The sequence below is a fragment of the Sarcophilus harrisii genome, chromosome 2 (assembly GCF_902635505.1).
Source record: "Sarcophilus harrisii chromosome 2, mSarHar1.11, whole genome shotgun sequence".
Taxonomy (NCBI): Eukaryota; Metazoa; Chordata; class Mammalia; order Dasyuromorphia; family Dasyuridae; genus Sarcophilus; species Sarcophilus harrisii.
Genome location: NC_045427.1, coordinates 493,254,549 through 493,323,658, shown reverse-complemented (window position 1 = coordinate 493,323,658; position 69,110 = coordinate 493,254,549). Strand labels below are relative to the sequence as shown.

Sequence of the window (69,110 nt, the reverse complement as noted above, 5' to 3'; positions counted from 1 at the left end):
TTCTATTCTTTTCTTTCATTTCCTTGGCCTCTCTGTCCTATTCTTCCTTTTATTCCTTGCCCCCATTACCATTTCCTCCTACTCTCTGTTTTTAACTTTCTCTTTCTTCATTTCTTTCCCTTCTTTCAAAACCACCACCTGGTTTTGAATTCCACCTAGAATTACTTTATTTTTTTTTGGGGGGGGGAGAGGGTGCCAGGGGATAAGATTTGTGATTTCTTTGTGATTGGGAGCTACCAGAGAGGAAATTTCCTCTACCAATTTAGATATGTTACCTGTGACGCAACCTGGAGTCTTCTAGAGTTACCTGGGAGCACTAAGTGGCCAAGTACTTTTATTCGGAATCCTTCAACCAATATGCCTCAGAACTGGATTTGAATCCAGGTCTTCACTCAAAGACCAGTTCCCTCTCTACTATACCTCTTATTTGCCTTTTAAATCTTCCATAATAACAGAAAGATCAAAGGACAATAGATTTAGAGCTGCAAAGAATTTTAGAAGGCATCAAGTCTAGTCCTCTCAAAATTTTGATTTCTGAAGAAACTGATTTCCATACAACATTTGCAGAGAGCTGAAATTTGAGCCTGGTCTTCTGACTTCAGCTTGTACATAAAAAAACCTGTTCTAGGCAATATCTCAGGATAAATCTGTTGCTTTTTTGCATCTCTGGGGGCAAAGGTTCTCTCAAAATCTTTGTCTTGACTTAGGATGGGTTACTTCTTTTCCTGGAAAAAGGAGCTTTCATTGGTTTGGGGCATCTTGTTCATACAGTTACTTACTTATTGTGCCAAGTGCCTGTCAGGACTCCTACAGTGCCACCAGCTTTCTATCAGAAGTTGACTTGGGCTGGTAGCGGTTCTCAGGAGTTCTGCCTTGTTATTCATCCTTGATACTGACAGAGGGAAAGGAAATGTCTTTGATCTTGGCCTTAAGTTTTGTTTTACTTTGTGAATAAATTTATATTGTATATATTCCTTTTGCCTCTTTGCTCCAATTGCCTTTTTTCTTCTTCTATGCTGCCTGCCTCTGATCTTCTCCTCCTCCTTCTCCTCTTCTTTTTTCTTTTCCTCCTCCTCCTTCTTCTCTTCTTTCTCTTCCTCCTCCTGTTTTTTCTCTCCCTTTCTTCCTTCTACTTCCTTTTCCTTCTTGTTCTTCTCCTCCTTCTCTTCTTCTTCCTATGTTTCCTCTTTTTTTCTCCTTTTCTGCCTCCTTTTTTTCTCTATCACCTCCTCCTCCTTTTTTTTTTTTTTTTTGTTCTTTTCTATCCAGTACTGTCTCAGCCTCACTTAACCCATGTTAACCTTTCTTTCCAGCTCAATTTCCATCATTGGATTGCTCTCTTCCCTAATTTCTTTTGCTTTTCTTCCCCGAGTCCTTCTTGGAACTGGATTTGGCTTATGATTCACTGAACTGATCTATTTTTTGCCTGGAGCAAAAAGTTTTCTGGTGCCTTGACACTTCAGGGAATTTATCTTTTTTTCTCAACTTTTCTCTTCTGTCAATTCACAGACAAAAGCATCAGGTATGACCAAGTGATCTAAAGTCCCCCATATCAGATGGTAGTATTAAGCAACAAAGTGACTCTATTCTGCAGTCATGAGACAATTTAAAAACCCATACTTATGCTGGTATTGAGTACGGTCTCTCTCTTATATCCAGCTTATCTAGCATGGATATGCCTTTGTAAATAGACCTTCTCCTGTACATTAGACTTATTTTTTTGTTTATTTTTTAATAGCCTTTTATTTACAGGTTATATGTATGGGTAACTTTACAGCATTGACAATTGCCAAACCTTTTGTTCCAATTTTTCTCCTCCTTCCCCCCACCCCCTCTCCCAGATGGCAGGATGACCAGTAGATGTTAAATATATTAAAATATAAATTAGATACACAATAAGTTGTATATAGACTTATAGGAAAGTTTTCTTTTCAGCCTAATAACATCTAGAAAACCTTTACTTGCTCAGAATCACCCAGCCAGTAAGTATCTGAGGCCAGATTTAAATTCTTCTTTCTGACTCCATATCTCTGTGCTACCTAGCTGGCCCCATATTACCCAGAAATAGTCTTTTGAAGTCCTTTCACCTCTTTTCATTTCAGCCCCATTAGTATTTTCTCTACTTTGCTAGGAGTAGAAGTTAGGATCTATTTTTTTTTTCTAAAGAAAAAATGAAATGGGCATGCTAGGTAGATAGATCCATAATCTCATTAGAGCGGGTACACTTTCTCTGGTGTAGAGCACAATCCTTTTATGCCTTTTAATTCTGTGTGATTTTTTCTGGTGTTTCAGTTAATCCTCTACCTAAAATGCTAGAGGCTTTCCTGTGAATATTTTAATATCTCAGAAATACAAATGTAACACTTGGACTGGATTCTTGAAGGCTATAGCAGTGGATGGGAACACTGGAAAATCTTACCAAATTGGAACGTTTGGTCCTGACATGGAGTTTTTTGGATAGCTAAGTTTTAAGGATAATTTAACTATCCTTAGTTAACTGAACTTTTTTGACCTGAGGTGACTCTTGAATCATAAGATAAACTTAAAAAAATCTTTAAAAATTATTTTACCTTATTTTTATTTATCTTTTGTTTTAATAGCATATTAATTTCCCAATATATTTCTTTCTTCTTCCTTATGCAAGAAGCCATTCCTTGAAGCAAAAATTATAAAAGAAAGAGGAAAAAAAGCAGCTCAGTAAAATTAACATATTGACCATGTCTGACAGTGTATGAAATATTACACACTCATGGTCCTGTGCAGTAAAAGTAGGGAAGTGAAATATTCTCAATTCTGTTTTAAGGCCAGATTTGGTAACATACTCACAAGTATTCAGTTTTTTCTTAAAAGCATTTGTTGATATTATTCTTCCTTAGTTTTTAAGTCTCTATTTTCCCTCTCTCCCATTTTCTCCCTTTAGAGGACTGAGTAAAAATCAATGATTCAAAAGTATTAAATTTGGAGCCAGGAATTTCACTTAAATTTTGATTCTATTATTGACCTTTATTTTTTCTTGGTAAGGACTATGACCTCTTTGGCTCTCAGTTTCTTACTGAAAAATGAGATACATAGCCCAAAAGAGAGGGGGGGGAAAGGATATGAAGCTAAATTATAATTGTAGTTATGTTCTGCCTCTAGGGGACACCATGCTTTCATTCTTTGCCCTGAAGAACTGGTGGGGTGGTAATGAACTAGAATTATAGCTTGTTAGATTTGGAGATTATCTAGTCCAATCACCCATTTGGCATATAAAGAAAATGAGGTCCAGAGAGTTTAAATGGCTTGTTCAAAGTCACATAGGTAGAAAGTGGCAGACCCAGGACTAAGCCTCAGGTCCTTGGATTCTATATTCTATTGAAGGATAAGAAATAGAAAGGACCTTAAAGGATATTGAGTGCATCTCTTCTATTTTTCAGCTGAGGAAATTAAAGTCCAGAGAGATTTAAACAGAAATAATGAATTCTTGACCTATGACTACTAGATTTTGTGGAGAAACTGAATTATATTTTGACTGTTGACAAAAGAGGAGAGGAGACATGTATACATGGATTGTGGACTAATAGTATTTATTGTCAGTACCATTAACATTGTTAAATATAGAATAAAGCTTTGAAATATGGAAGAATCTTCATTTCTATATAGATATGGGGTTAAAGTGAGAGTGTTTCTACATATTTCCTCTTATCATTAGTGACTCCATCTTTAAGCCCACCTCTGCTTCCATATCAATGATCAGGCAGGTCTTATTTCTTTGGTTTAGATTTTCTCATTTTGCCTTTCTTTTGCAATTTGGCTCACAGAGAAAGAACAGGCTCATTCTCTCCCAAGTCCCCAAGGCTAACATAGATGAGCAAGGACTTATTCTCCCTCCTTAAACACAACAAACTGCAGTTCCCAAGGCTAGTTCAAATAGTTTGTGATACAGACTAGTGCCTCTCATTTTTCATCAACACTCTATATATTCTGCTTAATCATAACTTGTGAGGAAAGATTGCTTGAAAGGCAGAGGAATACTGTCCTTTGTCCAACTTTTTCAAATCATATTTTATAATAAAAATAGAGCTTTCCCCCTGATATACCCAGATTTTGGGGTTTGGGTCTCTTTACAATGACACTGGTTTTTCTGGAAGCTGACCTTTGCCTAAGTTTGATTAGGAACATGTTGGGAGCACTTGCAAACAAGGGATCTAAAAGTAGAACATGCCAAAGTTAATTGCTAACACCTCAATGTTCTCTAGTCTAAGCTGACAGCCAACTGTGCATCATGAATGAATCACCTTTTCTATGATCTGATGTCAGAACTGACATGCTCCCTGACCTTCATCTATCACTTGCAGCCTCAGGCTAGAACAGGAACTGAGACCCAAATGAATTCTCATGGGGCTCTAGGAGCCCTAGATGTTCCAGGGCTGTAGTTGTTTACTCTTTTTCTCTCCACTGAAGCCCTTCCTAGCTACAGGAGGGGTGAGGATGCTCCCAGAATTCTATGCATCCTCTTTCCTCTTGACATCCAAGGTGACTTAGAAGCATGTCTATGAAGACCTAATAAAGAAGTGAGTCACGACTTCAGCAGAAAGTATTTTGTTGTTTCACCAACCTTCCCTCTTTAGGCATTTCATTTTAGGAGAGACATTGAAAAACTGAAGTGCAGCCAGAAGATGATGCATTCAGTGTATCCAGGTTAATTTGGCAAGGACACTTGAAACAGTTTCAGGCAAGGAAATAAAGGAATAGGGAATGGAGAAATGAAAACTTGAGTTGGGCATTGTAGTTGCCTGCAAATATTTTAAAAGTTGGCTTCTGGAAGGGGGAAATCAATCAATCAATAAACATTTATTAAGCATTTAATGTGTTGCAGGGATGATGCTAAGCATTATGGATGCTAAAAAAAAAGGCAAAAGACAGCCCCTGCCCTTAAAGAGCTTGAAGACAAGTGGGAGGGAAGAGGAAGGGCAGATTTGTCAACTAGCAGTTGGGTAGATAATGTCTGGTTGATTGCACTGGGTCCCTTCCTTAACTGGAGGGTCTGTGAGGAGTTTTGACATTTTTCCCCTTTACCAATCTCTCTCAAATCAGATTTTTAAAAAAAAATTCTAGATGGTAGATGATTGAATTTAGTTTCATGAAGACCTGAATTCTAATTTTATCACCAACACTACTAGCAGCATGGTCACAGGCAAGCCATTTAATGAGACTCAATGTCTTCATTTGTAAAATGGGGACAATAATAGATGTGGCAGCTATGTCTTAGCTTATAGTGTTGTTGTGAAGCTTAAATAAGAACACACACACACACATACATATATATTGCCTTGTAAATTTTATAGAGTTACATAAATAGCTATTTTATTATTTTTCTTATCTCTAGATAACAAAATTTCATAGAGGCTTAATGAAGGAACTTGCTAGATTCCAGAATAGGTTATTGACAGATATTATATGATTTCTTTTTGTTTGGAGGCCTTTAAGACAGGATAGGCTCTTATCTGTAGGAAGGTACATTATCTCAAATTGTAGACTGTGGACTTTTGGGAGTCCCTGAGACTTTCTATTTTCATAATTCAAAGACGTTATTTAGTTTTTAAAAACTCTTCTCTTTTCCCATTTACACAGTTATGGGCTCTGATTTTTACATATACTTCAATCAAAATAACATATAAGTGCTGACTGCAAAAGTATATATTAGAATCTAATTGTCTTCCATTAAGCACGACATTAAGGAGATTGCCAAAATATGCAAAATTGTGTCCACTCTTTTCACTAATTATTTTGAAAATAGGATTATTTTTGTAAATGTTATTTATGTTAACATACAATAGATACTTGTTATTGTTATTTTAAAATGGCATTAGTTTTAATTTCTAACATAGCAAAAATCAGTTGCTAATAACACATCTAAACAAAAATCTCTTTGGGGTCATAATTTTAAAGATTATAAAAGAATCCTGAGACCAAAATGCTTGAAAACTACTGCATTTGATTATAAGCTTCTTGAGCGCAAGGACCATGTGTTGCTTTTCTTTACATTTTTCAGTGCTTAGCACATAGTTGATATTTAATAAATAATAGCTGACTGGCTGGTTTTGGGATAAGGGATAACCTCCTCAATCTAGGGAGGGCCTTACTGAAATGAATAAGAATTTATAAGCCTATGATATGGGAGGGGGCTTTTCTCGGAAAAATCAAAGCCTGCTCTGATAGTTGAGATGAACCAAAGAGCAGTAAAATTAATTATTCAGTTTAGGACAGTTGTAGCCAGGCTCTATCATCATTTTAGGGAGGAAACTTATTCCAGTGGAAAGAAATCAAGGTTGAGACTTTTAATATCTGGATTTTCATATCCTTGCCTTACTGTGACTTCATGCAAGTTAAAGAGCCTTTCTTCATATCATCGTGTCCCTTTTCTCTCACCCCAACCAAATGAAAAGATGATATACTCTATCTAGCTATCTTCCTATAAACCCTGACTATCTCCTAGCACTATTGGGAAAAGTGTCCTTCTCTGTAAAGTGGGAATAACGACACTTACAGGGTCTGCCTCATGTGGTCTTTGTTAGGATTAAATGAAATAAGATGGGTAAAGTATTTATCAAAATTTGGATGCTATCTAAATGCTGGTTCTTGCTGCTCTTGCTGCTACTACAATAATTATGGATTCAATTATTTTTAATTATGTGTGATTTTTTTTATGAACCCATTTGGAATTTTCTGGGAACAGTTTGCCATTTCCTTCTCCAGCTCATTTTACAGATGAGGAACTGAGACAAACAGGGCTAAATAACTTGCCCAGGGTTAGTAAGTGTCTGAGGTTGGATTTGAACTTAGGAAGAGGAATCATCCTGATTGCAGGCCTGACATTCTCTCCATTGCACATCTAGCTGCCCACAACTAGGACAGATATAAATATATTTTAGAAGATGCAGATAAGGCAGAGCACTAGTTGGATAACTGAGTTGTTTGGGCCTGAATGATTTATATTAGAAATTTAGAGTTTAACTTTTCTTATACTAAGCACTCCTCTATCAATCTGATAAAGGCTACGGAGTCCTCAGAATAATGATTTTGATTTTAATACATAAAATAAAACAAAATACCTAGGATTACCTCCCCCCCCCAAAAAAAAGATTAGTGAAATAAGGTTTTTCCCTATTCACATTCTCAGACCTCCTAAAATTTATCCCTGATCCTTTTTGGGTTCTCAGTTAAGAACCACTGTTCTAGGCAGTTTTGAGTTCCCCTGATTAATTTGTTTTGGCTGTTTAGACCTGATCTGAAGTCTAGTGGCTCAGTGTGAAAATGACCTTATATGGCTACTTCTTACTGATAACCAGATAATTTTTCTTTCCCACTAGCCTTTACCATGACCCCCAATCTTTGAGGCTTTGATGTCAGAGTGGTTAAGCCCGGAAAGATCTGCAAACTTGCTGAGGCAGGGGAAACAGCTACTTGTGAGTCACATAGAGTGATCTTGCTATTGCTGCTACCAGAAGGAAACCTGGCAGCTGGGTCTCCGGAAGCTGTGGTGTGACCTTGGGCTACTCAGCCCTGATCCAGCCTGACTGGTGGTGAGCTGAAGCTTTGAGGTCCACCCAGTCCTTTGACTGTAAATGACCAGAGTTCCAGGAGGCAGGAAACACAAAACACCATTTAATATATGGCATGTCTTTGAGAAACGGCAGAAGGTGCATTGATACCTTAAGCAAAAGAATCAGGACCCATTTTCTCCCATATCATCTCTGTGCTTAGAGTCCTTGTTGGATGAGGATCTAGCCTGAGTAACTGTCATCCAAGCAGAAGTTGTCAAGGAGAATGTTGGTGAACTTGCTTCTAATGAGGGAAATTCAGGACCGAATGTCATGACCTTCATTTCTACTCTGAGTTAACTAACCTCTGGGAAGTAAGACACAGTCCTCTCTCCTTCATGCACCAGTCTCTCTTTGGAAACATTAAAATAAATGTCTGCCTAAGCTTTTTGTTGAATCTGTAATATGTTCAGAGGGTGGCAAGGAGGAGGCTTGATGTCATTTTGTCTGAGAAGAGCGAAGTAAATTGAAAGGTCTTAAGAAAGAAAGAAGAGTTTTGGTGGGTTGTAGGTTCAATATTATTCTCAACCAGAGTGACATGACACTCAAACTAGGTAACATCAATTTGGGCTGCACTAATGGACATAACAGTATTCAGAATGGGAGATTTCATTATATAATATGAAATTCTGTCCTTGAGGGATACAAACAAAGAGGAACATTCCCAGAAAGTGATCAGTAAAATGAGAATCAACAAGTCAAATCAAATTTATTAAATATCAAAAAATATTTATCTCAAGTACTATATTAAACTCAGAGAAAATAAGGAAAGCTGCAAAATACAAGTAGACTATAAAGTAGACCATACAAAAATTAGTTGAAGGAATTGAGGGTATTTATCATAGAGAAGAAGAAACTTGGAGGCAAGGGGAACTATAAGTATATTAAACTATTTGAAGGGCTGTTATATTGAAAAGAGATGAGATTAATTTTTTTCAGCCCCTTTAGAAAGAGCTGTGGGGGGCAGTGGGTGAAGGATTAAGTGAGGCAGATTTTAGTTTATTATAAACACTTCTTAATGATTAGGGATATACAAAAATTAAGTAATACTAGAAAAAAGGAAGGGCGCTTGGAGGTTACTGAGTACAACTCCATCATTTTACTGAAGAAACTTAAGACTAAATAAGTTAAATGTGACTTTTGCACAGGGTCACATAGCTAGTTAAGTATCTGAGTCAGAATTCCAATCCAGTTCTTCCTGTGCCTTAATACTCTGTTTCCCTTCCACTATTCCATGGTGCCTCCAATGAGCTACCTGGTGAAGTAATGAGCTCCTCATTGCTAGATGACTAGTAGAGGCTAAACAGTTATTTCTTAGGGATATTGAATCCATGCTGCAAGCAGATGTTGGTTGAAATGATCTCTGAGGTCTTTTCTAGTCCCAGGATTCTAGAAAAAAGAAGGTTTCTGACATTATCTCTTTTGTGGCTCCTACCATGAGCACAGAGAAGATAGACCATTAAGATGAATAAATGTGGGCTTTGGGACAAAACTGAGTCTTTTTTCTTCCCTTGGTTCAAGTTCTGGAGCTAGCAGAAATCAGAAGGGAGAGGAAATACTTTTTTCAGATGTTTAAGTCTGACAGTCAAAGTGATGAGACGATTTCATTTTCCTTTTCAAAGTTACAGAAACTGTACAAAGAACTGGAATGATCAGCCATCTCCTCCAGGGCTGTCTTTCCACCTGGCTTTGAAAAGAATTGGGTCTAATTTTTCCAAAGCAAAAGCAGTTAAGAAAAAAACCTTCTGGTCAAAATAGACACCCAGAAAGCCATTTACATCACAGCAAGAGGAAGCCAAGGGAAAACATCTCAGTGAGTCCTTGAGTTCTCTGATCACTTTGGGGTAGATGAGCCTGCAAGTAAAGGAGAATGGTGTGTCAATAAGTTGTTCTTTGGAAGTCCCTTAGTGTAGATGGAAAATTTTAAAATATTGGTTTAGCACAGCCTCCCAAGTCAGAAGTTTGGAGGGCCTGGGGATAGGACCTAGGAAGACAAGGGAGCAAGGAAGTAGAAGTTAAAGATGTATACTAGTCAATGGTCCACTGGTCCTAGCAAGTGTTACATGAAGTAAGCAATTCAACTAGCTGACTCTTATGTTGCTTCTTTCATGAGGGTCTCTCAATTTGGGTGGAAAGAGGGTAGTGAGTGTGGCTGAGTTTTCTTCTTACCTGACAGTAAAAAATACTTGATAGTCAAGAATAAATTGACAGCAATGCTCTTGGCGAGCAGCACACGGAGCCCCAGCAGGGTGATGGACAGCAAGTTCAATTTCTCAATTTGCACTATAAAGAGGAAAATTAAGGGAAGTAGCATCGGTGGTGATGAGATTCCAGCCTAGAGAAAGGCACTCCACAGTGACTTCGACTTTCCTCTGCCCTGAATCACTCTTTTGTTCCCTTCCTATAATCACACTTATTCTTGAAATCCAAGTCTCTGCTGTGGTAACCCCAATCAAGAGTTTCTCTAGAATTCACACAGATAGTCCAAGGAAGTCTGCAAAGGATGCCAGAGGCTGGAGATTCAGGAGGGACTTCATTTTTTTTAGTTCAATCCCCTAATTTTACAGATGAGGAAAACGAGGCACAGAAAGGTCAAGTAAGATGTTCACTCATAAGAAAACAACAGGATAAGACAGGATTTGAATCCAGGTTATCTGACCCTAAAATCAGCACTCTTTTCACTGTTGCCTCCTTTTTTTTTTAAACAAGTATTCATTTGACAAGCCTTTATTGAGTGCCTATTGTGTGCTGGGGATATAAAGAAAAAGAAACAGATCTTGCTTGCTAGGAGTTTATATTCTGTGTTGGAAAATTACACACACACAGAAAGTTAGGTTCTATCTGTCTGCCTATCTATCTATCTGTCTGTCTGTCTGTCTATCTTGAGGCAGATAGGGTAGTTAAAGTGTTGGACTTGGAATCAGGAAGACCTGCATTCAAATATGGTTTCAGATCCTTATTAAATGTATGACACTGGGTAAGTCACTTAACCTTTGTCTCAGTTTTCTCATCTGGAAAATGGGGCTGACAATAGCACCTACCTTCTACATCCTTGCTGTGAGGATCAAATGAGATGATATTTGTAAAGCTCCTTATAAATATTAGCAATAATAATTATATACAAACACATACACACCCAGAGTGATTTGGGGAAGTTATTACCAAGTGTGGGGGATTAGTTGCTATAGTCTCCCATATTTTTTTTAGGGAGACTGTAGCAATTAATCCCCCATATTTCTTAGGTAAAGTTTCTTTGTTGATTTCTAATTTTGGCTGTTTTTAATCATTCTCTCAGTCCTTATGGGGGCTGCAGATTTTGGTCTTAAATTTCTCTTGCCCCACTTTTTAATCTCTTTACTTAAACTTACCTGTGGGTTTGTGGCACTTTGGAGAAGATAATTCCTGGTCACTGTCTTTCTTTAGGTCTGGAAAGAATGAAATAAAAAAATTAGAGGCTCTATATTCTACTTCTAGCCAAGGAAATCATAGAATTTCAAAGCTCAAAGGCAACATCTAATCCAACCCCTTAATTTACAGATAAGGTAAACAAAGTCTAATGAGGCTGAGTGCCCTTGGAACATCCTATCTCCTTTGGGAGCTCGCTCTATTAATCATTACTCATCCATCTTCAGTTGCTCCTTCTCTGCTGGCCCTTTAATTACTTCCTATAAAAATTCTCAGCTCTGTCCTAACCCAAATCATTCTTTCCCTGACCATACTACCTTCCTATTTTCTCACCTGCATCCCTGAAGTTCTAGAAGAAGTAGTTTATATTATTGCCTTCACTTTCTCACTTTTCATTAATTAGTTGATAAGCATTTAATGCTAGATGGCAGAGAAAATGGATAGAGTACTGATCTTGGAGTCAGGAAGACCTGAATTCAAATCCAGCCTCAGCTACCACTAGCTATCTGATCTTAGGCCAGTCACTTAACTCTGTTTATCTCAGTTTCCTCATATGTAAAATGAGCTGGAGAAGGACATGACAAACAACTCTAGTATCTTTGCCAAGAAAACCCCAAATAAAATCAATTTGTCAGACCCCAAAGAGTCAGACATGACTGAAACAACTCAGCAACAAGGCTTTTATTAATTGCTTGACAACAGCATCATTAGCACAATCACCAACAGCTAGTGACATTTTATAGAGCACATTAAAGTTTGCAAAGAGTTTTACTTATGACATTTCATACTACGAGTCAGTCACTGTGCTAAACATTGAGGCTGGCAAGGAATGAAAAAAACCTAGCTTACAACGAGGTACAATACACATGGAACTAGCTACATATAAGACATGTAGAGAGTAGATAGAAGGTAATCTTGGAGGACCTTGCTAGGAGGAACAGAAAAGATCTCATATTGAAGATGGTGCTGTGTTGAGTCTTGAAGAAATCCAGGAATTCTGAGAAGAGGTAGCCTTGGAGGAAATGTATTCCATATAGGAGGATCAGTCAGTACATGAAGACAAGAAGAACCATATATAATGTGGTTTCCAAACTAACAGGAAGCTACTTTTTCAAAGTTCTTCACTGGCTTTTTAGTTGTGAAACACCAACATCCTTTTCCTCAGTTTTCATCATTCTACTGTAGCATTGACTACTATTGAATTCTTCTTCCTCCTGGAAATCCTACCCATTTTTGACTTCTGTTATACTTCTGTTTCTTTTACTTTTCTGACTGCTTTTTTCAGTCTCATTTGCTGTGTCATAATCTTACTAGACTTTAAGTCCACATCCCCTGCAAGGATCTGTCTTGTCTCTTTGGGATTTGTTCCATTCTCATGGCTTTACTTATTATTTTTATGCAGGTAAGTACCAGTGCCATTTTCACCAACTGCTTGATGGATAGGATGTTGTTATAAGCATTTTAAATTCAACAGATCCCAAACTGAATTTGTTCTCTTTCCTTCATAAATCTGCCCTTCCTCTCCATCTGTATCTTTCTCTATAGAGTACAATCATCTATTCAGAAATATAAGTTCAAAAACTTAACTTATTTATTCTTTGATTCTTCCCTTTTTTCCCCATCCACCAACTTAAATTAGGTGCCAGTACCACATAGTCCAGACATAGAGTAACTATGTTTACAATGTCTTTCATCTATCTATCTATCTCCCTTCTTCTTAACTCACTGCCACCATCTTGGATCAGGCTCATTTTACCTGATTCATTATAGCCCATGAACTCTTTACTCATGTCTCCCTCTCCTTCAATTTATCTTTCCCAAAATTTCCAGTATTATTTTCCTAATACAAAGGTCTGATTGAGTCATCATTGGCTCCCTATTACCAATAGGAAAAATATAAGTCCTACAGCTTGGCATTTCATGCTTTTTAGTTCCAACTTAGATATTCAAACTTATTTCATGTTGATACCATCCATGTACTCTACATTCCAGCCAAAATAGATTGTTAGTTGTTTTGTAGTATCATTCTGATATTTCCTTTTTCTTACATGTGTATGAAGGAATTTTGCTCTTCTGTAATACCTCTTTTTTTTCAAGGTATAATTCAGGTGTTATTTCCTGAAACTTTCAATATCTCTCCATCTTAAATTGATCTTATTCTCTTTTTTCTAAAAATATACTTCCATATTACTCATGTTGTGAAAGAAAAATCAGAACAAAAGGGAAAAAACATGAGAAAGAAAAAGCAAACAAAAAAGGTGAAAACTGTACGCTTCAATTTGCACTCAGTATCCATACTTCTATCTAAAGATATGGATGGCATTTCTCATCCCAAACCTATTGGAATTGTCTTGGATAACTGTATTGCTGAGAAGAGCTAAGTCTATTTTAATTGATAATCCCATAATCTTGCTATTAATGTGTACAATGTTCTCTTGGTTCTGCTCATTTCACTCAGCATCAATTCAGTATGCCTTTCCAGGATTTTTTGAAATCAGCCTGCTTATCATTTCTTATAGAAATTTATATTTCTTATATTTCATTACATTTATGTACTATAACTTATTTAGACATTCCCCAATTGATGGACATCCATTCAATTTCCAATTCTTTGTCACTATGAAAAGAACTGCTACAAACATTTTTGCATAGATGAGTCCATAAATTTTATATCTACTTCCCAGTGTTGAGAAGAAAGGGCTTTATAAATCTAAAAATGTGAGTTATTAATTATTCTGACTTCTGGACCAACATTTTCTTTTACATCATGATTTCAATATCTCAAGTTATTTGGTTGACTCTATAAAACATAACTTCTGAAGGAATTTCTGATGGGTTTCTGATAGCTAGGACAGTTTGGGTTGCTTCCTGTTGGGGGTCAGCACCAGTCTAGATTGTACAGTGTCCACAGATCATTAATCTTGAGGAAAAGACATGGAAAGGGCTGATTGACTGGTTGAAGTTCATAGAGAAAATGAAAATAATAATTTGCCTTTAGAAAACACTTTATAGTTTCCAAAGTACTCTCCTCACAAAGCACTCTCCTCACAAAGCACTCATTATTTCCACCATTTTTACAGATGAGAAGATCACAGCTAATTGCAATATTTATGGTCACAGAAACAAAATAAGTGTTAGAACTGGGGCTCAAACCTAGTCTTCATGTCTACTGTTTTTTTTCACATCTTATAAAGATTTCCTTCCAGTGTTCCAATTACTGATATAGAAATGTATGTGATGTGAGTTTTCTGGGGCCATGTACTTGAGCTTTCCCTCCTGTTACTTACTCTTTTAACTCAGGCACAAAATGTTTGAACCTAGAGCTCTTGTCTAGCTATCCATTTCCAACACAGCACCATTTTGAGGATGGAGATGTTTAGTATTCCCTCCCATAACTTCCCTTATTCTTTTCCCATTCCCGGTTTTCCTGAGATCATACCTGAACTCTTCTCAAAGGGCCTTTTGTAAGAAGCCACCATGGTCTTATTGTTATGCCGAACTATACAGTTAATTTGTTCCAAATCTTTCTTATATTGGCCAAGCTTGATAGCGCTGAACTTCCCATTGGCAATGGTGACCGCTCCTTCTTTTGTATTGTCTTCTGGATCGAGATGTATATCCACAGTCTTGGGGTAGAAGTCCTTCACCAAACATGCAACATTGGTCCCATTTTTCATGACAAAGACTGAGGGCATAGAAGGTTCTTGGAGTTCTGAAAAATATAATCAATTTCTCTGTGAGGTGACTGACCAAGGCATGATTATAGAAATAGTTAACTCAAAAGATCAACTTTCTACCAATGATCTGTTTTTTTTAAACTCTGCTATCTGTTTGCTGATTCCTGAACACTTGAGAGGATGGGCAGGGGAAGCAAAAAGAGATGCATTATATAAATGTTAGCTATTATCATTACCAATGTCATGTTTATGTGGCTAATGAAGGGATGATTATGTTACTCACAATATTCTGATTCAGCATTGTCATTCTTATTGCCACAGAATACAGGATATAGGAGTCATCCATCATCCTGCCTTTGGCAGTACCATACCTAATTATCTTCTGAGTCTTAGTTGTTCTCTCTATGGCAGCAGCCAATTAGCAATAGGATATTGGATAGTACGGACAAAAACCCTCTGCTGATGGTGCCATTTTAAGCCTGGACTATGGCTGATAAGTTTGACTGAAAGTTATGTTCAGAATGGCTCAGAGCCATTGCTGAGTGGGTAGAGAAAGAAAATTAGTCCATGGCTGAATTAGGGCCCTGGACAAGAATATCTGTGCCTATTCCCTTGTTAGTTCAGAGTTTCAGTCAAGTAACTACAAAGTCCCCTTCACTGAGATTAAGGGCTGGTTGTGTGAATTTTCTTTTACCTTTGAAGCCACCATCACGTCAAGTGGTGGGAATCAAGTAAGGATGCTGAACATGGAGTTTGCATTGAAAGGATCACAAAAGCAGGACTAAGAAATTCATTAACATTTTACTCTTTAGTGGTTCTCAAGATAGTACCTTTATTTGCCAATTCAGTGAAATGACTATCAGAAAAGAGTCAATACAGAGAGCAGCATTTTAAATGCCTTTAAATGCCAAGTGTAGAATTTCTTTTAAGAACCAGATGTCCAAAGTATTCCTTGAGTCAGGGAAGGAGTTCCTAATGGATGGACCTTGAATTTTGGTCTTGACCATGGGCTCCTAACCAACTCTATCAGACAGGTCATAAAATTTTTCCACTGAAAATTTTAGTATAAAGATATGATTCTGTTATTTTTACTGAACACAGGAAGAAGGTTCCCAAAAACCTAACTTGATATTATCAGCTCCTCATCATTAGAGTGCAAATACCCCTCCTTTTGTACTCTCCTAGCACCTGCTTTCAAACACCCTGGTACTACATGAGAAATCCCTCATCTTTCCCTGCTTTAGCTGAGACCAACTGACAACCTCAGTATTAACGGCTAGAAACCACACATGACAAATGGCTTTCTGTTTTCCTTCCTCACTCACCCCCTTCTCCCTTCCATTCCATATTTTCTCCTTCTCACTCCCCTTCTCAGCAGAGATACTTCAGTTTGGTCTCCCAAGTTTGATCTTGGACTGAAATATATTTATGTTGGTTTTTATGGATACTTAATTTCCCTCTCTGTAATAATTTTTCCACTAATTCCAGCAGCCAAGATCTTGACTTGTTCTTAATAATCTACCTTAACTACAGTCATATCCATACTAGAGAAACAAAACATCCCAACTAGGGAAATTAGATCCCCAAATGAGGGAGATATAGTTTCTGGAGTCTCAGATCTAGAACAAGGATCTCATAAGTTGGGACAGGTGATTGAACTAATAAAGAAAAAATCATTTACCACCATAGACTTAGGTCTAAATAGCTATAAAAATGCAGGTTCCTATATTTGTTTTGGTCAAAAGTTGCTAGAACTGAAAGAACTCAGGTGCCTGGATTTATTTGGGCTGGAGCTACCAAGCAGAGACCTCCTTGGGCCCAAGGAAAGAATATCTAATTGGACATAAGGTGATCTGGTTTTGATCTGGTTTCTTCTATTAACTTCATTGTAAGCTTGGAAACTGTCCTTCTTTTCATTTCCCTAACCTATAAAAATGAAGTATTTGGAACATATAAGATTGAACATTCTATAGTGTTAGGAAGTCAAACATTCCATTAACTTGAGCTATGGGATTCTGACCTGAGATTCTTGATTCTAGCTCAGGAGAAAAGTCACAGAATCAGAGTTGGAAAGATCATCTAGTTTGTCTTGTACCTCAACAAGAATCCTCTTTACATCAAACCCATCTTTTGCTTGAAGACCTCAAGTAAGAGGGAATTCATTACTTCCCAACACAGTCTATCTCATCTTTGGATAGATCTAATGATTGAGATAATTTTCCTTATGGAAGGTTTAAATCTGGCTATTTGCAATTTCTACCCAATGCTTTGAATTCTACCTTTTGGGGGTCAAGCAAAAAAAAAAAGTAATTGTTTTTTGCAAAACCCTAATGTATATGAGAAAAGGTTATGAAAAACCTAGGGAATTATAGTCTACTTTTGAATACTGTCAGCATGTTGAATTTGACCACAATAAACTGATTTTCTAGAACATTTTGTTATGATCTGTCTTGATTGATGACAGGCCTAATCAATGATGAATTAATAATAATTGAGTAAATGGTTAAGACTAATGAATAATTTTCAATGAACAAATATTCAATCAAAAAGTTAAAAGTTCAAATCAAGTTGGATTAAAATAAAACAAAACCAAAAAAACCTTAAATATGGTTAAACATGGTTCAAATGTCTAGACACAAATTGGTGCTCTTTTTTGTGTGTGACGGGGACCCTTTTGGCAGTTTGTGGAAGCTTATTGATTCTTCTCAGAATAATGGTTTTAAATGCATAAAATAAAATGCATAGGATTACCAAGGAAATCAAGGACATTTAAATACAGTTATCAAACTACATTAAGGAAACAAGTTCATGAACGTCAGGTTAAAAACCTTTGGTTAAGATGCTACATTTGGCTTCAATAATAATAGGTGACATTTCTTAGTGTTCTAAAGTTTACAAAACATTTTCTTCTTAATCTTATAAGGAAAGTAATGCAAATATTATTTACCCTCATTTTATAGATGGAAAAAACTGAGGCTCAGTGATTTGGTTAGGATTACATAGCTAATAATTACTGTAGTTTGTATTCAAATACACATCTTATTTGACTTCATGTCCAATGCTCAAAAAATTGAAATTTGAAGTTGCATATGTCATTTTTGGGCTTTTCTAAAAACTACTATGTATTATACTTATTTTTGTATCTTTTTTACTTTTTTAAAATTACAAACTCTTTAAAAGTTGGAAATTGTGTCATTTTTTCACTGATAACATTACTGGTTCTTAATGGTGCCTTGCATATAGTTGGCACATAATAATGTTTGTTGAATTAAATGAAATTGAATTATATTGAATTGAAATGTGCTCTGAATGTATTTCTTTTGAATTTTCTGATCTTCTATACCTTCCCTTTCTTCAAATAGAATTACATTTGCTAGTTTAAAAATGCAATTTGTTTTGAACTTAGAATCCTACTTTTGGTCTTTCCCATTTTCATGGCAATCAATTCAGAGTTAAGATTAAACTGTCAGACAGAACACTCAAATAAGCATATGCTTCACCTTGAACTTGCCTTATTTGCCTGGAAGCTTAGATATCAACATATCTGCTGCATTTCTGAGAGTAGTGAGTATACACAGGGTGTTTTATGTAGCACTGTGCCTGAAGATTTCAAAGTTACCAAGAAGTTTAGGATATAGCTTCAATTTCAGATCCCAAATATATTCCATACGATGCACCACATTTGTCAAACAATATTTCTGCAAGGATTTCTAAAGCACAGCACACATTTTTAGGCTAGATCAGCATGGCTAAAGGGATGTGGACACGTGAGACAAATCTCTGGAGAACTGTAACTAGAGTGTGTGTGTGTGTGTGTGTGTGTGTGTGTTTTGTCCTGACTTTAGGGCAACAGTATCATACTTCTTCCACTTCCTTTTGTCTATGCTTTCTGGCTGCTCTGAAGATTTCTAAAACAAAAGGATTGTTTTTTAAGCTCCTAACAGAGTATCTCTTGCTTGATACTGTTTTAAATCTTCAGCTTGCCATCTCTTGTAACATTTCCCTAAGGAATTTGACCACCAAAGTAAAAGAAAACCATTCAGAGAGATGAAATTAACCTAAGAAACAGACAAAAAACTGTAACTTACCAGGCTCTACTGACAGCTCTGTACCATTTCCAAAATACATCGCTCGGGTGTGCCAGGAGCACTCTGCTATACAGCCATGCACGTAACTAGCCCACTGCTGACTTAGGACCCTGGGCAAGAACATCTGTGCCAGTTCTCCAGCTAACCTGGAGCCTCAGTCAAGAAACCAGACAGTTAGGGAACTACAGAGTCACCTTTATTGAGGCCACAGGCTGGTTGTGTGAATTCTCTTTCACCTTTCAAACTATCACCACTTTAAGTGTCAGAGATCATTAGAGATGTTGAACATTGAATTTACATCGAGATGATCACAAAGGCAAGCTGAGAAATGGAACAAGATGAGGGTGACATTTTGCCCTATAGTGCCTCTAAAGATAGGAAATTTATCTGCAAGTTTAATGGGATGGATACCAGAGAAGAGATAATATAGCTAGAAGGCAGACAAAAAAGAAAAATTTTTAATGGTTGAAAAGTCAGGGATGGAATGATTTAGAAATTTGTCCTATTTTTTTACTCTGATGAGCAGGACTCTCTCTTGGGTCATAGAGATGGCTTTTCCATTAGAAACAAATTATCTCTCCTCCCTTTCCTTGCAAATCTCATCCTCTGTTCCAAATCACTTAGAGTCTTACCACAGGTTTGAATCTGTTTTATGATTCACTGGGCCGAGTGAGGTATTTTCCACTAAACTCAGAGCCTAGAAAGGAAATCAGGAAATTGCCTCTGTTGGATAGTGCTTTCCTTGCCTATGTGGCATATTTGCCTTGTAGAGAAAATTCCTCTTTCTAGAAAGTATTAAAAAATTTCCATGACATCTAGACTTGGATACAAGTCTCATGAGGTTTCAGTGTACATGGGAAATTGAACTTCAGAGGGCACTCAGGTCATACTTTATTCCATTACTGAAAAATTGGTGTCTGGGCAGAGGAGGTTGGTGGTTAAATGAGAGGTGATATGTTGTGCAAATCTCTCTGGGGCGAGAGATTTGATTAGAAGCACAGACTTCACACTCTTTCAGTTTCACATTTGTTACCTCATATTCCATACTTTCAGAAAGTATATGTCTCCACTAGTGGAAAACCAAGTGGAGAAGATGGTGCCTCTGGGTAATGTGGATCAGCTCCATTGGGCAGGCTAGAATCCTTCATCGTTCTCCTCTCTTTCCAATCCTCTGAAGGAATACACTTAAATGTTTGATACAAGTAATTCTTATTTCCAAGCGGAAATAAATTAAACAAAAAAGTCAAATATTTACATTTTTTTCTCATCTACAATTTACCAGTCTGAGATATTCACATAGCAATTAACTATATCTCTTTTCTTTCTCTTGCCTTTCTCCTTTGCATTGCATTTTCTCTTGTTCCTTAAGAGAGAATCACCACATTCAGCTAATAGAGATGAAGGCGTTGAAAGAACCCTATTACTATTTATTAGAGAAGTAGATACACTATTGAATATCAATCTGAATGATTGCCTCATGCTTCCCAGTCTATAGCATCGGTTGAGAAACTCAGCAGGACAGAAGGTGACTACAATGAACTTGCTGAGTTTAGGGAATAGGCTATGTAACCCCCCCATGGTATTTAATAGTGATGGAGAGAATCCCCGCCCTTTTGGCTCTATTTTCCTGTTTATAATGTCCTGGGGCAGAAGTCCTATTTCAGGAATGAGGTGTGTTTTTTTCCTTACAATTGAAAAGGATTTGTCTACAACACCATGCTCTGAGACAGACCTGCCAAGTTCAGTAATACTTTCTTAAGATAAATCTAATAGGTTTATCTTCAGAGTTTAATCAACTCCCTTTGCAGAGAAACAGGGATCCATCTAATATGTCAATGTGAGCCTGGCCACAGAAATATGCTTCATAGTGAATCTTCATTTTCCCTTGGGTTACATTAGCTATGGATCAGTGGAGAGACCCACTTCATTGGACTCTTCGCACTCTGGAAATGACTTAGCATTAAAGTACAATTACTTTGTGTGGACCATTCACAGGTCCTCGGGCAATAAAGGAACCAACAGTTAGGTTGCTATAATGGATAATCTCCTGCCAAGGATTGTCTTGCACAATGAAGATCATCCCTTCCCTTTCCCTTAGGTCTCTAAACACTTCCCCTGTGGTTCAAGAGTCTCCAGAAGCCATCAGCAATCATTAGCCTGCGTAGTCAAATTGGAGTCTATTCTAAAGATAAGTTTAATAGCTGGGTGCCTGCTGCCAAACTGTTAGGCTGACTCCCCTAGGCTCATAGAGGTAACAGACTAGGCAAGAAGGGATCTGAAGTGTTGATCGTGGCAGATGCTGCTCTTTTGTTGCTTTCTGAAACCTGAAAAGACTAATTATCATGAACAGCTCTATGGAGGCCAATGCTCTGATCTCCCATTTTTGTGGGGTCTTTGAGTCTGACTCTAGGTGCTTTGGTGTAAGACAGCCTTAAGTAATGATCAGAAAAAAGCACAGGCCTGGATATCCGAACACCTGGGTTCTAGAATCAATTCTTCAACTAACTCACTGTTATCATTTCAGACAAGTCATTTTCCATTTTTGGGTTTCAGTTTCCTTATCTACACAGTGAGGAAGGTAGATTAGATTGTTTCCCACTTTTTCTTATACTTTTCACATTCTTTCATTATATGGATTGTGACAAAACACAGATATAGTAGCATGATGTTCTTCCTTTCACCTGAAAGAGAAAACATCTCTCTGTTGCTACCCACATACCTATGTACTTACCTACCTACCTACCTATCATCTATCTGTCTATCTATCTATGTGTTTATGTGTTTATCTATCTATCCTTTCTCTTTCCTTTCTTTCTTTTTTCATTGCTTCTTAATTCAGCTCTTGACTTTTGTGTTCCTAAGCAGGATAGAAAACCTTATCACTTCTGGCATTGCCTTTCCATTGGATCTTGGGTACGATGTCCCCAGCCAGAAACCCTAATTCAGAAATGGATTTTATTTAAATGGATGTAAAGGGCCTGTCTGCCAACACTGAACTCTGGAATAGGCCTGCCAAGTACAATGACATTTCTTTAAACTAAATTCAACAGGTCAATCTATAGAATTTAATCAACTCTCTCTACAGGGAAGGGTTTTTCTTTTAGAGTTTTTCATCTCCCCAAGGAATTTCAGGTTTTCAGGACTGTAGGAAGCTCTTTTTCATGGAGGGACTAGTGTCTTGTCTCTAATACTAGAATAATGGAAATGTGTGATACTTGGTTCCACAATAAGCTGAATCACTTTTCCAAAGATGAGCTATGTGCAGCATAGGCACTGTTGAAAGCCTTATAAAAACACCCCTGCTGCATCTTTGTCTTCCATTAGTTTGGTTGCACAACTCAAAAAGGGCAGCGCAAGGGGCTGAGTGGAGACCCACAGACTTATGGGGCTTTCTGAGATCTAAGCACATATGTTGGTATCTTGTTTGAAGTCTGGTATCATCTGGATGCTAACATTTTTATAAAATTCCCCGGGTTTCTTGGTATCTCTTTTAGCCTGCCATCTTTGTCCATATCATGAAAGGAAGACTGTCCCTGGTTAACTCTCATTTTCCTCCTGACCTCTGCCCTTAAAATCTCATTTGCTCTCATTTTCTGTTAGAGCTGGAAGGTACATTTTAACTTATCTAAACCAATCTCCATATTTTAAAAAATGAGGAAAAAATCCTGTAGACTTTGATGTAACTTCCAAGACCACAATAATGTTATACTAGCGGAGAGTAGAATCTTTTTGATTTTGCTAGAGAATTTCCCAGTGGTCACTGCTCATTGAGATGATAAAGAATTCATTCCATACTTCTTGTCTCTCTGATCATTGCTCTTTCTACAACACAATACCATTTCATTACAGGTATATTTAAGATCCATTTATTTGCTGCTAATTGGATAGTACCTCTAAAGTTTGTCAGAAAAGAAAAGAGAAACAAAGAACATTCAGGGTAAGATTGGTGATCATGAAATAATCTATGCATTCTCTCTGTAATGCCAAATTAACTTGAGAGACAAGCCTAGGAGAAACAAAGCTTTTAGTCACTTACTAGGAATGCCCTCCAGTTGAGTTCCTTTTCCAAAGATCCGTGGATTTGTTGAATATGAAGCACTTTTTTTCTTATTAACTTTTTAGCACTTCTTTTCTTATTAATCTAGCTGCTCCTGGCATCAATAACCAGGTAGATGGATTTTCATTTCCCTAACCCCAGGTTTTTAGTCTTATCTGATTTGACCTCTTGACACAAAGCCTTAGGGAAGGTCTTTTTAAGAATAAGTATTAGAAAATAGAAACTGATTTTATTTTCAAATACAGTCTGAAAAGATTGTTATCCATACTTTTTAGCTTTCCTATGCTAGAGGGAATAAGATTTGTGTGGAAAGGTTAATGGAAATAAAAATGACATTTATTATTATTATAATTATAACTATATATCACATTCTAATCTTCTACTTCATTGATAATGGAACTTCAAATGAGAAAATTACTTTTATCAATATAGGTTGCCAAATACTCTCCAATTTATAGTCATAAATTTGTTTGGAGCACTAAGTTAAGTCAAATCAATGAGCACTTATTAACCACCTACTATGTGCTGGACAGGCAGCTAAGTGAAACAGCAGATAGAGCACCAGATTTGGAACTGGAAGACTCATCTTCTTAAGTTCAAATCTGATTTCAAACACTTACTAGTTGTGTGACCCTAGTGAAGTCACTTAATGATAGTTGCCTCAGTTATTTCATCTGTAAAATGATCTGGAGAAGGAAATGGCAAACTACTCCAGGAACTTTGCCAAGAAAACTCCAAAATGGGGCATGGAGAGTTGGATATAACTGAATCAACTGAATAACAACAACAAATATGTCAGAAACTAGGAATGCAAAGAAAGGCAAATAGCAGACTTTGTTCTCAAAGAGCTCACAGTCTCATTGGAAGATAACTTGAAAACAACTATATACAAGGAAGATATTTCTATATTTATGTGAGAAATGGAAGATAATAAGCAGAGTCTTAGCATAATGACACTAGTATAAAGGAAGATTGTGAAAGGCTTTGTGTAGAAAGTTTGATTTTAGCTGGGACTTGAAGGAAGCCAGGAAATAGAGATAAGGAGGGAGAACATTCTAGGCATGGGGGACAGTCAGTGAACATGCACAAAGACAAACCATAAGAAGACAAGTGTCACTGGGTCATAGAGTATGTGAAGGGGAGCAAGAAGTTTTAAAAGGCTTTAAAAGGCAAATTGAAGATTTTATTTTTAATCCTGGAAGAGATTGGGAGCCACTGGGGTTTATTGAATGGGTGAAGATGGGAGTGAAATGATCAGCTCTGTTCTTTAGGAAGATCAATTTGACAGCTGAATGGAGGATAGAATAGAGTGGGGAGATCAACCAAGGTCATACAGTTAATATCTGTAAGAGGCCAATCTTAGATTAGTTCTTCCCAACTGAAGCTGTCTCCATTGATGATACTGCACTGCCTCTTTAATGTAGAGTACATTAAATTTTGTAAAAAGCATTATATACTTGATCATATTTGAACCTTATGAGAATCCTGAGGGGTAGGTTCTATAATCATTAATTGTTCTATTTTATAGATGGGGAAATTGAGGCTTAGAGAGGTTATGTGACATGCTCATGGCCACAGAAGTAGTAAGTGCTAGAGATAAAATCTGAATCTGTCTTCCTATTCTTTTGTTTTTTGTTTTTATGGCCTGGAAATAACCAAGTATTTAGTTTCAAGGCTGTACCCTCTCCATAATGACATTGTAATGCATGTGTGTGTGTCTTCCTAATTCTAAACCCAAAGTCTCTCCACAATGCTATCTTGTCTCTTAAATGTGTTTAAAGGAGTTGGGTTTAATTAGACTTGAAAGAGGAAATACTGGAAAAGAAGGTTAATGACAACATTTAAAGGAATCTAGGGATTTTATTATGTTGAAAGGATCTCTTTATTATTAATATTCCTTCTTGTGGTAGTAAATTATAGAGAGGATGGTGCCTGCTCATTTAGCAAATGAGAGAGAATATACAAGAGCAAAAAAATACTTACTGGTCTTGGAGTCAGAAACTTTAGTTTTGAGTCCAAAATCTTACATTTATTAGCTATGTGATCTCAGTCAAGTCACTTAATTTCTCTGAGCTTCAATTTCTTCATATGTAAAATGAGAATAATGATATTTAGGTAAACTACCTCAGAGAATTTAGTATATTTACACTTAGCACAATGATTTTGAATATAGTAAATACTTAGTAAATGTCTCTCTCATTTATTCACTCATTCATTCATTCATTCATATATTTCAAAGGAAAGGGAGTTAACTAAAAGAGCCTATGGAAATAGAAAGAAGTTTAGCAAACTTCTTATTTTACAGATGAGTAAACGACAGGGAGATGAATGGCACTTGCCTCCAACTCCACAGGTAATTAGTGGCAGAATTGGGATTAGAATACAGGCCTCCTCCTCCCCCTTTCACTTTAAAGTACTCCGTCAATATAGATATTTTAGCATATTTATGTGATTTCTGCCCACTTGACTGAACCCTAAAATATGACAGGGAAAGAAGGGGAAAAGAAGGGAGAATAATAAGTTTAAAAGGGAGGGATGAGGAAGTATTACAGAGCAGAATGAATTGGGAGAAACAAAATCAACTTGGTCTGTTGGAAAGAACATAATATCACCATCACTCACCTGGCACGACCTCCAGGCGGGTTCCTTTCCCAAAGACTAGTGCCTCACTGCCTGCGGTCCCAATACAAAAATCTCTCTTTTCTTAGTATCATAACGATCCTGGCAACTGTACCCAGGCAGCTGGGCTCACTCATCGCCCTTCCTCCCCCTCCTTCCACTTTTCTGCTTTCAAACATGCTTAAAAGAGTTGGGTTTAGTTAGATTTGGAAGGGAGAAGCCTGAAAAGGAAAGTTAATGAGAGTATTTAGGTGAATCCAAAGATTTTATAATATAGAAAGGAGCTTCCAATGCCAATGCTGATGATGCTTATATGTTATCACACAAGAACAAGTATGACATTGTGGAAAAGTACCATTCTTGGAGTGAGAAAACCTGGATTTGGGTCTTGTTCCATCATTTAGCTATGGGACTCTGGATATCTTAACTTCTCTGAGCTTCCAGTTTCTTCATTTATAAAATAGTGAAATTGATATTTATTCCATCCATTTCCCAGTGTTGCTGGAAGGAGCACTCTATGTGAAGTGAGCTCTTATTCTTATCTTGCAAAGGAGATTATCATCATCATCATCATATTATTATTATCTTCTAAAGGAAGACATGGGCTTAAATAATGGAATTTTATTAGCCAAAAAAATGTAACAGAGTTGGAGAAAATCGTATTGTAGAAGTTTTTAATTTTATAGATGAGAAGTCACTTGCTTAAGGACATATAACTAGTGACCTTAAGAATTAGGATTAGATCTCAGATTTCTTATCTTTTATACCTGGGATCTTTTTTATGTATCACTGCTTACAAGTAAATTTGAAGATGCATGTTCACTGCTCACTGGATTGAACCTCTAAAGTTTGGCAGACAGAGAGAAAGGAAAAGAGAATAGTCAAGGTAAGATGGGGTGAATATGTGAGAGTTGCAGGGAGAAAACTATCAATCTCCCAGAAGTAATTCAAGAAATGTACCTAGAAGAAACAAAGCTTGATTTTCAATCTTAGAAAGAACCTAGGGTCATAGTTACTTACTTGGCAGGACCTCCAGGTGGGTTCCTTTCCCAAAGGTGAGTATTGTATAGTACACTGTGTTTTCTCCCAGCACAAAAACTCTCTTTTTTATTTGTTGGCATAGAAGATCTAGCATCAACACTCAGGCAGAAAGGCTCTCTTGTCCTGGCTCCCCATCGTCAGCTTTTTTAGTCCTGTCTGGCTTGACTTCTTAACTCCTCCTTCTCAAAGGAGAACTAGTTAGGAGAAATCTGTGATTTGGTTATTTGACCAAAGTCCCTGAGCTACTTAGTGTAAGAATTGGAAATAAAATCTAGGTATCCTGATTCACACCTCAGGGCCCTTCTATATCAATGTTATCATATTCAAATAGAAAAGAGGTTACTGAATAGTCCATAAGGAACCCTGTAGACTTCATATTGACTTAGATACCCACATATTAACATTCTCTTTTTCTACTGAATTTTTATTCATTTTGTTAAATATTGTTTTATTTATTTTTGTTAAAAACTTTCCATTTTACATTTTAATCTGGTTCTCGTTGCACTCAGAAATGATGGGTGCAATGTAGCCTGTGAACCAGATATTTGATGTTTCTTTTCTATGTCATGCTGTATCAAATCAGCTGCAGTATGGGGTCAATTTGATAAGAATCATGCAATCATAGATTTGCAGTTGAAGGGCCAGCCAGCCTAACTTTCCATTTCACAGATGAGAAGACTGAGACTTAGTGAGTTTAAGTGACTGGCCTTTAGTCATGCAACTAGTAAATACCAAAGGCAGGATTTGCACACAGGGCTTTTTGACTCTAAGTAGAGAATACTTTGCATTATGTTTTACTGGCAATTAGATTGCTGTGTGGAGTGGACAAATGTTGCCTCAGATACTCACTGGGAGAGTGCTCTATGACCCTGGGCAAATCATTTAATCTCTGCTGCCTCAGTTTTTCATCTGCATAGCTCCTACTTCTCAGGGTTGTTGTGAGGATAAAGTGACATAATATTTACAAAGCACTTTACAAAAATTAAATAGTTATGTATGTGATGATGATGATGGTGATGATGATGCCAGGCTGCCTTTCACCTGCAACTTAATGGGCTGGTTAAACAAATAGAAAAGGGAGGTGAATGGAGAATATTCAGGGGAAAAAGGTGATCATAAGGGCCAATTGTCAGCACATAATCCACATTAGATAGTGCAGGAGATTCTGCCTTTGTCTGTCCCTGGCCCTTCCTTTGTTTCTCTGCTATCCATCTGATAGGTTGAAGAAGAGAGGTCTTTAAAAAATTTCTTTCAAAGATATCATAAAAATGTTTAGAACTCAGTTTCAAAAGCATCTGTACTGCATTTGAAGCAAACAAAAACAAAGTCACAATTACTTACTTGGTTCCATTTCCAGAAGGGTTCCTTTCCCAAAGATCATTAAAAGATCATACAATCCGTGTTCCTAACACAAAACCTCTCTCCTTTTGTCAGCAAGATTGCCCTGACATGAGCTTCCAGGCAGGTGGTTCCCTCATCTTCATCACTGACCCACTCATTGCCCTACTTCCTTTGGGTTTGACCTATATTAACACCTTACCTCCTCAATCTTTAGAGGCCCTTTATTTTGCATTAAAATTCAGTCCAAAGATCTGGTGGAATTACATTTTGTATTTTGTCACTCTCTAATAGTTAAAGAACTTGGAGTTGGGTAATTAGATCTGAAGAATGGAAGGGAACATTGATGGCAAACTGGAAGTACACAGAAGGACATTTTGTGATATATGATGTGATAAGATTAAAGGAAGAGGAAATGGTCTTAAATTGCAGTAGGAGAGATTTAAGTTGAGTGAAAACAGAACACATAGATTGATAGAGCTAGAAACAAACTCAGAGACCACCTAATGCAACCTCCATATTTTTCAGATGAAGAAACTAAGTCTGAGAGAGATTAATTGATTTGACTGAGGTCGTCAAGCTTGTGAGTAGGAGAGTTAGACCTAGAAGTCACAATAGTGAGGGGCTTTAGGCACTGAAATAGTTTGTTGGGTGAGGCTATGGAGCCTTTGAAAACCTTGAAGAATAAAGAGGATGCACTTATCTCTCTGAGGTGGTTGAGATACACTTCCTTCTTAGGAATGGAGGTCGGGACTAGATAACCCCTGGAGGGCCTTTGCCATCACAAAGAGTTTTTGAGCAGCCAAGAGATGAAATCTCAAATTTCTGACTCCCATTATCTAATGATTTTTGTCATGCTCACCATGTCAGTCCTCTACACCTTTTTCTGATTAAAGGGCTATTGGTAGATAAAATTTACCTCCTTTTCAATATATCCTGAATTCTGTTTGTTGAAGAAATTTAAAGTAGAAAAAAGAAAGTTGTATCGACCAAAGTGCTTGAGATGGATGAAGAATAGCAAATCTATTTTGCCCTATTATTCTCTCAATATTACTAAATAAGTGCTTAGGATTACAGAAAAAATAGATTTGCTCGTGGACAGGACTTTCAGAAAACACCTATTCTCATTCTTACTACAAGACCATCTATTTAGTGTTGGAAGGCATCCCAGATATCCATGGTATCTTAGAAAGGGACTTCAGAAGACCAGCTTATCCAAATCTAGGATCCAGAGAAGTTATATGACTTATTTAACATCACACAAATACTAAGGAGTAGAGTTAGAATTAGGTTTTCTGACCCCTAAGTCCAGCATTTTAACCTATATTACAGGGACATTGAGCTGTAATATAGGTAGCATTATCATTATGTCCATTTGTAAATGAGTAAACTCCAGGCTTATAGAGCTTAAATCACTTGCTTCATTCATATCACTAACAAGTAAAAGACCTAAGCCTAAAAATCAAGTACTTGACTCCTTGCCAGTGATCTTTCCATTGTATAATTAAGGGAGTCTAGATGATGATGATGATGATGTGTGTGTGTGTGTGTGTGTGTGTGTGTGTGTGTGGTGCACAAGTGGTATTTCAGAAGTGGGATTAACTCTCTGAAAGGGTCTCCTGATGCTCAGTATTCACAGGAAATGACTTGAGAAGTCCTTGATCTGTGGGAATTTTTTTCCTATAACCTCATAAATGAGTATTTGGAAATTGCTTCAGAGGATGGGTGAAAGGATTGGGAGAAAGGCCTCCAGAGGAGAAGATAAAAGATCTGGAATTGTATTATTATTAATGCAATTAATATTGTTTTATAAATGAATCATTAATTTATTTGTTAATTAATGCTTGGATATTGGGTTATCCAAAAGATTATATAATTCTGGAAAATTTTCATCTCCAAGTAGTAAACTATTTTTTAATTAACATAGAATATTTGCAAAGCAAATTCAGATTCCAATTTGTTTAGTCCATTGAATTTTAAATTAATAAGAATTTACTGTAAATGAACCTATTCTTACTACCATAGTCTGGAAGAACCTCAGAGAGGCATCTAGAATCATAGAATTCTGAAATCATTTAGTCCAACATCTTCTTTATATATAGGTGGAAACCTATAAGTAAAGGGGTTTCCCCATGGTCAGGTCAAAGAGTTCTTTAATTACATAGACTAGAACCAAGGTTGGTAGCCTGATACTGAGGTTACTGTTCTTTCCACTATACCATTTTGAGTGTGTTCCAAATAATTTAATGCATGGGATATTTATAGACTCAGAAGATTATATGACTTTAAGAAAAATTATACTAAAAGATGTTAATTTTTTCCTTTCCAAATTCATGAACTCTCTGACATCAATCCATAGATCTATGAATCCCAAATTGTTTTATACAAAACCTTTATTGATTCCCCCAGTTGCTACTGCATTTTTGCCTCCAAATTATAGGTAGATAAGTGGCAAAGGAATATAAATTTCTTCAGCAATATCACTGATAAATAATTATTCAACCTCCATTTAAAGGTCTCCAGAGGAAGGGAACTTTATCTCTGAATTTTTCTTTCTGCACCAAGGCTACTCATCTCATATTTGGACAGCTCCAATTTTTACGAAGTTTTTCTTATGATTGCTCCAAAATTTTCCCTCCTATAATTTTTGTCTCATGGTCACAGGTCTACCCATTAGATGCAATAGGTCACGAGATCATAGATCTAAATCTGGAAAGGACTTCAGAGCTTATTTAATATATTTTGCAGGTGAAGAAACTGAGGCTAAAGAAGGCTAAATAATTTGCTCAAGTTCACATATATAAAAATAATTAGAAGTGTAATCTGAATCTAGATCTTCTCAGTGCTTCTAATAATTTTCCTGTATTATAACAACTCTTCAAGTAGGTGAAAACAGCTGCCAGATTTCCCTTAGATTTTCTTTTCTCCCCCAGACTTCAAGTTCCTTCACACCAATTATCGGATAAGGATAGTATAAAGTTCCTTTATTATCCTGGTTGTCCTTCTCTAGCCAATAATCAATCAATAAACATTTATTAAGTGCCTGCTCTGTGCCAACACTGTACTAAGTGCCTCACTCAATGTCCTATTATGAGTCCCTGCTCTCAATGAGCTCACAATCTATTGGACAGCATGTAAATAGACAAATACAAACAAACTATAAATACAGGATTAATAGGAGATCATTAACAGAGAAAGGGCTCTAGAACTAAGAGGGATTGGGGAAGGCTTACTGTAGAAAGTTGGATTTTAGTTGGTGCTTAAAGGAAACCCCACCAATGGTATTAATAACAATCACAGCAGTGGCAGCAGCAGCAGCAGCAACAACAACAATGATAACATTTATATAATGTTCTAAGATTTGTGAATACCTTACAAATATCTCATTTTATTTGTAATAATTTTTACTCCTTTTTACCTGCAACAACCATGACAGGTAAGGGTCATTGTTAACCTTATTAGAACTCACACTTCATGATTCCTATTTAGTCCTATGCTCTGCATTATCTATGATTTTATCAGTGATTCTTTGAGCAGACAAGTAGCAGAATTGAGTGAGGAGAGTCTTTTCCCTAGTTTATTGAGTTCATGGCCAACCTCTAAAACTGGAGATACTTTAGTCTGGTGCTTGATCAAATCTACCATAAAAATTATGCCAAATGAGGAAGGTTCTCCCCCCTCCCCCATTATTTTTGAAACAGCAAGATTCTGTTTTTATTTAAATGCCTTTCAAATGACTTCAGAAGATGATATCCTAATTACTGTGGAACCTTTATCATGCTCTATTTTGCAACCATTAATTAAAGAGTCTGCACTATCTCTTATTGGAAGGGAGATAAACAAAATAAAATTACTCTTCTTGGTTAGAATAGAGAAAAATTTTAAAGAGTTCTAAAATATTAGCTTTATTCTGCTTGGAACTTAGTCTCCCATTTGAAAACAGGGAAGTCAATTAAAGTTTTTGAGCATACTTTATCCAACACCTTAAACAAGAACGAATACCTATCTATAATCCATTTTTCTGGAGCCATCATTTTCCTCCAGTGAGAAATAAATATGATATTGGGAAGAAGACAGACATTACTTATTTGATATTCTAAAGAATGCAAGTGAACATTGGCCCTAGTCTCTAATGCTCTCACCTTGGACACTGCTTTAGTTTTGGGTTGACCAAAGGAGTATATCTGTCTCAGGGCAAGTTCTAGGGTTCACTCAGGGCTCTCTTATCTTTTAGGAGAAAGAGACTGACCATGAGTCATTCTGGTGTGAGATATATTCAAAATTTCGGAGGAAAACTTTAATGACTGTCAATTCAAACTTCTTTTTTAAAGAAAAGGAAAATCAGGCTGAGAGAAATTATTATTTGTGAGGATCATAGAACCTGTAGGTGTCTCAGGTCAGTCCATCCTGACTACAAATCCAGTGTCCTATCCACTACACCACTCTTCTTCTTGTTTGGGAGTTGTCTTCTTTGGGTGGCAAGGTTCAAAAAGTAGAATATGTTGACTGGAGCAGAAAGTTCAAAAATTTAATCAAACTTTCTTTGACTCTTTACATTTCTTTTGAAACTGTTCTGGTCTCTCCAGAATCCTAAATACTGAGTGTGATCTTAAGTCAGTCCTCCTAACTTGGAGGATCAATAGATTATCATGTCCTTAATAGAATCGAAGTGTTATATTTGAAAGGACTTTGGAAAACAAATAGAGCACTTGCCTGAATAAGAATCTTCCCCCCACCCTAGCATGCTTGACAAATGATTGTAAAAGCTTAATATGAAAATTTCCAGTGGGATGGAATTCTGTCTCCAAGAAGTCCCCTTTCTCTTCCCATCCTCCAGATTTTTTCCCCTATTTTCCATATTCATGTTGCTCTTTTCTCTTTTTAATTTCCCAACATTTCCCCACCATACCTACAATGAAAGTTTTAGAAAAAGTGTTATACTGATATCAGTGAGCAGAAAGAATGGGTACTTACGTGGTTCCATAGTCAATTGGGTTCCCCATCCAAATGTCAGTTTCTCTGCAGCATACACTCTGATAGAAAGGTCTCTAAAACTCCACAAATTTCTATTTCCCATCATTTATTGGACGTAGACCCCAGTCAAGTTTCACTTCCATGCTTAGTAGAAGTTAGTACTTGTTACTTACTGTGTCCTAATTGCTTCACTTGTGTTCCAATAATTGCACTGGCATAAGAATTAGCTCAGGAGAGGTTAACATCCCTTTAACTTTTCTAAAATGTTAATGTTCCATTCTGCAATCTCCCCTTTCTTTGGCTTCTCTAGCCTGTCATGATTAGTCACTCTTGTCCAAGGAAACTTGAAGAGTCAGGAAGAACATTAGAATGAGGGACTTGCTTTTATCCAGTATTGAGATTCTAAAGGATTAGGAATATCAGATAATTGTACATTATGAATAATCAGGTCAGAAAATGACGGGCATATACTTTTCTGATAAGTCCAATTTTAGAACAAGCAATTCTTTCCAAGCTCTCCTTTCCAGAGTAAAAGTTGAGATGATGTCATTGGGATTTTCCAGAAGCAGGTATCTGTCCATAAGGTTCTATCCTGAGATGGAATGAATATATTCAACAGTTTTCTCTACTTCCATAAGAGCTGTAGCTATTATTTCCAAAAACATATTTCTTTGAATTCTTTCAGGTGCAGACACAAGAAAAGACACGGATATTTTCATGGATCCATCAACCAACAAACATGACAAAGAATCTCCGAGTTCAGGAAATAGTTCTCTGTCTGGGAGAAAACATTCAATATAACTCCATTGGAACAGAGTGGAGTCTGATAGGCAGATAAGAAGGGCAATAGGGATCCTTCTCTGTCCAGTTTCTCCTGAAGTTGCATTCTTGGCATATGGAGCTGGGAGCAGTTCCAATGGTATGGCTGCTTCCTGGGACATTGTGATTAGGTCAAATATTTTCCATGAAAATGCATTTTCCTCAAGTTGATTTTTTGTACAGGTCCCTATGAAGGATGTAACACTGTGGGTATCCCACCAATCACAGTGCTACAGAGCTTTACAAAAACCTTCCCAGGGTCTCTGACATGCCCCTATACAGTGGTTTCTCAAAGCAATCTCTGGTGAGATCAAAGGGTTTTCAATGGCAGTTGAATTAAAGGCAGATTTCTCCAGGTGTAACTGTAAAAGATAAACTTGATATGGTCACGTAGACTTGAAGCAGCTAACTCCTCTGCCTGCCTGGCTAGCCGAGTCATGGAAGTTTAAGGTTGGAAATGACTGTAGAGATCATCAAGTATCTCACTTTTTGAAAGGTCTATCATTAAATGCTTCCAGATAGTCATCTGTATTGATGACTTTCTAGTACTGTCAATTCTTTATTTCCCATGTATGAATTAGACATATTAGGACTTTTGGGAAGAAAATGTTTGTCAGTATAATTTCTTTCTGTCCCCAAACCTGTCACCAAAAACTGTCTTTCTCTTGAGAGATGTGTTCAAATGAATGCAAAAGTGGTATTAACATTGCATAGTGAGATAAAGCTTACTATGTACCAGGGACCGCACAAAGCAAAAATTGGGAGCAAAATTGGTTGCGAAAAGTTTCCTCTCATGGAATATATTCCAAAACCAAAACCAGATGACTTGTGTGAGTTCGCCACAAAATAGTTTCTGTAAGCTTATATTTGGAATTTGGGCTACATGGCCATCATCAGAATGGTATTCTTTGCAGTAGAGTTTGAATGCTTCCTCAAGTCTACCTTTTAGAATTTCTAGTTTCCTTCAGCATTTACCTCAGATCTCACCTCTTAAATGAGTTTTGTTCAAAACAAGAATAGGAAACATCTGGCCTGCAGGCCATATTAGGCCTGCAAAATCATTTGCTAAGGCAACCACAGGGGTTGATGAGCTGAGAGCTAGGTACAGCTACCACCCACTGCTTTAGCTCTGTAAGTTAATAAATTGTATGGCCTGCAAAAGATGTTATAAATATCCAAATGGGCCTTGGCAGAACAAAAGGTTTTCTACCTTATTTTAGAATCTAGTGCTTTGTCCCTTTCTCCAATCATTTGCTTTGATTTTGTATATATATTTTACATATTTTTATGTGTGCATATTTTCTCTCTCGATGGAAAGTAAACTTCTTGAGGTCAGGAACTCGCCTGCCTTTATATTTATATCCTTAGCACTAAGAACAATGGCTGGTTCATGGTCAGCAATACTAAATATTTGTTAATTGACTTATTAGTTGATTAATTAGTTGAACATATATAGGAAATACATGTTAATGGATATGGAGCCAGAAGATTTAGATTTGAGTCCTGGCTTTGTCCAAGTCCTGTGACTTGGGAAAACCATTTAATTTCTCTGAACCTCAATTTCCTCACGTATATAATGGGCTTAATAATTTTTGTACTACTTTCTGTTACAGGGTTCTTGTGAGGCAAATACTTTATAAAACATAAAGCGGTATTTCAATATGAGTTATTATAATTGTTTAGGTTAACAACAGCACTTGAGACTATGTCTTTCTATTGCCACACAGACACTCCGTTGTGGAGGCTTATAAGAATGAGGCTGGGAGACATCATAGTATAGTGGAAAGAATGCAGGTTTTGGGGATAGATCTGAGTTCAAATCTTGCCTTTGTTTAATTTTGTAGGAAGAACATAGCTCAAAAAAAAATCTGACTGAGATAATTAACTTATTCATCACCTAAATTTAGATGAGGTTGTAATAAAAAAAAATCAGTTGGATCCTTTCCCCAAAGGGATTCTGGGGAGGAGAGAAGATATTTCTTTTGTTCCCTTTCTTAGATATGCCTGCAAATTATTCTAGCAAACCAGATGACTATGAAAGAAGGACCTAGATATAGCCATTAGAGGAACATGGGAGACCAATTCTTGTGAAAATTCTTGTGAAAATTGTCACAAATTCTTGTGAAAAGAAGAGTTTCTGTTGGGGCACTTTTTTGGTTCCACTAGATTATGTTCTACTCTTCTCCTTTTGCAATCTGTGTGACATGGAACAATAAAATGTATTCTGGCATTGTATGCCAGTACTGATTTGTGCCCATAGAGATCTTATTTAACACTAGCCCGTCATTATTCAGAGGAGAATTGAACATTAGTTTTCAGAGAAGTTTTCCTTGAAATATCTCCTGTAGCTTGGAAAATATCTGTCCCTGGTAGAAGATTTGACTTTGAACCTAATAGTAGCAATATATTGGGTTTTGCTATATGCCTTAGATTAGAAGAAGTGCTTTAAGAAGGAAGGAATAGTTATGTTTGGGGAAAATCAGGTTTTCTCTGCCATAGAATTAGACCATTGCTATTGATAAGAAACTGAAAAGGTAGGAAAGGCTGGTAGTTTTTCAACAAGATCTTATTAGATCCTGATTACTGGGGTATGATATAGAGTAATACAAAAAATTTTTGCACCTCTTTTGACATTTTACTCCTAATTATCCTGTTTGGTGTTAAAGCCATTTGCAACAACATGGGCTCCTTCCTCCTTTTCCACTTTCCTTACCCTTCATGCTCATTTCAATATAGTCTATGATCCAGTGTTCTTGTCTTTCCTTACATATGAAGCTCCATCTTCCCTGACAATGCCTCTGTACTGGTTCTCCCTCTTGTGTGGAATGCCCTCTTTCTTTCCTACTACCTTCTAGCTTCTCTGGTCTCCTTCAGCTCAAATTCTACCTTCTACAGGAGGTTTTACCTCATTTTACCCACTGCTAGTCCCCTTTCTCTGAAGTTATCTTCCCTTTGCATTGGATGTACATAATTATTGCCACATTATCTCCCCTGTTAGAATGTGAGATCCTTGAAAGTGGGAACTAGTTTTGCCTTTCTTTGTCTCTACAATGCTTAGAAGAGTGCTTGGCTCATAGTAATTACTTAATAAATGCTTTTTAATTGACCATTTGATTCTGCTCTCCAGAACACCTCAGGAAGAAGATTGGAAAATGAGTAGATGCCCATCTGTGGGGGAATCTCTGAATTAAGTTGTGGTACATGAAGGTAATGGGATATTATTGTTCTATAAAAAAACGATGAACTAGGTGATTACAGAGCATATTCTTATATTCAGATAGGACTAGCACCTTTGTTGTGGGGCTTGCTAAGCTCTTTTCAGAGAGGCTCATCCACTTTTAGTGAGCACTGGTTTCTTAACTCTCACCTATGGCTCTAAGAAGCTGGAAAAGGCACAGCATCCAACCCCTGGCAAACCATCTGGGCAGAAAAGTTAACCAGGTTGAAGGCAACCGATGGGTTTCAAACCAACCAGAGAGTTATGGGGGTGTTTATCCCAAGCATGTGAAGATTTAACATGTTGGACTTAACATGGTAGAACAGGCAGATGAAAGCAATCCAATGATCATAGAGGCAGCTGAGAAATTGTGGAGCTTAGTTAAACAAAACCATCCATTGCATCCCAAGTCATTACCAGTCATCCTGACTTTTGTCTTGCTACTGGAATTCACTAACCAGAAGAAAGAGTGAGATTGAAGACTTTGTGCAACTCTGTTTCATGTAAATCCAATTCTTCTATGAGTCAAGATATCACCCTGTGATGCCATTGGTCCTTTTCAAAAATGAAGGAGAAATAACAACCTAGAACATATCCTTGTGACTAAATCCTATAAGAAGTAGTCATAGATTTACATGAACTGAGGCAGAGTGAAACAAGCAGGACTAGGAGATCATTATATACTATATGATTATCAATTCTGATGGACTTGGCCATCCTCAGCAATGAGATGAACTAAATCAGTTCCAATGGAACAGTAATGAACTAAACCAGCTATGCCCAGAGAAAGAACTCTGGGAGATGACTAAGAACCATCACATTGAATTCCCAATCCTTATATTTTTGCCTGCCTGTATTTTGGATTTCCTTCACTGGCTAATTGTACAATATTTCAGAGTCTGATTCTTTTTGCACAACAAAATAATGGTTTGGTCATGTATACTTATTGTGTATCTAATTTATACTTTAATATATTTAACATCTACTGGTTATCCTGCCATCTAGGGGAAGGAGTGGGGGGAAGGAGGGGAAAAATTGGAACAAAAGGTTTGGCAATTGTCAATGCTGTAAAATTACCCATATATATAACGTAAATAAAAAGCTATAACAAAAAAGAAGTAGTCATAGAAATGAGCTTTATAGAATGAAAGAATCTTAAACTTGGAAGGATATTCTTTAGTCTAATCAATGGAGAAATTCCCTCTACAGTATTACAGAAAGATCATCATAAAATTTCTCATTGAATGTTAGAACAAAGGTGGGGAATTTTGAATGAGAATTTTTCCTATCTCACTCATTGTGGTATCTGTAAATATATCCACACTGATATACCATAATACAAAAACCATTCTTCCATCTGCCATTCCTTGGCATACTGCCACTCACCACCCTCCACTGACTAGATCAGCTCAGACTGTTCCTTACCCAGAGCATATTCTTGTGGCTAAATAATAAAAAATATCAAAGCACAAAAAGCGGGCTTTATTGAATAGTAGACTTAACCTTGGATGGATTCTAGATATTAACTAGTTCAGTCAAGAACTCAATATAAAGACTTCCATTTTGCAGTAGTATTATGGGAAACTCACAAAGTGTCCCTATTCCATTTTAGGACAGCTTTCTTTGATGATAAATTTCTCTTAGATGATACATGTTCATAAACCCTGAAGTCAGGAGGACCTGAGTTCAAATCTGATTTCAGACACTTAACACTTCTTGGCTGTGTGATCCTGGGCAAGTCACTTAACCCCAATTGCCTCAGCAAAAAAAAAAAAAAAAGAAAAGAATATAGATGTTTTGGTGCTTCTAGTTCATAGTATATAGCTTAGTGTATATATAGGAGTATGTGTGTGTATGTATATGTGTTTGTGTGTATGTAATAATATTAATTTATATACACATGTACACAATACACCCATGCATGTTCTCATACATGAAAATATACAAAAGTGTACACATAAACATACACATATGTATGCATATTTAGCTTTGGCTACAACTTCATTGATGTTGGGAGTTCCTGATGAGAAATTTCTTCCACTAATTCTGAAGTAGCATGTTCTCTGCAACTTATAGTCTTAGAGAGGGGGATATAGCATATAAATAGATAAATATTTACATGATGCTTTGAGGCAAATGAGAGCACTAATCTGTAAGAGCAACAGGAAAGGCTTTCTGTGAGAGATGGCACATGGGATGATCTTTGAAAGAAGCTAGAGTCCAGTAGATAGAGGTTAGAGGGAATGTGCTCTAGACATAGAGCATGATCTGTGCAAAAGCATGAGAAGGGGAAATGGAATAACAAGTTCAGATATCAGCAAGTAGAGCAATTTGGCTGGAAGGAGGCTATTGTGAAATGAGTATTTTATTATGGAACTAGACTGTGAAAGACTTTAGATGGTAATCTGTGGAGTCTGCCTTTTTTCTTAGAGGCAATAAGGAGTTACTGAAGTCTCTTGAGTATCTCTTGGTTATGCTGTGGCTTAGGAGTTTTCTTTTGTCATTTGTTTGAAGAATGTGTCAGAGAGGCAAGAGACTGGGAACTATGAGTAAAATGAGAGCTTGTGATGGCAGTTCAGACGAAGTGATGAAGGTCTGTAGTTGATGTATGAATGGAAAGAAGAGAATAGATGAGAAGCTTGATGTGGAGGTAGAATTCACAAGAGATAGAATTCACAAGAGTGGACAACTGATTATATATGGAGGCGGATGAGAGAGTGGGAAGAACCAAACATGATTCCATGATCATGATCCTGGGTGACTTATAAGAGGGTGATGCACTAACCAGAAACAGCGGCATTTGGATGAAAGGTAGATTCAGAGGAGAAGACATTGAGTTTAATTCCGGACATGCTGAGTTTGAGATGCTGATGGGGGATATGTCCAAAGGGCAGTTGTTAATAGTTGGTGATATTGGACCAGATCTCAGGAGGATGATTAGGATTGGATATAATTCTAGGAGACATCACCAAGAGAGAAGATATTGAAGTGAAAAAACAAGAAGGCTCTGGATAGAGTTCTGGAGTACAACTGTGATTAGGTGTTGGAATATAAATGTTAATCCAGCAAAAGACACTTAGAAGGAGTGATTGATTATCCAGATAGAACTAAAGATAGGAGAGAATAGTGTCTTGAAAGCTGAGTGGAAAAATTATCCAAGTGGATGGGATGGTTGTTAATATCAAAAGCTTCAGGGAGGTCAAGAAAGATGAAGACTGAGAAGAGAATATCATTTCAGAAGGAAGAGATCAAAAATAAATGATGATGGTAGTTTCAATTGAGTAATTTGATTGGGAATTAGATTATAAGAGATTAAAAAGTGAGTGAAAAGAGGGACCCTTTTCATTGATTCTTCCACAGTAGACTTCTCACTCCTACTTTCATTTTAGGCAGCTCCAGGGAATGAAGAAGGACATTCTTATCCCTTCTGCATTTGGAAATGCAGTCATGGGTATAAGATTAACTGTTCCTTGACATTAACCCAAAGACATTCCTAATGTCATATCCAGTGAAATTTGCAAAAATATTCTTTTCAATATTAGTTTTTCTCTCTCTTTTTCTTTCTCTCTCTTTCCTTTTTCCCTTCTCCTTCCCTCCCTCTCTCCCTCCCTCATTCTCTTTTCTCTTCCACTCCTCCTCCTTTGTCTTCATATACACTGTAAAAAAGAAGCAATCTGAGAGAGATCACTACCAGTGAGATGGGAATGGAGAGTAGAGACTAGAAAAGGCTTTCGGCAGAAGGTTGGATTTGAGCTGAATTTTGAAGGAAGTTGGAAAAGGCAGAAGGCAGAGATGAGGAGTTTTTCTAACGTGACAGAATATGTCATAGATTATATTCTGGTGACACAGATTTTAAGAATTTAAAGTTGTTTCCTTGTCATGATAGAGCACTTGGTCAGACTTCTTAATTAAGGCACTAGTCTTCCAGGTGTAAGGGAAATTTGTACGTTTTACCTAGCTACATTAAAAAGCATAATACTCAGTTCGTGACAATTCCTTTAACTCTATAGAGGGAGAGTGATAATAAGGTCTTTAATTCCTAATAGAAAAGGGAAAGTTGCTGAACATTCTGGGGTGAAATTCACCAACTCTTTTCCATCACATTAAGGTTTTTAGACTGCTGATTGAATCAGAAGGCTGGGAATGACTCTGAAGCTGATTCTCATGCTTTTCTCTGCTGGCTGCTTTCTGGGTAGATAGGTGGCAATCAAAATTCACATCTGTTAGTGAGTTGGCTCTTAAGTCAGCAGCTTTTGTTCTTTGAGTTAGAAAGGAAATTAAATGTGAGATGCTTTAAGGAACCTGGGAACCACAGGATTTTAATGTTCTGTATACTCTGATGGCCCATCAGGATGTATGTATGTGTGGATGTGTGTGTGAAGTCAGGAAGCGGATGAAAACAATGAGTCACCAACAAATACAGACAAGTTTCCCATCAATGACTTTCTGCTTTCTATAGCTTTCTTTAGAACATGACCTGGTATGGCAGATAGAGTGGTGTCCTTGGAGTGAGGAACCCAAATCCTCCTTTAAAGCAATATTTATTAGCTCTGAGACCATTCAAGGAAAACTTTCTTTGGTTCATTTTCTTTATCTGTGAAATGAAGAGTTTGGACTTGATGGTCTCTAAGTTTTGGCTCTAAGTCTATGACTGTAGTTCTGATCTTGCCAAGTGGATTCAGAATTGAGCAGAGTCTTTTTTAATTTTTGAGTGATAGGGATCAGTAGAAAGGTACTGATTCTCTGGGGGAGGAAGGCAGAGAGGTGGATTAAGGGAAAGCAAAAAGGACTATATACTGTAAGTCAAAGAATTCCTTCCTCTCCCATTGGAGACTGTAGAAATGGGACTTTGAAATCAAAGAAGCCACATATTTACCTAAATAAAATTATACCTAGACAATTGACAGCCAAAATCTTCACATAGAGGACAAAGCCTGGGGGAAAAAGAAGATTTCCTTTTTGCTTTTCTAATTCATCAAGTTAACAGACATTTCTTAAGAATCTACTAAACTTCTACAATGAATGTTAAGGCTATTAAATCTGGAGAGGCAACAGCAACTTCTATCACCCAGGCTACAGAACTTATTTTTTCAAAATACATTTTTGTTGGTATGTTTTGTGTTTTACAAATAACACTTTCCTCCTTGACAACTAATCAAGAAACATTTATTTATTAAATGCTTATCATATGCCAGGCATTACTCCTCTCTAGCATCCTAGAAAGCCACATTAAATCACCTTAAATAATTCTTTTAAAAGGAAAAGGGAAAATTGGGTCATGTGACTAATAAAGTGGAGGACAAGATACTTTATCTGATTCTTACAACTTCTCAGAATACAACCTTTCAAGAATAGCAATTATGAATAAGATAAAGCAATCTCAGTGGTCTCCCCCATCTAAGGCACCAAGAACTCTAATGAGGTAAAACCCCAGTGAATCTCCAGCAGAGCAGAAGGGCTCATCCCTAACCCCTAACATTTTTGCTCAGTTCTCCCTTGCCTAGCAGCCACCATGCTCTGTCAGGGCTGTACAAACTGCTCTACAGGTTTGCAACAGAAATCAACATTCTTTCTACTCCCAAACCAAAGAAAACCAAAAGGCAGAAGCTTGCTCTGGCTAGAATAGCAATGTGGTTGAACCTTGTGCTACAATAGTGCTTAGATATAGAACTGAGAACAGAGCTTTAGAAAGCTAGAAGGAAAGGCTCCAACATCAAGCTGGAGTCACTTTTATTCTCCTGCAAGTCACTTGGGTTAGAGAAGTTGGTCAATGAAATGTTAATTCCCCAGTGAGGAAAGAAATTGAGACAGTTTTGAAGTCTAGCCTCTAAAGTAACTACCCTTATAGGAGAAAGAGTCAGAAAGTGAGAGATAGAAACATATAATGAAAACATCAAAATTAACTAAGGTATGGGCAGGAGAAAACTCAAAAACTCATTAGTGAGAAAATATGGACATCCAATAAAACAGTGATGTTCAAATCATTCCTAAAAGGAAAACCAGAGTTGAACAAATTGCTTGCAAATACATCAGATGAAAAAACACAAGTAAAGTCAATAAACATAGGGTCCAATGAAGGGACAGATGACAAAATAAGTTACTTAGAAAAAATAACAAAAAAATCTAAAAGATAACGACATGTATGGGTTCAACAACAAGAACAAAAATAACAAGAAAGTTCATTAATAGATTTCTTTCAAAGTATTTAAGGAGCTGTTTGAAAGTAATGGTGGAGAAGCAGGCTTGAAACATTATGGACTAAAGCTCACAACAGCTTGCTTATAGATGAATCAATGCTTTTTGTGGGACTAAACTGAAGAGTCATAGGACACTCTTATAAAAGGGAAGAGAGGAGAAAGAAATAGAGAGGAATATGTAACATACTCAAATCAAGCCAAAGGTTAACAATAAAGGGAAAATAACTCCTGTAGTCTTTCAGAAAGAAGAGGGCCTACAAGAAAACAGGTAAGGAGGCAAAGGGAGGAATTGAGAGGGAAAAAGGAAAAAATATTTTCAATATTTGGGAAGGGATTCTACTGAAGAATAGTTCTATAGGCGAAGAGAGATAGTCACTAAATTGGGTACCTTATAATGGGTATAATCTGTGATTAGTGATTCCATATATTCTGTCTCAGAAAAAGGGGAATCAGAGCTCCTACAGGTATCTGACACCCAGAAGAATTGGGGAAAATGGATTCACAGAGGAGTTTTTTTGGAAAATGGGAAAAAAAGTGATCATGAAAGAAGGCAAAGAGTAATAATGATGGTATAATTGGGTAAATAGTAAAATTTGTAACATTTGGAAATTAACAAACAAAATAAGTTGAAGATGAGAGAAAAGAGATTTTAGTTGATTAACCTAATAAAAAGAGAAACATTTAGATACCTAGATAAAAAGAAGAAAGGAAAACAAACTAGTTCCAAATTTTTCTCCTTCCTTTCTCTCTATTCCTTTCACCCCAAGATGGCAAACAATCTGATATAGGTTATATATGTGCAATCACATTAAACACCTCCATATTAAGTCATGTTGAGAAAGAAGAAACAGAACAAAAAGAAAGGAATATTTAAAAAATACAAGAAAATGAGCACAATATGTTTTGAACTGCATTCAGACTCCATCAGTTCTTTATTGGCAAGAAGATAGCTATTTTTTTTAATAACTTTTTATTGACAGAACCCATGCCAGGGTAATTTTTTTTACAACATTATCCCTTGCACTCACTTCTGTTCCAATTTTTCTCCTCCCTCTCTCCACCCCCTTCCCCAGATGGCAAGCAGTCCTATACATGTTAAATAGGTTACAGTAGATCTTAGATACAATATGTGTGTGCAGGACTGAACAGTTCTCTTGTTGCTCAGGGAGAATTGGATTTGGAAGGTATAAATAACCCGGGAAGGAGAACAAAAATGCAAGCAGTTTACATTCATTTCCTAGTGTTCTTTCTTTGGGTGTAGCTGCTTCTGTCCATCCTTGATCAATTGAAATTGAGCTAGATCTTCTCTTTGTCGAAGGAATCCACTTCCATCAGAATACATCCTCATACAGTATTGTTGTTGAAGTATATAATGATCTCCTGGTTCTGCTCATTTCACTCAACATCAGTTCATGTAAGTCTCGCCAATCCTCTGTGTATTCATGCTGCTGGTCATTTCTTACCGAACAATAATATTCCATAACATTCATATACCACAATTTACTCAACTATTCTCCAATTGATGGGCATCCATTCATTTTCCAGCTTCTAGCCACTACAAACAGGACTGCCACAAACATTTTGGCACATACAGGTCCCTTTCCCTTCTTTAGTATCTCTTTGGGGTATAAGCTCAGTAGTAACACTGCTGGATCAAAGGGTATGCACAGTTTGATAACTTTTTGAACATAGTTCCAAATTGCTCTCCAGAATGGCTGGATGTGTTCACAATTCCACCAACAATGTATCAATGTCCCTGTTTTCCCACATCCCCTCCAACATTCCACGTTATCTTTCCCTGTCATTCTAGCCAATTTGACAGGTGTGTAGTGGTAGAAGATAGCTATTTTCATTATGATTTTTTTGGACTTGTGTTAACTTGGTTTAAAAAAAAATAAATACATTGGATATATTTTCCTTTGTAATTGTTTTTATTTTTTTAGTCACTTTAGTCAAGTCCCACTCTCCATGACCCTATGTGGGCTTTTCTTGACAAATATTTTGAATGGTTTGCCATTTCCTTCTTCAGTCTATTTTATAGATGAGGAAACAGACAAACATAATTAAGTCACTTGCCCAGGGTCGCATAGCTAGTAAGTGTTTGAGGCTGGATTTGAACTTAGAGTGTTGAGTCTTCCTGACTCCAGGCCTGGTGCTCTAGCTATTATGCCATCTAAAATACCATTCTGACAAAAAAATCTGTCTATAACACAAAAAGTTAAAAAACCCTGAATTACATGGAAATATAACATAGCTCTCCGATTCTTAAGTTTTACTAAGTGCTTTTATTTTGTCACATGAATTTTGTGAGGTTATTCAGGCAAGTATTGTTATCATTATTCTACAAGACAATGAAACTAAGTTTATAAAGTGAGAAATGAAGTGAAATGTCCAAGATCACCCTGTTAGCAAATAATAGAATCAGGATATGATCCCAGCTGTCTCCTGACTATATATACCCATTTCTCTTTCCACCTACACTATGCTGTTTGAATCAGTTAAATAGTCATTGAGAAAGGAAATTAGATTCTAAGGATTCTTAGGTAGAATTATTATATTTAGATATATTGTTCTGGAGACGAGAGAAACCAACTACCTTGGTTTTCAATCAGTCACACAAAGCTTTTATTAAGTAATTAATATATACCAGGGGCTGTGCTAGGCATTGGGGTCATGAATGCAATCCCTACCCTCAAGAAACTTATATTTTATTAAAATGATTTCTATTGGAGACAGAGACAACCTTCATTTAAGATATTGGTGATCAGTGGTAGGTTGTTGAGTCATTTGCTCAAATCCATGCAGGGTTTTGGGCCTGGAATCAGCTTTCTTCCCCTTGTTGTGGCACTCCACAGTAGTACACAGCTGAGTCTTCTTGCTTCAGGTTTTTTATTTCTAAGTAGAATAGTTTTCGGGAGATATCCAGAAAAATGTAGGTCTTCCTTTGCATTATGTCTGAGACATGTACTGTTCTTCCACCACCTAACACAGAGCTTATATACTCCATTGTCTTTCTCTCTGCCTGGCAGTACCAGAACATCCTGGTAATATCAATTCTGAATTTTGATACATTATTGTCCAGTTGATACAAAATTGTCCAGTTTTTTTTTTTTATCTCACTTCCACTTTGCTCCAACTTAATTTGTGCCCAAATATAAATGTTGAATCAGACTTCTTTCTCTCACCAAGGACATGTGAGTTCAATTTCAAGTTGAGGAGCCAAAGTAATTTTCTCTTAGTACAAATCTAATCATGTGACTTTCCACTCAATCTATTTAGGGGCTTCCTTTTGCATGTAGAATAGATGGTAAATTCATTTAACTTTTAAATCCTACACAACTAGACCTTTATCACTCCTTCCAGCTTTAATGGATAATACTATCTCCATGGTACTTTGTGATGCAACCACCTTTCTGTTTCTCATACACAGCATTACTTTTTCCCCATTCCTTTTCATGACCTGTCTTATTTGCCTGGGATACTTTCCTTTCTTTTCTCCACCTCCTAGAGTCTCTCTCTTTAAGATGCAGCTCACATACCATATTCTAATTGAAAACTTTCTTGACATTCCCAGCTGCTACTGTCCTCTTCCCCAAGCTACTTTGTGTTTAACCATTTTGCAGACATTTTCATTTGTGCTACTTATGTATGGATGTCTCGTTTCTCCCATTAGAGCATAAACTTTCTGTGAGTAAGGTTGTTACATTCTTCCTTGCCTTGTTCCTGGAACATATTAAGACCCTATAAAATATTTGATTGGTTGCAAAGGGCAAAGTTTTATAAATAAAAACATAAAGGAGATTCACTTTCTCTTTACTAGTAATTCTAGAGTATTGAATTCTGGAGTTCTGGTAGCTTTGCTGTCACTGTAAATCTTTTTCTGGTAACCTTTTTCTTCACCCATTTACCCCAGAAGCAGGACACTTTGGAATCTCCCAGGTCTGAGCCAAGTCCTTCAGACAGCTTTACCTTTGTAAAGACTCAGGATGACAATGAAAACCAGCTGAAACCCCATACTAATGCCTTGGGGACAGATTGCAGGGACATCTGCAAACTTCTGCATGGTAGTGTGATGTCCCAGATTTAGGGAGATATGAGTAGAAAGGTGGAGTGGTAGGAAGTGGAAAGGACTGGTTTGCCTCACCACAATATTAAGAGGAAAATGGTTCACAGTCCAGGATTCTGGTAGTTGGCGGAAGTCAGACTGATGGAACCGAATGGAAAGTGGAAAGATAGACTAGAAAGTCTTCTTTGTAAAGAGCATAACAAAACCTCAGAAGTTTCTTTGAGAAAGAGATAATGTCAATAGAAAAGGAGAGGTCCAAGGGAAAAGTCGTCAGATTTTTAATAAGAGAGACCTGACAAGAAACCAAATGAGTGATTGGATGCAAAGTATCAGTCCCATTGGCAACATCTTCTGTTTAGTTAATCTATTAGCTCCCAATTCTTTTGAAATCTCATCTATGATGGCTCAGTGGATAAAGCACCAGACCTGGATTCAGGAGGACCTGAGTTCAAATCTGGTCTCAGACACTTTGACACTTCCTAGCTGTGTGACCCTGGGCAAGTCACTTAACCCTAATTGCCTCAGCAAGAAAAAGAAAAAAAAGAAAAGAAATTTCATCTATGAGCCCCTTATAGCAGTTCAGTGCAGTGAATAGTGTCGGAGGAACATTGTCCCTGGAGAACCAATAGAAAACCAACTAAGTGACTGGCACATGGACACTGCCAAGGATAAAGAAAGAGTTATCAATTTTGAATGGGCATGCAGTGGAGAGTGGACATGGAATTAGAGCTTGGGATATGGAAGTAAGCCAGAAAACCTGAGGGAATGGGAAGGAAATTTATTGCCTAGCAAATTGGCATACAAGCCACAGAATTAGACTTAATACTTTTAGTTCATTTTGATTCAGCTCAGTTCAATTCTATTCAATCCAACAAGCATTTATGAAGTGACTACTATATAAAAGTCACTGTTCTAGGTGCTGGGGATAGCTAAAAATACCTAAACAATCTTTGCCTTCAAGGAGCTTTCAATCTACTGGGGAACTAATAAATACAATTGTATTTATAAATTTTTGTTTGTAAATTGTTTAATGAAGTTTTTGTAATTATAACATGAATTAAAATAAATTGAAAGTAATTTTGAGAGGAAGACTGACAACTAGGTGGATGAAGGATCAGAAGAGGTATTTGAATTGAGCATTGGAGAAAGCTAAGAATTCTACAAGGTAGAGGTAAAGTAGAGAATTCCATGCCTGAGGGATAGTTTATTATATTTATAACATTAATATTTTATTTTAAAAATATTTTAATAAATATTTTTAATTTTCAAAAGATATGCATGGATAAGTTTTCAACCTTAACCCTTGCAAAATCCTGTGTTCCAATTCTCCCCCTTCTCCTCACCCTTCCCCTAGATAGCAAGTAATCCAATAGCTGTTAACATAATTAAAAAATATAACAATATTTTAATAAAAACAATAATAACTCACAGGTAATGAATGCTTCATGTTCACAGTAACTCAGTGAATCAGCTAATGCAAATATTATTACCCCTATTTTACAGAGAAGGAAATTGAGGCTCACTGATTTGCTCAGGATTGTATGGATAATGTTGAAACCAGGACTCAAATCCTGGTGTTTAGATTAGGCACTAAGAATTAGGCACTTAATTATAAGATATTGTGGATCTGGGTTGAGCTAACTAGGTTTTTTCAATTTGAAAAAGATAACAGTTTTAGTCTAATCTCTGATTCTGAACAGTAACACAAGTAAAATTTGAGTTGTCTTTTATTTTCAGGTCACTGATTTGCAAATGTAGGAAAGTATTTATATTGTTTCTAGAGACAGTGTATCTTTCCTTCAAAATAGGTGTGTAATTTAGTATTCCCATTAGGGATAACATAGGAGATTCTTTGATAGCAGTCCATTCAATAATCTATGATGTTGAACCCCAAAGCTATATAGGAGTGCTTTTAGAGACAACCCCTCATTTTTTAGCCTGTTCCCATATTCCAACTACTGCACTTCTGTCTTGATGCCTAAAAGTTAAAAAAAAACAAAACAAAAAACAATTAGAATGATTTAAACCTGCTATAACCCACATTTCCCTGCAATGTTCTAAAGTAGTCGTACCAAACTCAAGTAGAAACAGATCTCTGCAGCTGCATATTGACTTAGAAAACCACTAGTTAACCTATTATATATAACCTATTACCTATATTGCATTTTTATTTGTTTTGTTAAACATTTCCCTATTCTGCCTTAATCTGGTTTAGGCCACACTCAGGGAATTTTGTCTGCTGTGTAGGACCCACCAGGGGTGAGTTTGACACATCTCTAAAAAACTCTAATGAAGTTAGGTGGTGAGTGAATAGAATTCCAGGCCTCAGGTCAGGAGGATTTTTCTTCATGAGTTAAAATCTGGCTTTAGACACTTCTTAACTATGTGATCCTAGGCAAGTCACTTAATCCTATTTGGCTCAATTCTTTATTTATAAAATGATTTGGAGAAGATGCTCCAGTATCTTCACCAAGAAAATACCAAATGGGGCCAGTAAGAGTTGGACACAACTGAAAAATGACAATAATTATAATAAGAGCTTTTTGAAGACAGAGGCTGTCTCATTTCTATCTTCACACAGTAGGTTCTTAATAAGTGTTTCTTTGTCAATCTGTTCAAAATAATTACCTCAGAAAAGAGTCAGAATAAAGATGAGCCCTACTTCAAAGAGCATATTTATGAGCTAAAGTCATGCTTAAGACTGGGAATATGAACAGCTGAGAACTATGGCTTCTTTTTCCCCTCCTACAACTGCCAGGCGAAGACCATGACAGAGGCTCAACAGGAAGCAGAATTGCTCTATTTGCATATCTTTTTTTAATACATAAAGGAAAAAAAAGCCTTCAACTTTGAGCTTCAGAGTTTCAGGATGAAGTTGGAAAGGAGGGGATATAGAAGCAGAGTCCTGGAGAGGAAAATCAAGGAGAAGTTAGGATTTGAGACAGGTGTTGAATCCCAGATTCTTCTTGATTGGCCATGAATATTTTTCATTTGGTTTCTTTTTTATGTGACTGCCACATCCTCTATCCAAAGGATATGCCCTTGGGAAAAGAGAGGTTTCTTCTATGTAGCAATTTCTGGATAAGAGTCAGGAAGGTTTTTTAAAAAGCAACTTTTTAAAAAACTGCTAAGCTGAATTCTTTTATCCAGAAGATGCTTCTGTCTCTTCCTTTATAGGGCTTGACTTCTTTAGATATTAATTTCCTTTCTGTATCCAGGGATTCTTGAAGTGGGATCCATGAATTTGTTTTTGTATATAGTTTGATAACTTTATGTCATTATAATTGTCTTTCTTTGTAATCTTAAGTATTTTATTTTATATATTTAAAATATTATTGTGATAAGGGCTCCACGTGCTTGATCTGTCTATTAAAGGGATTCATGATACTAAAAAGATTAAGAACCGCTGATGTAGAAAGGATGTTTCATTCTGTGATCTGCTGCTAGCAGTGGGTGAAAGGAACTCATCTCCAAACTCAGAAGTTTTCTCTTTTCTCTACCTTATCTCTACCTTACCTTACCTTACTTTTCTACCTGACCTCATGCTCTGACTATAGGGACATCTTCCATCTTTTCTTTGTCCATTAGCTTCATTTATTTCCAAGAGCATGGGGGTAGTCAGGACTGAATCCAGCACACCTTGTTTCTAGTAAAAGAGCACTTAGAATTCTGAGCACAAGGCAGCCCTACTTCCTCAGTTCCTCTAGGACCACTGATTTCATCCAGAATGTGTCGGCTCTGTAGAACTGTGAGCTATTATTATTATTTATCCATATGGGAACTTACTTCAGCAATGCAGATTGCATTTCTTTGGCACCTTTGTAGATAGATGGTCTTCATGGGTTACTAAGACTATAAAGTGGCTCATTCTTTGATGATGAACTTCTCCAAAAATTAGCTAGGCTGATCTCCAGCTACAGGCATGAAATCTTTCCTGGGTTGATACCTGAAGCTTTTCTAATTTGGAAGGACCTGGAAAAGCTTGTATTCGTTTAGAATAGCCTAAAGGGATCTTTGTCATCACCTCCATGCCATTAAGAAGGATGAGAATAAGATTTAAGAAGAAGTCGTATCTCCAACCATTAAATAAGGTAGCCATCAGTACATCATGATGATTCCTAGAGAATACCTGCATTACTATATCTTGACATTATTTGGGTAGCATCATAAAGATTGAGGAAGCCTCTGTAGGCTTTAAAATTCAATCCTTTTATTGAAGTTAGTTGTTAGTTTCGATACTTACTACTCATGTATCCATGCACAGTCGTGCTGAATTTCAATGCTCTTGTCTGTAAGATGGGGACAATATTGTACTACCTGCCTCACATATCTGTACAGAGGTTTTTAAACTTTGTCCACTGGGCTTTTTTGCCCAATTTTTTGTTACCCCAGTATATAGAACTATAAGAAATATAACAGGTACATAAATCAAACATTTACTAATAATCACAATTTCATGATCTCCATATTCAGTTATAAACACCATATGAGGTCTCAGCCCACAGTTCAAGAAGTTGGGTAATAGGAAAGTGCTTTCCAAACCTTAAAATGCTTTATAAATTGTTGGGGAACAAAAAAAATTATGAAAGTGTCTTGTACTTACAGACTTTTTTATTGTATTCTGAAAAAAGGAAAAAATGTGGAAGATTTGGGCAGTAAGAACATTCTTAATATTTTGAAGTATATCCCAGTAAAAAGATGCTGAGAAAATCTCTTGGTTTTTAGAAATGTCATGACAGACAACAATATGGTGGAATTGAAAGAGAGACAGAAGTTAAGACTTATGTCAGAGGACCAAATACCACTGTTGACATTTTCTAACACCACAACCGTAGACAATTTATTTAGCCTCTACTAATCTCAGTTTTCTTTTCTGTAAAATGAGGATAATAATATCTGTAGTAAATTCACAGAGTTGTTGTGAGGCTTAAATGTAAAGCACTATATAGATGCCAGTTATTATGATTATTATCCTTTGCACTCAGTAATGGCTCAAGACCCTAACAAATGCAGAGCTCCATGTATAAAAGGGAATTCCATATGGCATCTCTTAAAGAAAAGCTATATCTCTGTGTGTATATGTGTGTATTTGTGTATATACAATATATTTTCTAGGTATGTACAGATATAGATTATATGTTCATATACAGTCTATATCTGTACATATTTACAATATACATATATAGTATAAATATGCAATTATTATAGCTATATTTATATCTTAAAGATGACAACATTTATTTTGAACTCAGTATCACAGTCAGATACATGTATCCTAGGACACACACAAAAATGACATATATATACATATATATATATATGTACAATTATTAAACTATGTTTTGAACTCTCTATTTAGTTTTCCAGTTCTCTCCTTAGCTGGGCAGCTCAGAACTGTAGAAAAACTCTGATTCCATGGAAAAGGCTGCCCAATTCTAAAAAAAAAACAAAAACTTGAGAGTATGGCCTATAGTCACTATATCATATCATGGAATGAGCAATGAACTAGGAGTCAAAAGAGATGGCTTGGATTCCCTGTTCTCTCTCTTACTAGAATTATGTTGAATGACAATTTCTTCCATCTGTAATTGTGTCAAGTTCCCAGGTTTGTGAGAAAGTTGCCTTATAAGACTTAATTTGCTTTTGAAATATGACATTATTATGCTTACTTTTAATTTTTTTGCTTTTTTTTGCATTTTAAAAATCATGTCAAGAAAATTTTTAGCATTTATTTTTACAAGATTTTGTGTTCCAAATTTTCCTCCTTCCTTCCCTTGTTCCTCTCCCCTCTTCCAAAGATGGTAGACATTTTGATATAGGTTATACATGTGCTATCATGTAAAAATTATTTCCATATTAGTCACAGTTATGAAAGAAGAAATAGATTAAAAATATGAAAAAGAATAAAGTGAAAAAAAGATGCTTCAATCTGCATTCCAACTCCACCAGTTCTTTATCTGGTTATGGATAGCATTTCCTTTATGGGTCCTTTGTTTTTGTCTTGGATCATTGTGTTGCTGAGAAGAACTGAGTCAGTCATAATCATCACATAATATAGTTAATACTGTGTACAGTGTTTTCCTGTTTCTGCTCATTTTACTTTGCATCAGTTTGTACAAGTTTTTCAGGTTTTTCTGGAATCTGCCTGTTCATTTCTTATTACACAATAGTATTTCACTGTGTTCATATACCAAAGCTTGTTTAGCCAATTGATGGACATTCTCTCAATTCCAATTATTTTGTCATCCTACAAAGAACTGCTATAAGTATTTTTGCACATGTAGGTTTTTCCTCCTCTTTTTTATGATCTCTTTGGGATACAGACCAATTGTTGGGTCAAGGAGTAGGCACAATTTTATAATCCTTGTAATTATAATCCTATAATTTAGTTCCAGAATACTTGGATCAGTTAACAACTCCACCAATAGTGCTTTAGTGTCCCAATTTTCCCACATCCTCTCCAACATTTATCATTTTCCTTTTTTATCATTTTAGTCAATCTGATGTTAATGAGGTGGCACCTCAGAGTTGTTTTAATTTGCATTTCTCTAATCAAAAGTGATTTAGAGAACCTTTTCATATGCCTATAGATAGTTTTGATTTCTTCATCTGAAAACAGCCTGTTCATATCCTTTGACCATTGATCAATATCATTTGGAAATGACATTTATTCTTATAAATTTGACTCAGTTCTTTATATTTTTGAGATTTGCTGTAAATCAGAGATACTTGCTGTAAATATTTCCTAGTTTTTTGCTTTCCTTTTAATCTTGGTGGCTTGGGTTTGTTTGTACAGAAGCTTTTGATTTAATATAATCAAAATCATTTATTTTTCGTTTTTAATGTTCCCTATTTCTTATTTGATCATGAATTTTTCCCCTTTCCATAAGTTTGAGTAATTTGTTTATGTTGTCATTCTTTATGTGTAAATGATATACCCATTTTGATCTTATCTTGGTATACTGTGTGAGATGCTGGTATATACTTGGTTTGTGTCCTATTGTTTCCCAGTTTCCCAGCAGTTTTTGTCAACTAGTGAGTTTTTATCCCCCAAATGGGGTCTTTGAGTTTATCAAATACTAGGCTACATTTGTCATTGACTACTGTTTTTTGTGTACCAAGTCCATTGTACTGATTCACCAGTCAATTTCATAGTCAGTACCAGATAGTTTTGATGATTACAGTCCTCTATTGTAGTTTGAGATCTGGTATTGCTAGATCTTTGTATTTTTCATTAATTCCCTTGATATTCTTCCAGGTGGATTTTGTTGTTATACTTTTCCATCAGAGGTTTTTTGATAATTGATTGGTATGTCACTGAAGAAGTGAAATACTTTAGGCAGAATTGTCATTTTTATTGTATTGACTTGGTCTATGCATGAGCAATGGATATTTTTCCAATTGCTTATAATTGACTTTATTTGAAATAAAATGAAATATTGAAATGTGAAATGTATTTTGTAATTGTGTTATATAGTTCCTGGGTTTGTCTTGGCAAGTAGGCTCCTAAGTATTTTATATTGTTGACAGTTGTTTTAAATGGAATTTCTCTTTCTATGTCTTACTTCTAGGCTTTGTTAGTTATGTAAAGAAATGTTGATAATTTATGTGGGTTTATCCTATATTCTGCAACTTTGCTAAAGCTGCTAATTATTTCAAGTATTTTTTTAGTTGATTCTCTAGGGTTCTCTAAGTAAAAAAAAAATCATATCATTTGCAAAGTGTGATAGTTTTGTTTCCTTGTTGTTTATTCTAATTCTTTTGATTCATTTTTTTCTTCTCCTATTGCTATAGCTAATGTTTTTAGTGCTATATTGAATAATAGTGGTGATAATGTACATTCCTGATTCACTCCTATTATTATTGGGAAGGCTTCTACCTTATATTCATTAGAGACAGTATTTGTTGATGGTTTTAGATAGATTCCGCTTATCACTTTAAGGAATGATCTCTTTATTCTTATGCTCTCTGGTGTTTTTAATAGGAATGGGTGCTGTATTTTTTCAGAAGCTTTTTTAGCATCTCCTGGGATAATCATATGATTTCTGCTATTTTCTTGTTGAAATGGCCAATGATTTTCCTAATATCAGACCAACCCTGCATTCATGATATAAAACCCATATGATCATACTGTATAATCCTTCTGATATATTTCTATAATCACCTATTTAATGTTTTGTTCAAACTTTTTGCATTAATATTAAATAAGGAAATTGGTCTATACTTTTTTTTCTCCATTTTAGCTTTCCCTCATTTAAGTATTAGTACTATATTTGTGTCAAAAAAGGAGTTTGGTAGGGCTCCTTTTTTTGCCTATTTCCCCAAACAGTTTATATAGTATTGGAAATAAATTGTACTTTAAATGTTTGGCAGAATTCATTCATAAATCCATCTGACTCTGGAAATTTTTTCCTAGGGAGTTTGTTCATGGCTTGTTTGATTTCTTTTTCTAAGATGGGCTTTTTTAGAGTTCCTTTTTTCTGATATGTTAATCTAGGTAATTTCTATTTTCATAGACATTTATCAATTTTACTCAGCTTATTAGATTTATTTACATATAATTGGATGTAATATTTCCTCATACTTGTTTTAATTTCTTCTTCCTTGGTGGTGATTTCACCTTTTTAAATTTTGATACTGGCTATTTGGTTATCTTCTGTCTTTTAAAAAAAGTAACCAGTTGCTCATCTATTTTACTGTTTTTCCCCCATAAAACAAATTCCTAGTTTTATTTATTAGCTCAATAGTTGTTTTTACATTCAGTCTTATTATTTTTGTTTTTGATTTTCAGGATTTTCAATTTTGTGCTGAATTGGGGATTTTAAATTCATTCTCTTTCAAGTTTTTTTAGTTGCATGCTAATTCATTGATCCATTCTTTTTCCAATTTGATGGCGCAAGAATTTAGAGAAATAAATTTTCCTCTAAGTATTGCATCCCATAAATTTTATGTCATCTCATTGTTGTCATTCTCTTTAATGAAATTATTGATTGTTACTATGATCTGTTCTTTGATTCACTTTTTCTTTAGGATTAGATTATTTAGTTTCCAACAAACTTTTAATCTATCTTTCCATTGCCATTTGTTGAATGTGATTCTTGCATTATGATCTGAAAAAATACATTTAATATTTCTGCCTTTTTACTTTTGATTTTGAGGTTTTTATGCCTGATTACATGGTGTATTTTTTGTGGGGGTGTCATTTGCTAATGGGGAAAAGGTTTATTCTTTTTTGTGCCCATTAAGTTTTGTCTAAAACTCTGTCACATCCAAATTTCTTATATTTTATTTACATCTTAATTTCTTTCTTGTTTATTATTTTGGTTGAATTTATTGAGTTCTGAGAGGGAATGGTTGAAGTCCCCCACTAGTATAGTTTTGCTATCTATTTTTTCCTGTAAGTCACTAAATTTTTCCTTAAGAATCTGGATGCTATACCACCATATGTGTTTAGTACTGATATTGCTTCATTGTCTATGCTACATTTTTGCAAAATTATGTTTCATTTCTCATTTCATTTAATTAGGTCTGCTTTTTCCTTTTGCTTTTATATGAAATCAGTATTGCTACCCCTGCTTTTTTTAAACTTCAGTTGAAACACAATAGATTCTACTCCAGTCCCCTTAATCTGTATGTATCTCTCTGTTTCACATGTGTTTCTTGCAAAGAACATATTATAGGATTCTGTATTTTTACCTACTCTGCTATCCATTTCTGTTTTATGGAAGAGTTCATTCAAATCACTTTCACAGTTATGAATGCTACCTGTATATTTCTTTCCATTCTATTCTTCCTCTTTTTTATTCTCTTTCTTCTTTCACGCTTTCTTTCCTATCAGTGCTTTGCTTTTGTCTCCCATATCCTCTGATCTGCCTTACTTTCTAATAGTTCTCCTCCTCTTCCCTTTACTTAATCTTCTCTCTTACTTCCCTGTGGATAAGATAGATTTATATAGTCACCTGACTATGCATATTATTTTGTTTTTGAGCCAATATAGATGAGAATAAGGTACAAATGCTGCTTATTTCCTACCCTTCTATCTTTCCTTCACTGTAATAGGTCTTTCACCCCTCTTTATGTAAAATAAGTCATGCCATTCTATATCTTTTCCTTCTACATCCAGTGTAACATCTCTTTCTCATTGTTTATTTTTTTGTCATTCCCTCAAATTCATCTTTCACCTGTGCTATGTGTATCTCTTCTAGCTATACTATTAATAATACAATTATTAAGAATTACAAGTATCATTTTCATGTGTATGGATATAAACAGTTTAGCTCTATTGAATCCCTTGTATTTTCCCTTCCATTTTTACCTGCATATGCTTTTTTGGGGTCTTGATATTGGAAGTCAAATTTTTGGGTTAGTTCTTGTCTTCTCCTTATAAAACTTGAAATCTGATTTTATTGAATGATTATTTCCTCCTCCCCCCACCCAATTTAAAAAGCTTAATTTTGTTGGGTAGGTTATAGTTCTTGATTATAGTCTTAACTTTTTTGCCTTCTGAATAGCAAGTTCCATGGCCTTTGGTCCTTTAATGTTTCAGCAATCAGGTCCTCTGTCATCCTGATTGCGATGTCCCTTCTGTCCACTTGTAGTATTTTTTTCTTGATCTGATCTGAAATTTGACTATAATGTTCTTTGGAGTTTTTATTTTAGGAGGTGTTTGGTGGATTCTTTCAATGCCTGTTTTGCCCTCTGGTTCCAGGATATCAAGGTTGTTTTCCTTAATAATTTCTTGGAAGATGCTCTCTAGATCCTTCTTTTGATTATGGCTTCTATTATACTAGGTAGTCTAATGATTTTGACACCGACTCTCCTGAATTTATTTTCCAGGGCAGTTGTTTTTCCCATAGGTTATTTTATATTTTATTTCATTTTTTCATTCTTTTGAATTTGCTTGAGTGATTCTTAATGTGCCCAATTCTAACTTGTAAGGTGTTGTTTTCCTTTATTAGATTTTGTATTTTCTTTTTTGTTCCACTCTATTATTTAAGGAATTGTTATCTTCAATGGATTTTTGTATTTCATTTTCCATTCTAAACAGTTTTTCAAACTGTTGAACTATTTTTTTTATAATTCTCTTGAGTTCCTATCATTTCTTTTCTCAATCTTTTTTTTACTCCTCTTATGTAATTTTTTTTTTTTTTTTGCTGAGGCAATCAGGATTAAGTGACTTACAAAGGGTCACATAGCTAGGAAGTGTTAAGTGTCTGTGATCAGATTTGAACTCTGGTCCTCCTGACTTCAAGTCTGGTGCTCTATCCACTGCACCACCTACCTGCCACCTTTATATGATTTTTAAACTCCTTTTTGAACTCTTCCAGGGGTTCTTCCTGGGCTTGAAATCACTTCCTATTTATCGTTGAAGTTTTACCCATAGATGTTTTGACATTGTTGTCTTCTTCTGAGTTTGTGTCTTGGTTTTCCCTGTCTCTACAATAACTTTCTATGGATAGATTCTTTTATGTTGTACTTCTCTCTCTGTCTCTGTTTCTGTTTCTGTCTGTCTCTGTGTCTCTCTCTATCTCTTTCTTTCTTTCTCTCTCTTTCTCTTCTTTTGGTCTTTTTCTTTTCTTTTAAATTGAAGCTCTGCCCCCCTGGAAGAAATGAATACTGTCTCAGACTTCTTATGCCAGTGGTTACAGGCTCTGGGTATTTACCTGGTGCTGCACTGATGTTTTTCTGAGGCCCATGGGGGACCCAACAAATCTGGTGCTGGCTGAAGGGGTGGGGTGAAGTGTGGTTGGAGGCTGTAGGCTGTAGGGGTCTTCTGCTGAGCTGGGGTCTCAGTGGTGATAGGCAGCATATGCTGAGATCAGGTGAGATGTTTCTGTGTTTTCTCAGAGTTACAATGAAGCAGGTGGTAGTATGGCCACTGGAGAATGCCTCATTGTTCAGAGCTACACCAGAGCATGTGATGAAAATTGGAATTAGAGTCCTCCTACTTCCCTAATTTTGCAAAGTCACTTGGGGGTCTTGGTTTTGATGTTTGCCTGCTCCACCACCTTGGAGCACAAGATCTCCTGCTAATTTGCCGAAATGGTACTCACTGGGGAGCTTCCTATTTTGGAGTGCATTCCCCTCTTTTCTCAAGTGAGAGAGGAGGGATACCTCTCCCTCTTATCTTCCAAGTTTCTTGAGCTAAAAGATTGTTTCATCCTATCTCCTTGCTGATTCCATTGTTCTAGAACCTGTCTTGGGCAAAATTTTATGGTTTCCCTAGAGCTGAATGTGGTAAGGTTACAGTGATTCACTGTTTGCTCTGCCATCTTGGCTCCTGGAAGTCCCTATGGGCCCTGAAGTGTGGGAAAATACAAAGAATGGGAGTGTGAGAAAAGGGCAAATCAGTGTCACAGTTGATGAGAGTACTGGGTCTAGAGTGAGCAAAACTCATCTTCCTGCTTTCAGAATAGGCCTCAGAAACATATTAGCTTTGTGATCCTGGCAAGTCATTTAACTATTTGCCTCAGTTTCTTATTTGTAAAATGAACTAAAGAAGGAAATGGCAAACCACTCCAGTCTCTTTGCCAAGAAAACCCCAAAAGGAGTCATGGAGAGTCAGACATAATGAAATGATTTAATGAACATGATTCTTGTTTCCTACAAGCTAACTCTAGGGGCTCCATAATGCCTCTATTGTGAAATCCAGTATCTTTTATTGACATTTAAAGCTCTTAAAGCTGAAATCAGATAGTGATTTTAGCCTATGTTCCAGGATTATCATATCTTACTCTTTCCGTTTGCACATGTTAGTTGTGCTGTCATTCACATATTATTTTCTACCTCCAGCTTTCTTAGAATAATGTTTCTAAGTATATAAAAAATACATAGAGTTACAAAAATAATTATATTAACATATGATTATAAAAATATGAAAAAAATTAGTCCACAATCCCATGTTAAGAACTGATTTAGAAGTCACACACTGGGGTTAGTAAGCAATTTTTACTTTAGTGTGCTATTGTCTTTAGTGTGGAACTGACCCTGGGTTTTTTTATTATAGCTTTTTATTTACAAGATATATGCATGGGTAATTTTTCAGCATTGACCCTTGCAAAACCTTCTGTTCCAACTTTTCCTCTCCTTCCCGCTACCCCCTTCCCTAGATGGCAGGTAGACCAATAAATGTTAAATATGTTAAAGCATATGTTAAACATGATATATGTATACATATCCATACAGTTATCTTGCTGCATAAGAAAAATCAGACTTAGAAATAAGGTAAAAATAACCTGAGAAGGAAATCAAAAATGCAAGTGGACAAAAACAGAAGGAGTGGAAACACAATATTGTGGTTCACACTCATTTCCCATAGTTCTTTCGCTAAGTGTAGTTGGTTCTCTTCATTATTGAACAAATGGAACTGATTTAGTTCATCTCATTGTTGAAGAGAGCCACGTCCATCAGAATTGATCATCATATAGTATTGTTGTTGAAGTGTATAATTATCTCCTGGTCCTGCTCATTTCATTTAGCATCAGTTCATGTTAAGTCTCTCCAGGCCTTTCTGAAATCATCCTGCTGGTCATTTCTTACAGAACAATAATATTCCATAACATTCATATACCACAACTTATTCAGCCATTTTCCAATTGATGGGTATCTATTCAATTTCCAGTTTCTAGTCACTACAAAAAGGGCTGCCACAAACATTTTTGCATATACAGGTCCCTTTCCTCTTTTAAGATCTCTTTGGGATATAAGCCCAGTAGTAACACTGCTGGATCAAAGGGTATGCACAGTTTGATAACTTTTGGCCATAATTCCAAATTGCTCTCCAGAATGGTTGGATGCATTCACAATTCCACCAACAATGTAACAGTGTCCCAGTTTTCCCACATCCCCTCCAACATTCAGCATTATTTTTTCCTGTCATCTTAGCCAATATGACAGATGTGTAGTGGCATCTCAGAGTTGTCTTAATTTTCATTTCTCTGATTAATAATGATTTTGAGTGTCTTCTCATATGACTAGACAGTTTCTATTTCTTCATCTGAAAATTGTCTGTTCATATTCTTTGACCATTTATCAATTGGAGGATGGCTTGATTTCTTATAAATTAGAGTCAATTTTCTATGTATTTTGGAAATGAGGCCTTTATCAGAACCTTTGACTATAAAAATGTTTTCTCGGTTTACTGCTTCCCTTCTAATCTTGTCTGTATTAATTTTGTTTGTAGAAAACCTTTTTAATTTGATGTAACCAAAATTTTCTGTTTTGTGATCAATAATGAACTCTAGTTCTTCTTTGTTCACAAATTCCTTCCTCCTTCACAGGTCTGAGAGGTTTGTTTTTTAAATTTATTTATAATCTCATTTTTTATGCCTAGATCATGAACCCATTTTGACCTTATCTTGGTGTACAGTATTAAGTGTGGGTCAATGCCTAGTTTCTGTCATACTAATTTCTAATTTTCCCAGCAGTTTTTGTCAAACAGTGAATTCTTATCCCAAAAGCCGGGGTCTTTGGGTTTCTCAAACACTTGATTTCTGTAGTTATTGACTATTTTGTCCTGTGAACTTAACCTATTCCACTGATCAACTAGTCTATTTCTTAGCCAATACCAGATGGTTTTGGTGACCTCTGCTTTATAATATAGTTTTAGATCTGATACTGCTAGGTCACCTTCATTTGATTTTTTTTTATTAGTCCCCTTGGAAGTCTTGATCTTTTGTTCTTCCAGATGAATTTTATTGTTATTTTTTCTAGGTCATTAAAATAGTTTTTTGGGGGAGTCTGATTGGTATAGCACTAAATAAATAGATTAGTTAGGTAGTACTGTCATCTTTATTATATTTGCTCAAACTAAAAGCACTTAATATTTTTCCATTTGGTTAGATCTGATTTTATTTGTGTGGAAAATGTTTTGTAGTTTTGCTCATATAGTTCCTGACTTTCCCTTGGCAGAGAGATTCCCAAATATTTTATGTTATTGGTGGTTACTTTAAATGGAATTTCTCTTCATATCTCTTGCTGTTGGACTTTGTTAATGATATATAAGAATGCTGATGATTTATGTGGATTTATTTTGTATCCTGCAACTTTGCTAAAGTTGTAGATTATTTCTAATAGCTTTTTAGTAGCATCTCTAGGCTTCTCTAAGTATACCATCATATCATCTGCAAAGAGTGATAATTTGGTTTCCTCATTATCTACTCTAATTCCTTTAATCTCTTTCTCAACTCTTCTTGCAGAAGCTAGCACTTATAATACAATATTGAATAGTAATGGTAATAGTAGGCAACCTTGTTTCATTCCTGATCTTACTGGGAATGTTTCCAGTTTATCGCCATTACATATGATGCTTACTGATGGTTTTAAATAGATACTACTGACTATTTTAAGGAAAAGTCCATTTATTCCTATCCTCTCAAGTGTTTTTAATAGGAATGGATGTTGGATTTTATCAAATGCTTTTTCTGCATCTATTGAGATGATCATATGGTTTTTGTTAATTTGGTTATTGATATAGTCGATTATGCTAATAGTTTTCCTAATATTGAACCAGCCCTGCATTCCTGATATAAATCCTACTTGATCATGATGCATTATTCTGGGGATGATTTTCTGTAATCTTTTTGCTAATATTTTATTTAAGATTTTTGCATCAATATTAATTAGGAAGATTGGTCTATAATTTTCTTTTCTCTGTTTTCAACCTGCCTGATTTCGGTATCAGTACCATGTCTGTGACTCTGGGTTTTTGAAAGCAATATCAGTCAAGTAGAAGGTAAAATAGCTTCAAGTATAGGGCAAGTGGTTGTTTGTTGACATTCATTTTCAAAGAGGACCAAAATGACATCACTATGTCAGAGTAAAGTTACAATGTAATGTTCGGGCTAGCTTTCTGGAGGGTCTTGGGACCAGCCTTGGCTTTACCTGGATAGTCACCAGTCCAAAGTCTTTATTGTCTCCTTCAGTCTCCTAGTCTGAACCAGTCTCCCCATATAGTGCAGGAGGGAGGAGAGCCACCATGAGGATAGTCAAAGATAGAATGTTTGTAGCTGACTTTGTCCTCAATTTAAATACTCTATTATATATTAAATATCCTAAATACATCAATTGTAGAACTATTACATCACCATGCTAAGTACTAAGTATATATAAACTTGATAACCATTGTCTCATCAATTCCACTGAGTTAACACCTTATTTCAAGTATAGTTTTTTCAAGTATATTTCTCCAAAGTTCAGCCCTCTGCAAGACACAAATAGTCCCTATGAAGATCTGGAGTTAATTCTTTAAATTTGCAGATCTCACCTTTCTTCTGACCTGCTGCAGTTCTACTTTGCTCATAAAGTACAGTGCCTTCTCTGATGAGGGCATGCTATGTTGGGTATCTCCTTTGTATGCAATCAGTTCTAAAACTCTTAAGAGAAACTTTGAGAGTGTCCTTGTATTGCTTTTTCTGACCACCATGTGAGTGTTTACCCTGTGTGAATTCTCCATCAGCACTGTGTAGATGAGATGCACTGTATGTCTATGGCCCATAAGTAGCTTTTAGGACATCATAAAAATGTTTTAGATTGTTACTCTCAGCCTAAAACTAAATTTCATCTGCCTTTTTAAAAAACCAAGCCAAAAATGCTGTATTTCTCTAAGAGTTGTTTGTACTTTACTTTTGATGGAATTAAATGCTGCCTTATTAGAAATGGATGAACAATCCTGCTGGTACATCCTATGGAGTTTGCCTTTTTCATTTAGCAGCTTCTAAATTTCCCTATCATTTCATCAAATCAGTCTTGATGTTTGCAAGTATTCTGGCCCAGATGTGTTGTACAACAAATCTCTGATTTGCTCCACTGTTGCCAGCTATGCATTGTCTCAACTTTCCTCTAAGTTAACAACAAACTATTCCCACTCAGAAAAGCACTCTTATCTGTTGACCTTAATTCTTCTGATAGTCTTTTTGTCTTGGGGCTACCACTTTTATTGAATGAGAATATTTAGCTCAGAGAGAATGAGTCTATAATCAGTCCAGCACTCTATACCACATATTGCTTTCCTTTACTCTCACATCCTGTCTTTCTCTCCTCCTTACAATCACATAGTCTATTAAATGCCAGTGTTTGTTGCAAGGATGCATCCACAAGGTTTAGGAAAATGGAAGACAGTGTTGGTGGTAAGAAGGTCATGCAGTTGTAAGTGACCATTGTTGTTGTTGTTCCCAACTCCATTCCTCCCAAGAACTTCCTGCTATGTCTGGTAATCTGACATTAAAGTCACCCAGAAATATAAGCTTGTCCTCTTTTGGAACATTGATAATAAAGGTCTCCAGGTCTTCATAAAATTTTTCTTTGACCTCATCAGTGTTTATCATAATGGGAGTATTGGCATTAATGATAGTATTGTGGCATTTTTCTGCAATTGTATTGTAGTAAGCCTGTCATTTAGTACTTTTGGTATGTATACAAACTGGTTGACTGGATTAGTTTTGATTGTAAAACATACCCCAGCTTTACAACATTTCTATTCTCTGTGGTCAATCCATAAAAATCTGTATCTGATTTTGATTTATCAGGCTTTACTCAGACTGGCCTTCATTTGCCAATCTTGTTTTATTCAGAGCTGTTATTTGGATGTGATTCCTGCTGAGTTCTCTGGTAACAAGAACTGTTCATCTTTCAGATTTACTGGACTTTGTGTGGTCTATAAACGTGTACACATTCCATGTACTGATATGATTAGAATCAGCTTCAGAAGTTTTGTACATTGTGTGTGTGTGTGTGTGTGTGTGTATGTGTGTGTGTGTATGTTTTTGTGTGCATTTTGGCCACAGGATAGGATCCCCATCTGCCATGGCAGGTCAGGTTGGAGACCTTTTTAGGGCACCTTTTCTGGTCTCTTCCTCACACATGGTCCTCTTTAGGACATGAGGAGTTAAATTGTTCAGACACCCAAGGGCCTTCTGAATCCTACTGCTGCTTCCAGTGAGAAGATGGCGCTATGGCCTGGGCTGCCAGTATGCAGAGTTGTGACTACAACTTTCAGCGTGTTTGTCACTTGCTTGTCACCCCAGGATTTTGGGAAAGGTAGAAATGGTCAAATGGTAAGGGTGATATCTTTTGACTCATACATAAATATTACTTAAGTGAAGCAGAATTGCAGGAAGTCATTGGGCCTCATTCTCACTTCCAGAATCATCATAGTCCAGTGACAAGACAGAGTCAAGATAACTGGTGAAGGCTCAAGATGCAGAGGATGATCTTGGCATTTTCTAGACCCAATCAAGCTCTGAGCACTCCATAGCACCTGCTTCAGCTGCCTTCATGGCCATTGGAAGAGATTGTTCTCAAGTGCCCATCCCCCAGGTGAAATCTTCACGTACTTGGGGTAGACACCCCTCTAGCTCAGGTTTGAGACCCTTGGTTACTCTTAATTTGATTTAGCCTGTCTGCCGAAATGATTTGCCAAGGTGTGGCCACTTTGCATACTATAGCTTCTTGAAACCCCAGGTGAGAGTCAGGTGGATCAGGTGGGCCCCCAAAGTGGAAAAAGGGCAGCCTTTGCACCAGAGGTACTAGTCTTCTCTGAACATAGGGCAGGTGATAGAATAGTTCAAAGACCAAACTATTCAGTTTGGAGAAGCTCATAGCTACATGACTGGTCTTAAGATGGTAACTTCTTTTGGACAAAACAACCCATGAAGACTAAGCTGGGTAGGAATAGTAATTTGTGTTGGTGGGAGAAATGCCCATACTTGAAGTAACAATGTATACTCCTATAAGTATATAAGGTCCATGAGGGCAGGGGACATGTCTTACCTAAACTTTTTTTTTTTATCTTCACCCAGAATCTAATACTTTTTCAAAAATTAAATTGCTGGATAAGATGATATCTAAGACTTCACAACTCAAATAGTCTATGAGATTTGTAGATATTATTGTAATCTGATGGCATTCAATAATTAACTATGAGTTTAGTTCTCCTTTCCTAACCCTAAGAGGACATCAGAAATGTATGTTGTAGAGGGGACAAAAAGTCTGTATTCTCAACAATAGTAACATTTACCTATTGAACAAAGAGGAGACTAATCTATTAGTCTCAGCTTCATTTAGGTTGTGTGGCTGCCAGTAGGGTAGTATAGCCTCATTATTTCCCAAATGAATATAGCCATATTCTTCCTTCAAATTGTGATCATATAGAGAAATCCACTTTGGTGCTTTTACCTTCTTGCTCTGCTTGAGCAATTCCCATGGTTAAAGGAAAGTAGGTCTAGAAATAAATATTTAAGTAATTGGATGCTACACTATGAGCAAGTCACTTTATTTTTCTTGGGATATATATAATAAGAGATGGACTGAATTTTGTACAATTTTCAGTTTGACTTCCTAATAGGAGGCTGATTATTAGTCAGAATCATCCAATTACATACTAATAGGATCTTTGAATTGGAGGGAACCTTATAGTTTATCAAGTCCAATGTGCACTCAAGAAGAAATTCCTTCTAAAATAACCTCAACAAGCAGTCATCCATACTTTATTTGAATACCTGTAGGGATGAAGAATTTTCTACAAATGGATAAAATCCTTTTTCCTTTTAGACAGATTTTGTTAGAGATTTTTTTCTTTATGTATGCCAAAATATAACTCTTTCCAACTTCCACCCATTATTCCTAATTCTGCTTTCAGTAGCCAACCAGAATGAATCTAAGACTTTAAGGGTTAAACTAGTATAGTAGAAAGAGTGTTGGATTTGGATTCCAGAGAAAGAACTTTAATTCTACCTCCAAAAGTAGTTATGTGACTAGGAGTAAATGATTTATCTAACCTCTCTGAACCCAAGTTTGCTCATCTGTAAAATATAGATTGTCTAAAACGTAGTGCCCTCTTCATAGTGATGTTGTTATAAGAATCAAAGTGAAATAATGTATGTGAAGTGATTTGTAAATATCCAGAAGATGGTACCTGAACTGAACCTTGAAGGGAGATAAATGTTTCAACATGTAGAGCTGAGTGGAAAGCTCATTCCAGATATAAGGGCATGATCAATATGCATGAATAGAGGCAAGAAGAGAAGAAAAATAATTCAAATAATGGCTACTAATGCATTTTTGCTTAAATGTGTAATGTTGAAATGAAATTGGAGTGGGGTGGAAAATATGAAATAAGAATGTAAAGGCAGGATAAACTTGGTTGTGACTGGTCATAAGTGTTACACTTAGGAGTTTGTTATTTTATCCAATAGGTATTAAAAAGGAATTTGTATTTTATCCAATACTTATTAAGAAGCTACTGAAGGGTTTTGAGTTGGAAGTGATATGTTTGAATTTGACCCTTTAGAAGATTATGAGGAAAAGAAAAGTTCAGTTTTGGACATGTTGAATATGAGATGCTATCAGAATATATGAATGGAGATATTCAGTTGCAGTTAGAAATATGGAACTGAATTTAGGGAGAAGATTGAAACTGGTGGTGTCAATATATTTGAGAGACATCTCTATGGTGATGATAATTGAACTTATGAGGATAGATGTTCTCAATAAAAGAGAGAATGCATAAGTAGAGAGAAAGAAGCCAAGAACAAAGACATGGGGGATACATAAACATTTTTTGGGAAGAAAGAAGATGAACTAGTTAGGAAGAGGAAGAGAGAGAAATCAATGAGTAGAAAGAGGGTTAGGAGATAAAAGTCTAGTAGAAATTAAAAATGAAGACAATACAGTAAAAGAGAATTATCAATAGTATAAATGCTGTAGAATGTATGATGAGGATGGGAATTGAGAAAATATCATTGAAATTATCAATTAGAAGATAATAAATGACTGGAGAAAGAAATTTCAACAGGGTGGTGGGATCAAAAGACATTATAAAAGACTCAACAGTAAGTGGGTATACTATTCTTTTTAGAAGTTTAGTGACAAAAGGAAGGATATTGGACAGTAACTTAAGAGATTGATAATTCGACATTTTTATTTAGGAAGGGAGCTCTGATTATATTTGCAGTAAGGAAAGAGTTATAAAATAGGAAGAAATTAAAAATGAGTAAGAAAGAGAAGGGAGAGAGAGAAAGAACAGAGGAATAGAGAGAGGGATGGAAGAGGGGAGGAAAAAAGGGAGGGAGGGAAAGAAAGGATGAAGAGAGGAAAGAGGGGAGAGAGACATACATAGTCAAAAAGACACACACAAACACACACACACACACACACACACACACACACAAAGAAGAGACAGAGAGAAGAAAGGAGGGAAGGAGGAAGGAAGGGAGACAGAGGGAGGGAGATAGAAGGAGATGGAGACAGAAAGGCAGAGAGAGACAGAGAGAATGATAGATCAAGTACCTGGAAGAAACTGGAGGGAATAGAACTACACTCATACCATTTTCTTTTGGCCAGGCAAGTGACTTCATCCTTTAATAAGGGAGTAAAATAAGAGAAGACACATAAAGATGCAAAGAACTTTTAAAATGTGGAAAAGAGGGGATGGGATGAAAAAATTGATGATATCAGGCCCAAATTGTTCCATAGAGACCATCTACTGAGAGGATGGATTATGGAGGGTATGAGGAGTTAAGGTTCTCAATTCTTTCTACAGAATCTTCTCCCTCTCCTTGACCAGGAAATGAGGTCTTTGTTTGGACATAGATTACCTTCTGATATTAAAGAGAGGTGGTTAATACTGTAGAGGGTCGCAGATAGTGGGGGAACTCTGCAAATACCATGGCAATAGTTGTAGTGCAGCTGAAAATTTTTGTTAGAGATTTTTCAGTGAAGTGGTGAAATTTACTGACAGTTTGTGGCTATATTCTAGAACCATTATGGCATGTGAGGAAGGGACATTGCAGGAGATATTTAAGAAGTACTAAGGGTTATTAGCAGTGTCAGTAGATAATGTTAAGTTGTCTTACTTTTGTACTTTTTGTTGCTCTGGATTATTCATAGAGTATATGGTGAAATTCTGGGTATTGATATCTAGTAAGGACTTTTATTATTTTGAATATTCACCTTATCACCTATTTTATGATTAAAAATTCTTTCAGAAATAAATTAGTTAGCATTTCTGATATGGCTCTAGTTCAGAGACTA

At 36.2% G+C, this 69,110-nt stretch overlaps 1 gene segment (V, D, J or C); it reads right to left on the bottom strand.

Moving 5' to 3' along the window:
* Window positions 1–9,159: 9,159 nt before the first annotated feature.
* LOC116421022 lies at window positions 9,160–58,890 on the bottom strand. The segment is given in 6 exon segments: window positions 9,160–9,437; window positions 9,753–9,866; window positions 10,952–11,008; window positions 14,428–14,700; window positions 18,754–18,899; window positions 58,745–58,890. Coding segments are annotated over 6 exon segments (756 nt in total).
* Between the last annotated feature and the right edge of the window lie 10,220 nt (window positions 58,891–69,110).